General features: G+C 40.9%; 1 protein-coding gene across 4 annotated transcripts; it reads right to left on the bottom strand.

The window, feature by feature from the left end:
- Window positions 1-2,038: 2,038 nt before the first annotated feature.
- SLC44A3 (solute carrier family 44 member 3) lies at window positions 2,039-49,277 on the bottom strand. 4 transcript variants are annotated; one of them, XM_048496224.1, is made up of 16 exons: window positions 49,191-49,277; window positions 43,559-43,666; window positions 38,797-38,939; window positions 38,215-38,351; window positions 36,563-36,656; window positions 34,132-34,301; window positions 32,235-32,324; window positions 30,920-31,044; window positions 29,759-29,945; window positions 25,247-25,412; window positions 18,785-18,941; window positions 15,887-15,970; window positions 9,634-9,771; window positions 8,011-8,247; window positions 6,059-6,157; window positions 2,039-2,235 (listed from the first exon to the last, which is right to left on the bottom strand). In XM_048496224.1, the coding sequence occupies exons 2-16, from the start codon at window positions 43,619-43,621 to the stop codon at window positions 2,224-2,226; spliced, it is 1,902 nt and encodes a 633-aa protein (XP_048352181.1). In that variant the 5' UTR covers window positions 43,622-43,666; window positions 49,191-49,277; the 3' UTR covers window positions 2,039-2,223. The 4 variants fall into 4 exon arrangements, with proteins under 4 accessions (XP_048352181.1, XP_048352178.1, XP_048352179.1 ...); XM_048496221.1 differs by lacking the exon at window positions 49,191-49,277 and adding an exon at window positions 48,715-48,889; XM_048496222.1 differs by lacking the exon at window positions 49,191-49,277 and adding an exon at window positions 48,722-48,873.
- Window positions 49,278-53,767: the final 4,490 nt, after the last annotated feature.

The raw sequence follows: 53,767 nt of genomic DNA, 5'->3' as shown, positions 1-53,767 counted from the left end.
ACTGCATTCAGATATGTGTATTGCCATGCTCACACATACACCACTCCCACAAAGTGCAATTGGCAGCTGCCCTTGCTAAATACCACAGAGGCATAGTTTCAGGAGCCTGATACAAGCCAAGCCCAGCATCACAGGCCAGAGCTCAGCTATGTCCTTGGCCATCAATAGCAAAGGTCCAGAAGCCAAAGGGTAATGGATAGTGCTCCTGTCATCCCCTGTGTTAACAGTCTTCAGCTTTGGGTACGTGCAAATGGAATACACTCGCTTGCATTTACCGTGTTTCCCCGAAAATAAGAGTGTCTTATATTAATTTTTGCTCCCAAAGATGCGCTATGTCTTATTTTCAGGGGATGTCTTATTTTTCTGTGTGCTGTTCGTCGGGCATGCTCCCAAACAAAAACTTTGCTATGTCTTACTTTTGGGGGATGCCTTATATTTCACACTTCAGCAAAACCTCTACTACATCTTATTTCAGGGGATGTCTTATATTCAGGGTAGCAGCAGGCAAAGCTAAGCCTCTTTCTCCTCCAAAGGAATGAGACAGGCCACAGGGCAAAGGAAGAGAGGGTTTCCCCCCCCCCCACCCCAGAACAGAAAGGAACACAACAGTTCTTCCCACCTTCTTCCGGGCTCATCTGTCCCAGAGTCATAATGCACTTTTAGGTCCTGGTCCACAGCTTAAAAACTATTGTTCTAGGGGGGTGGTTATGTATAAGGCATGCTGCCTCCAGTGTCACTGCTGAATCAGTTTCCTCTTAGCAGAATCCTTTCTGTACCTCTAAAGTGCCCTCTGCGTGTATTCTGAGCAGGATTTAATTCCTGTCCTGTTTCTCCATCTCAGTCTTTTTGCTTTTGCAGCCTTAGAGCCAATACATTCAAACGGGTTTTTTTGCACACAAAGTACTTAGTTCATTTCCTGTCTATACCACTTGGGTCTTCTAACAGTCATTATCTCCTACTGTTTCACCAAATCACCAAACAGCTGCATCTTTGTTTCACCTGTCCAAATCGTATTCATTTTCAACTATGTTGTTAGCTAGAAATGGAGAAATAATTATGTACTAATACTGGCTTTTCAAGTTTTGACAATGAAACTTTTTTGGCATTCAGAAAAATACAAGGTAAGATCTACTATGTTCCCATATTTGCATAGAAGCTAGAGATGTTCTATCACAGGCTGTTCTGAAACTTTTATGTGATGCCACCGTATTATTTAGGGGTAGGAAAAGTTCCATTGTACATATCTTCTGTTACAGAATTATTAAGGACGACACAGGATTGTAGTCCATGGTGTGTATGTCATATTAATATATCGGTTTGTTAACATACTAGTACAGTAAAAATATGAAATTTTCACATTGACTGACTGTAGTTATGCATTATACAGAAATAGACTACTTCCTCTCTTGGAAACAGAACAGGGCATTTTCAGTGATATCTTCATGTGGTATCATGGAATATGATTCTCTTTGTGGCAATCTTCTATTGTATGTAAAAAATACAGTGCAGTTGCTCTTGAAAAAAATGTCTGCAAAGAAATGTCTACTACAAAAAGGCTCTGTTTCCCATGAATGCTACCAATGAAAAAGAAAAGCATAGGGTATAGGTTTCCAAATCTCTGGTCTTTATAGTTGAAGCTTTGTCTTGTGTAATCATTAAGTCTTCTTGGCAGGATACAACGGTCTGAAAGCATTTTCTTCAATGATACTGGCAGTAAATGAACCAAACTTTCCACTCAGTAAATGCAGTAAACTTTCCACAAAAATACAGTGGAAGCAGTTGTCACTGTATGAACCGTGATTCCCCAAAATACCCAGTTATTTCATTGTCATGTGGATGCATATAACTAGCACAGCTTGTTAATCTAACCTCTGAATAGTCAGTTTAGATATTTTCCAGGCCACTGATGTTAAATAAGGCTTCACTGCATACATAATAGTTGCTGAGTCACCTTCATTGTTTTTCTTTCCAAAGGTACCTTTGCCATGTCAATGTGAAACCACAGAACGAATAGCAAAGTTCATTGTGAACAGTTTCGTTAAAAAATTAAATACTATTTTATTAAAAGCATGTGTGCTGGAAGAATTTTCTACAAAAGGAGGTTGCTTTTAATCATTTCTTCTAGTGCAAAGGGTACAAGTCTATTTGAGAGATAATTTCTTTCAAGCCACTGGTAACCTTCATTTGATTTTGTCTCAGTTTTCTGCGCACAGAACTGCCATCTCAGGTTCTAGTCTGTAATTGGGGAAAAATAATGCATAAAATTAGAGTAAATGGTAGTATAAGTTTTGTGAAGTGGCATGTAAAGCAAGTAATGAGATTTTAAAAAGGAAGGGTGGGACAGAGGTTACACTTCTGTGGATTCCATTAGTCTCTGTGTGCAGATACACACACACAGAGAGAGAGAGAGAGAGAGAAGCACAAAGATACCCACATAATGTATAAACCAAGCACAGTCACTTATAAACATAACAAACTTAAAACCACACATTCCAGAACGGCAGACTCGCTTATTACTTCCATACACCAGAAAGTTCTGAAAAAATATCCAAGGGACTGAGTTTGCTGAAGTGAAAAAAATATATCCAGAAATGTGACCACTGTGTGAAGATTTTCCTCTCTTGGAATGAAATATTTTGGCAAGGAAACGATAACTGCTACTGTAAAACCTTTCTCAGAAAACTCTGCTTTATTAAGCATTCAATTTTAAAAAGTCTCAAACACCAATCATATCACAGATAGACCATTTTCAATAATATACTATGAAATATTCTTATCCGGACACTGCAGCGTTGTATAGTTCATATGTTCTCTCTCACTTCATGGCACTTAGAAAAGCAAAGCAGAAGGTGCAGTTAAACTGACTGCTTCTTTTACAAGAACTTGATCTCTGATGCATGACATTAGAGCAGGGGTCTTCAAACTATGGTCCTCCAGATGTTCATGGACTACAATTCCCATCAGCCCCTGCCAGCATGGCTAAGTGGCAGGGCTGATGGGAATTGTAGTTCATGAACATCTGGAGGGCCATAGTTTGAAGACCCTTGCATTAGAGGTACGGAGTGCTGCCTTCTGGATCTTAGTGCTTAAAAACAGCTTAAGGCAAATAAGTAAATACCAGTTCAGATCCTGTGGAAAAGCTCACAAAAGGAGTTGGTGAAGTTGCTCTTTCCCTACCTTCTCCATGCAGCCCAGATCAGGATACAAGGAAAAAGTGCAACTGAGGTGAGTACTGCAGTAGGAAGTAGCTAAAATTTCCATCAGAGGCTTGTATCAGGATAAAGTGAGAAAGGCAAGTTAATCCCCCCCCCCCCCCCCCAGTTGCTAGAGTGTCCCATCCTATTGCAGACTTTGAGTGTGAGACCCTCCCAAATCTTCAAGGGTTTGGGGACAAATAAGGGGCTGTTTTGGGCAAGATAGGCAAAGATATGCTCTGCCAACTGTTTTTATGAACTGTTCTGCTGGATCCAACATACTGTAAATATTTTTTTCTCTTGCAAGGAGAGAAATCCAACATACTGGATCCAACATACTGTAAATATGCAAGGACTCAGAGCAAAGCTCATCACTCTCCCATTTTATCCTCACAAAAATTATGTAACTCTGAGAGTGCAATTCTAGTTATAATCACTCCACCAAGATTGCACTGCCGGAGTATCTGGCCTGAGTCCATCCAGCAAATGTGGGACGAATGACGGAGTAGAATTCTGAAGTGGGGATTTTGTCTTGGTAATCCCTGCTTTGATTTCTAGATGGCAAGAGTATTTCCTGTAGTAGTTAAGGTGTTGGGAAACCCAGGTTCAAATCCCCACTCATGCTATGGAAGGTTGCTGGGTGACCTTGGGCTGGTCATATACTCTCAGGCCTGACCCTGTCTAGTATTTGGATGACAGGCCCCAAGGAATACCAGGGGTGTGATGCAGAGGCAGGCAATGATAAACCACCTCCCAACTGAAAACCCTATGGGGTCGCCATAAGTCAGCTTGTGACAACCACAAAAAAGGGGGGGAAACAGGAATTTTCAGAATGCAGAAGTACAAAGGAGGAAAGAATAGAAGAGGGAATACTTTGGCAACTGTTTATTTCAGTCCTGCATGAAAAGCAAAATCAACCAAAATTATTTATTTATCACAACGATAAAATGTACTTCCTTTACATATGATCATTTTATTGGAATGCATCATTCCCTGATTTCAGGAGACTGTTTAGTATGTTTGTTCCAGGCTTAGCTGTGGAGCCTGCTTTTCATGACAAAGCTCAGTTCTCAAATGTGTACAGTGGGAGCCAGAGTTGAAGTTGCAGGGACTTTTCAGTCTAGAAAAAAGACTGGGGGTATTGTTATACCCTGTGGTATCCCCAGGTGGAGTGTGAAATGGGGGGACCCTGGAAATAACCCCAAAAAGTGCTGCACATTTGCTAATAGAAGGAGGAAAAGGAATAACTGGGACTTGAGGCCACCTAAAGAGATAGCAGGGCAAAGACTGCCAGCATTAGTCTACTCAGGATGATGATGAAGAAGAGTTTGGATTTATACTAGTGTGACCAGACATCCCGCTTTTGGCGGGACAGTCCCGCTTTTAAGCAATTTGTCCCGCGTCCCGCTGGGTTTTTTAAATCTCCTGATTTTTGGAAGGCTGCCGCACTGCCTTCTGGGGCGCTCCCCTTTTCCCGCCCGGTCACAGGGCAGGAAACAGGGGAGGGCCCCCAAAAGGCAGTGTGCTCCTGTGGCCGCGCGCGCACCCCGCTTTAAAAAGGTGAAAATCTGGTCACCTTAATTTATACACCACCTTTCTCTCCTGTAAGGAGAGTCAAGTTGCTTACAAGCTCCTTTCTTTTCCTCTCTCCACAACAGACACCTTGTGAGGTAGGTGGGGCTGAGAGAGTTCCAAAGAACTGTGACTAGCCCAAGGTCACCCAGTAGGAATGTAGGAGTGCGGAAACACATCTGGTTCACCAGATTAGCCTCTGCCACTCAAGTGGAGGAGTGGGGAATCAAACCCAGTTCTCCAGATTAGAATCCACCTGCTCTTAACCACTACAACATACTCGAAACAAGGCCTTGGAAGTGGAAACTTCCTTGGGAATGAAGGACTACTCAGGTTTACGTGAATAGTGCTAGGATAGGCATGCAGAAGGAAGGGAGAGGAAGCAAGGCTTGGGAAGAGATACTCCTGGCCAATAGAGCAGCAAGTTATTCTCTGAAGGCCTAGTTACCATAAAGCCTAATCTTCTGGTTAGAGCGTACTGACGTACGTTCCCAGTCAAGGAATCCTGGGCTGGGAACAGAAGAAAGTCCCAACAGAGAAAGGTGAAAAAGATAAGAGATAAGTATACCTTTGGGGGTATGACCAGGTATTTGTACCTGAAACTCTGCTATTGCTGAAAAGAATAACTGCAGAACACACAGCTGCAGATCTGGGAAAATTCATATCATCTACATCATGATGGCCAAATGCACTACAGCACATCTCTTACTAGCAACTAACTGTGACATCCAAAGGAGAGGGCTGAAACCACACTGGAAGTGGCAGAGGGTTGTGCCAGTGACACCAGCACTGTGTAAAGTGGCACGGATACCAGCGAAGACAGGCTTAATCCAGCTGTGGGGTACTGCAGTGCAGGAACCAGGAAATGGTCTTCCATACTGTCAGTTCTGCACTGCAGAAATTGCACAGGCATTCCAGGGGGTGTTCTAGGCAGGGGCATTCTCTGGAGCAGGGTCAACTTTACGCAGCTCCCAAAGGACTTTGAGCTCAGGAATGCCCCTTATGCTGGCAACCAACTTACGCCACCCAATAGTTTGGCATAAGTCAGTCTTCCCTATGAGATTTTTCAGGTGTCCAGATTTTTTTCCCTTTGTCCCCCTTCCCGTGCTGCCTAGAACTCCATTGGAGGCAGTGCAGGTGTGCTGCCATGGTGCCATCTCTGGCTACCGTTCTATCACACACATACACCTTTGGATATCTGAAAATCCAGACTTTTAACAAAATCTTGAAATGCATAGAAAAGACAAACTCTTATCTAGCCATCCCAACATGGTGTGATCTTGGTTACTCACCATAGGCTGGAGTTCTGTGTCATATTCAGAGCTGTGAAGAGTCTTTTTATTTCTCTGCTTGTTTTCCTCAGTTAACTTGGTTCTCTGATAGACAAAATTCTACAAAAAGAGCAAATATCATCACTGAACTCAACAAAAGGGATCTGCTTTATTAGCCTGCCATTTTCTAACTATTAACAATTTTTTATTTGTTTAATGGTCTGACTTTCAGCCAAAGATCTAGGTTCATTTTCTCAGATACAGGTGATGGTCATTATTAAACAGTCACATGAAAAGTAGTTTGATGTAAGCTGTTCTCCTGGCAAAACAGTATCATTTATTGGGCCACCTTCAAGTGTTTTCACTCAAAAACCTTATGCTCTTAGAACAACAGGTATAGATATACGCTTAAACTAGATATAAGACTGTACCCTTAAGCATGAGGAAATAAGTACTACTGAACTTAGCTGGTCAAAATCAGTATACGCTGGCACATAATTGGGAAGTAGGGCAGCAATCCTAAAGATGCTTGTGTGTGTAAAGTGCTGTCAGGATGCAGTCAGCTTATCGCCACCCAGGCTGCGAGTCCCACTGAACTACAGTAGAATTTATGTCCAAGAAAACCAGTTTATCTGTGGGCCAAATTACACAGAAATCATGACTGGCAAAATGTTTGACTGCACGGTTTGAAGAAACATGCAAATTAGCAATGCTATAAGTTTTTCTTCAAATAATGTATTTGTTTGAGAGTTTCCAAGCTCTGACAAGTCTAAGAAAAATTAACACTTAAAAAAAAACAGGAAGCAATGCATTAAATATTTAAATTTAAAGGAATCCAAATAATATAAATGCAATCATGGAAAACTGGTAGTATTAACAGGATCTGTTTTAAGAGATTGTGGGGAAGGAAGACTGATCATAAACTAGGACTAAGAGATGGCACCACGGCAGCACACCTGCACTGCCTCCAATTTGGGCACCTGTATTACTGAATGGAATCCTTGAGATTTACCTTTTTCTCACGTGTGATGACTTCGTTGCTGAAAAAAAGTCCAAATCATCTATAAACCAATATGAGAAGCACAAGGAACTTCACAACGCTCATAATACACGGGTCAATGTAACCATATGTGCATAAAAGCACAAAAACAGGGCACTTTATATTAATACAGTAGTTTTCTGATTTATGCTACACCTCTCTAGGTCAGGATCAAATGAATAGACAGAAAATTAATCCATAGCATATACATGGGATGAATGGTCTTGTCATGCCCCCACAGAGGCTTTTGTTATTTCCCCATTAAGCTTTTGTTTCCCCATAGTTAGCATGGGTTTAGTTCATTGTTAAGTCTTCTAAGGGAGGGTATTTTAGTTAGCCCCTGTCCCTTTAAGACATTTCTCAATAGGCAGTTTCCCTCTTTACCCAACAATCCCCTGTTTTAGTTCTAGCCAGTCAGTCAGAATGAGGTGCTAAGGGTAGTTGGAGACTGGAATATTTGTGACATATATATTAGTATATGGTGGCACATAGAGCATAAGTTAAGTTTAACAGCAGTTACAACTAGACAAAGACTGAAAGAACTGAAAGAAATCAAGACACAGTGGACTTTCTTGAAAGCAGCCAAGAGAAGACACAATCTACAGCTGCAAACCTGCTCAAGACAAGCAAGTACTCTGATTTAGATAGACCCAAGGGAGGAGTTAGGTCTTGTTTATCTCCAGTAATAAACCTATTGTACGAACTGTTGAACCTGGCTTGTATCTCCCCCACTTTGTCCTAGCCAAGTACTGTGCATCAAAAACAGATTCACTTGGGGGGCAGAACAGGTCTAAACTGCCTCATTCCAGTCTTCAGTTAATTGTACCAAGCCGTAGGAATTGCCAAGAAAAACAAAACTAGCCGGAAAGTAGCCTGAAAGGAAAGCTAATCTCTTCAGTCTTCCAGACAAAGGACTACCAGTGTAGATGCTTACCATTAATTCATGGTCCATGAAGTATGGCTTCTCTTGAGATCCATCATTGGTTTCAATGTCAATAGCAAAGCAAAGAAACAGGGCCTCTATTATCGTTTCAAATATTGATAAGAAGCTGTGAGCGACCAGGTAAGCAAAAAGGGCAACGAGCAACAGAGGGATAACCCAAACACGTAGTTCACGATGGTAGTTAAATGCCATCAAGCCACCAAAAACTGTGAAGCACACCACAAATATCTGTATGAAGATAGAAACATATGCAGATACCACAATTTGGAACAAACTACTTTCAACACACAAAATCTCTGTGGCTAGTAAGTCATACAATATTGCTTAAAAATAGAGATAATCTATATATCTAATTTTGAAGAGTGCCTCCTGCCTGCAGATACTTAAATCATCAGATAATGGGGATACTCAATGCCAACAGGTTTTTCTGGGGACCCTCTAGGTTTACAGAAAAATCTGAAACAACCCCCCCCCCCCGGTGGTTTTAAACAGACAATGCTCTTTCAAAGCACTGAGCCCTTTGGGGGAGGGCGGTATAAAAGTGGAATGAATGAATGAATGAATGAATGAATGAATGAATGAATGAATGAATGAATGAATGAATGAATAAATAAATAAATAAATGATGGCTGCCACCAAGAGCTGAGATCAGCTGCCAGGCCAGGGAGTGGGGAAGGCAGATCCCTGTAGAAGCTCCCAGGCTGCACCAACACTACGGTGGAGGCCTCAGGCTGCTCCAGGGATTGCCAGGCTCATCCCCAACACAGAGATCAGGGTCTAGCTGTGGGATCCCTCCCCACCCTGATAAGAGGGAGATGGAATCCCCCTCCAGCAAGTTTCGCACTTGTCTAATTCCTTCCTTCTGCTCACAACACAAAGAGGTTCAAGTTAATTACTACTCATCATTCTTTTTATTTATTTTTGTTATTCTTTGTCCAAATTATGGATAAACAAGACCATATTCATAAAGCTGGTAATCAGGATCTCCTACTTCTAAAAAAAACTACTAAGCATCCAAAATTGCTGCCTTGAAGATTGGAAAAGCAGCATTGTGGGAAAGGGTTTTCCTCCTGTGCCATTTCCTCAATGTAATACATCCTCCCAAAGCTGTAATCAGTTCCACAGAGGGGAAAAAATGCAGACTAACCCCTCCTGGCAAATCTACTTGCTCTTTCCTGAGGAGGGTGGATGTAAATCAGGGAAGCAGCATGAAAAACACTCCCTCACCTTCAACACTTCCCTAATGTTCCAAGTAGCCATGTAGGATTGGTAACTACTTTTAAAAGAACAATATGAGATGTTAATCATAAACCACACCTTCACTGGCCCTTAGATGTGCATTGTTGGAAGAAAGAAGCATAATATTCCCCTAATACATCCTCATTTGCTCAAAGGTAAATGTCAGTTTGACATGACTCTATCACTTCTGCATGTTACAGTTACCTTCCATATATTCTACTGAATTGTGCAGTTTGGAATAAAGGGACATTTTAATTCTTATGAGAGGAGAATGTGGCTGTTTGACATCATTCTCATACAGATATTGATTGAGAGAATTTATTTTAATTGACAAGCAGTGAAATAAGAGTAAGTAAATGAAGGAAGCTCACTTACCTTTCCTAGAAAGATGATAAAATCACCAAAGCAGTTGATTGCCATGGTATTACTTGACCCCTTTGCTAAAATAACGACTGCATCTTTGGCTGAGGTACAAAAACTTGTCCCATTTATGGCTGTTGCTGTATATGCATTCTGAAAGAGAATGTACACAGGTTATAAAACAAAGAACAGGGAAACAGGTGAAAAGTAAGATTAAAAACTTTAATCTAGATTTTAATGGTTAAACAAGTCTCAAAATTTAGTTTCAAGCATGTTAGGTTAAAGATTGGTTCCAACCAGCTTTTTCACTGGTGACAAAGGAAGGGTTCCCTCTGGTCACTTGACAAGGCCATGTTGAACATTATTGGACCTGCATGTACAAAATCCATGGGGGATGGGAGCTACAATAAGAGGAAGAATTAGATGAGATTGAAAGTAAATACTGGCTGCATTCAATGCAATTTGGTCACCACAGAAGAGACAAATGCATAATCTTTGAACCTACTTTTCAGCATAACCTATATGTCAGCTGTGACTTGACGCCACTTCACTCACACACTCCTTTACTGAAACTGTTTCTTTAATATGGTTTGTAACCACAAAGTCCTGAAAAACCCTGGTCCTCCTATCCATTTTTATGGTTAGTATCTTGTATTTCTAAATAATTGAGTTAGACAAAAATATGTAAACAGAAGAGGAATACAATTATTTCTTGCAGAACTCTGTATATTATCTGTTGTGCTTTATTTAAGGAACTAAAAAAGATTATACCATTCATTAACTATTTACAAAGCCAGCTGACTCTGGCAAACTTAATCAAATTAGCAATATGCAAAAGTTATTTTGAAAAAAAAAGTCTATAGAGTCACAATATTTATTTGGGGATTAGAATGCTGGGGGGAGGGGAACTGGGGGGAGGGGAGGGGGGAGGAATCTCAGCATCTGCTGAATTGCATCATGCAGATTGTCCCAGATTTATGTCCCAGATTTCTGCTTTGTTCCTAAGCCTAGAAAGGTTTGAACATCAACAAAAAAAATGAAGAGAATGTACAAAATCAGCATAATTCATAGCAAAGTTAGGAGTGTTAGTATAGACTGGTCTGAGATCTCCTGCCACAATCAAAGCTGCACGACTCTGCAATTTTTATTGATACAAAATAATCAAGTAAATAACTATTACATGCCTTTTTCTGAGAGAGAAGTAACTTGGAAGTACCAAAGCTGTGACTCCTCAGACTGTGAGAATTAATATAAACAATTAATTGTAACATTCTAGGTAGTACATAAATAACAGAAGACCAAGAATATTGCTTAGTGAAAAATTACTGCAGATCTTTTGTGTTGATCATCAGCTTCTTAGTAAAGAAGTTTAGCCACTGCATACTGCCTACCCAATAATTACAACATAAATAACTTATTTTTCTTGGGGCTACTCTTAGAATATTTTATACATTGTTAGAGTATATAAACACTACCAAAAGTTGTTAGCATTTTCCATCTACAAATTTCAACAGGATATTCTGAGTCCTGACAGATTTAACACTCCAAGAACTATTTACATACTTTTACTTGCATTTTGCATATAGCAAACTAATATCCTATTCCAGAGTGCTGAGCTGGTATAACTGAAAAAGGCCACTGAAACTAACAGACCTTTGCGAGCATAAGGCACTTCAAAAAGTACAGACAAGAATAAACAGAGGCCACATACTTGGCTTCACAAACAGAGCTAGACAGAAGCGTAGCAAGGGGGGAAAGTGCCCAGTGCGTCCTCCGCCCCCACCACACCCCCACAGGGGTACGCGCCCATGCATCGTGCACCCCCCTGTCCCCTTGGAGCTACACCTCTGGAGCTAGAATCACAAATGCTATTAACATAAATATCCTTTTTCTTGTCAATGACATTTTCCAGACAAATCTATCTCCCACATGAATATTAATACAAGCAGCTAAATAGCTAGAAAACAAAACACATAAATTTGCAAGATCCCAATACTTCCAATTTCTGCATTCAAAAACTACACATTCAGTCATTAAGAAGGTAAAGACAATATTCAAATATTTCAAAAGGTAATTCTGATTGGAACGACAAACCTCAAGCCAAGATCCCCCAAGCCTGAAAACAACTGCAAAATTCATATGTTTAGACTAGTAATACTCAGTGGCTCAGGAGTCACACAAGGGTCTTCTGAACTCTGTTTTCCATGGGTCACTAGCATTGTCTGGAGCTCCATGTTCCAGAAAAGTGAGCAACGCCATTGCAAGTGGTTCCCACCTTCAAACACAAGCCACCACAAGGGCTAGAAGTTAAGGAAGCTCTGAGGCCCCTTCCGTATGGGCCAATAAACCCAGTCTGGAGATGGGGAAAAACCTTTTTCATGGGGGAACTTCCCAGAGCTCCCGCCCCTAAAGCTTAGGAAGCTGGTATTGCCCTGAACATCTACTCCCCCACTGGTTATTCCTGCAGGAATCGTGCATACCAGTGATTAGTCAGCTTATCATGGAGGTACCGGCTGCTCATGCTTTCTATCGGCGGCCCCAGGAAGTGCTTGCTTCCCAGTTTTTAAAAGTCCTCCCTGTGCAGCTATGCAGCATGAGAGGTGAGGGTTTTTTTAAAAGACGCACCTCCGCGTGAAGGCGGGATGGCAGCCCGCATTGCTTCTGCAGGCTCTGTTTGCTGCCTGCACGGAGGCATGAAAATGGGACAACAGTAGAGCGGGTTACTTTATCCCGCCTGCTCTCCCGGTGCTGTGCAGAAGGGGCACGTGTCTCTCAGCCAAGGATGGAAATGAGAGTCCACCCTCTCTGGCAATTAAAAAGTTTGGGAGAGTTATATATTTAAAAATACTGCACGTGTGTACTTGGTGTGCTGGTGCACAGCACATTCAGAAGTCATGTGATTCTTTTGGTTAACTACTGTGGCTCTCTATGAGCTGCCAAGCACTACTGGTTTAGACAAATGAATAATTTATGTTAATGTCATCCTGACACACAAAATAGTCTAATCTCTTGAACTATAAATATTGGCACCACTCACTACAAGAAAAACCTATCCAGATGAAGCCCATGTGTCTATATCATTCTTTATATGTTTAGTTTTGTCCAGACTGCGTTCAGATAATTCAGAAGCAAACTTCAATAAAAGTTTTGTAAACTGGCAGTTGATTATCCGGAACGTTGAGTTAATCAGCACTGCCCAAGCTCCTCCCTCTTAGGTGAATGGATGGGGCACTTTAGCCTCTCCAATCAGTCAGCTTCCCCTTTATAAAAACATTTCCCCTTATAATAAAATTTGTAATCAAAAGCTTGGGAACCAGAGACATATTTCTCAGAGATAAATAAAGGATGAAATTGTTTACATATTTCAAAATAGCACAGTGGATGAGGAAAGTATGCAGAAAAAGCATTCTTCACAGGACAAAATGAATGTCAAGGGTCTTGGAAAAACTGACCTGTTAGCTTCATGAGAGAAGCCCCCTGGCACACACCCAAGCCCTAAAGTTCTCTGCTGGAGGAGAATAATTGCTACTTTGTGTAGCAGCTGAATTGAGTTCTTCCTTGTAGGACTCACTATTAAAAATGAGTTCAGTGTAAAGAGGAGTGCCATAGCAACAGAAGCTTCTTTTAATAAGAAGCCAAAAATAAGCTGGTCAGCCATTGTATTCTAGCCTCAACTCATACTTGAAGTTTGTCTGGTCATAATGTTGCACACAGAACTTGTACCAGGTACCTAAGAGTGTAGCAAGATTATGCCAGACCACAAAGAAATATTGTACAGATTAAAGAAACTGGATTATATGAGAGCTGTGACCCACAGTGCTCAACATAGGTAGCCTGCCTGCAGCAGTAAAAGATGGCAGGGTGGGTTCAGAAGTACAATCTCTCAAACTGGGACTGTCTAAATCTAATACAACTACACAACGTCCAGCTAAGAGCAGACTAGTACTACCTTCTTGGATCTTCTTACTATCAGTTTTATAGCGCCACCATGATCTGGTCACTGTAAGAGAAAGGCCCAGCATGTTTCATATTTCTGCAAATGCACCCACATTCACAGGAGACTGCAACAGCCTATAGTTCCAATAGAATCAGGAAGTCTCTGAGTCAAATCATTTAAATTCCCATTATTACTCTGATACCATCTGCAACCACATTGAGCATCCTACTAAATTCTCTTAACTCCATTATTTCTTTCAGTACAATCACAACACCAGATATTCAAGTCAAAACCTTAAACAAAGTAATACAGCTTTTAGAACAAACATGCAAAAATGTTCCAAAGTATGAATAATTTAATCTTGCAGAGTGGCTTATGAGCTCCCCTTGACACTAAAGCCTAGCTATTGATCTGCAGATTTATATTAAGGGGAAGCTCACAGCTGTGGGTCCCGTATTCTCCCTCCTAATGACACTCAGAGAAATTTCAAGCCCTTTGTTCCTGGAGAAAGAATATGATCTTAGCTTATCTTTGGGTCACCACTTCTGTCAGACTTATTTGTATTTAATTACAACAAGGCACAGATTATTTTAAGTAGAATAGAAAACCGTATCGGAGCAAACACAATACATGAAAACAAAAGGCTGGATCCAATGACCCCCTTCCTCTAAAGGAGCCAGACTTTTCCTTACAACTGAAGTATTCAGAGCATTGTATTCTATGGCAACATTAAATTAAAAACAATCAAACATGCATAAATATACACAGCACTTATTTTTATGACAAATTGAGGAGAAAAGGGAGGCAAATACATTTGGCAGTATATACTGGACTTACATTACAATTAACTACCCCAATCCAGCAAAGGAGTTTCACAGGATCTAAACTGCAATGGTCCCCGCTTCTCTTGATGAATGGCTCTGATATAGCTGGAGTTTTGTCTCTCCATCTGAGACCAGTGGCTTCATATAAATTCAGTATTAATGAACTGGAATTGTGTCTCTTGGCTGGGATTCCATAATTACTTTTAGGGACACTCGAAATATTGCTCTGATGGTAGTTCTTACTCTTTCAAGCATTTATTTTTACAGTGCCTGATTCATTCAAGCAAGCAAGAGTTAACTGCTGAATCACATGATTTTCTGGAAAGATCTCTCCTTTCTTCTTCCAGCAAAAGAGGAGAGGCAGACACACAGGCACAGATAGATCGTGCTAGACACTCCAGGACGTGGTGGAGGGGCATACAGAAGCAAAACATCACCCAGCGCATAAAATAAATTCCAGCTGGCTGTAGCCCTAAAGGACCGCAAGACGCTCTTAAGTGGTAGTCCCTGCTGCCGGGCTGAGGGAGAGGCTTCGTGCCCAGTCAGACTTCCTCCTCCCTTGGCCCCAAGCGTCATGGACGAGGCCGAAGTCTGACAAAGCATGGAGCCTCCTCAGATTTTGTCCTCCCTGCCTCAGCCATGGGATAATGTGGGCGGCACCGAGGTAGGTTGAAGTCTGACGAGGCACAGAGCCTTCTCAGACTTCGTCCTCCCTGCCTTGGCCCTAGAACAACGTGGGTGGGGCTGAGGGAGGGCGAAGTCTGATGAGGCATGAAGCCTCCTCAGACTTCACCCTCTCTGCCTCAGCCCCGCATGTCATGGAGTCTCATCATGGAGGCTCATCAGACTTCCGCCTCCCTCGGCCCCACCCACGTCATCAAAGAGGATGACATGGGCGGGGCTGGGGCAGCCAAAGTCTGACGAGGATCCGTGCCTTGTCAGACTTCCACCTTCCTTGGCCCGACTCTCTGGTCACATGGGGGGCCAATTTTGCATCCCCCACATTACCAAATTTGCTGCACTTGGGGACATGGGTTACCCCATGCCCTTGGGAAGATACACCACTGCCCAGACAGCATTTGCTGTTCCTATATTTAGTATAAATTCATTTATTATCTAAAAAAGTTCTACAGAACTCACTCGTAATTCTATCATTTACTTTGCTAATTCACTGCAATACGACGCTTTTTCTTTAAACAAAACACCCTCATGCTATTTCATATGGTTTTTCTAAGACATAAAAGGCTACTGTTTGAAAAATACAATTCCAAAGCTTCTTAGGTGCTCCAAACTATCTGAGCTTTGAAATCACTGCTCATAATCATACCTTATGCTAAAATGTTCTTAGCAAGAATCTCCTTGACACACTCTTTCCCATCCAAAATCCATCCATCCATCCATCCATCCATCCATCCATCCATCCATCCATCCATCCATCCATCCATCCATCCATCCATCCATCCATCCATCCATCCATCCATCCAATCTATCATTTGATATAACATACCTGATTTAAGCATCTTAGTCCTCTTTCAAGGCACCAGAAACAGCAAGAACAGCATTTGAACATGCACTTTGCATATGTATTTTCCTGAAAGAAAGTACCACAGTCAGAAAAATATGCATAAAGCTGGAATATTAAATTCATGTGTTGTAATAAATGAACCTTAATTCAAATAAAACCGGATCCCTCTCCCTGAAGTACCAGGTTCAAAGCTTAGAGGTGGTGTTTTATCTAGTCCTACATCTGGATAGATTCCCTCCATGGCGCACTCTGCCTCTTAGCAGCTTCACTTGGTATAACAAGTTGTAACCATTTTTTTAAAAGAAAGATCTGGCTGTAATCCATTCCTGGATGCCATCCAGATTCAATTAATGTGATTCAGTGTACACGGGACATACTCTGAAGACTCATGGAAGCTTCAACAGACATAAAAATGTTCTTACTTTTAAAATCCTAAATATTCCAGGACCACTGTGAAAGACTGCCTGATCCGATACTAAGATATGTTTGTCAAGCTTGCGGGTAGGTGTATGGTAATGCCCCATTCGTGGAATATTCTCTCCCTAGAAGTTCACTTAGGATGATGCAGCTGCACACCTAAGGTTAAGTAACATTCATACTGAGAGGAAATGAGAGGAAAAAAAGCAAGAAAGGCAACCCCCTCCTCCAAGAGATACATGTATGCAAGTACTACTGAAAAACTGTCAAATGTATTGTATTGTCGAAGGCTTTATTGTCGAAGATGCAGGCGAAACGTCAGGAGAGAATGCTGCTAGAACACGGCCATACAGCCCGGAAACCACACAGCACCCATGTCAAATGTATTCCTACAATTTCACTTTTCAACACTCCTGAAAGTTTTCTTGAAATAAAGTGATCAATTTTGGTACAGTCTTACCAGTATGCTATTATTGACTCAAACTCTAGTGAAAAAGAAAGAATTAATGCTATAAACATTAGGCTCCAATCAATGTCTGATTGGACCACAACCCACACGCACAGTCCCAATGTGGGACTGCATAGAGGCCACGAAAACAAACTTCCATCTTTTTTTAAAAAAATACAGGTGATATTTTTGTCTTCTGTCTTCAAGATTTTGGGAAGGGGGGTTGCCCCAGAAAAAGATTTTTCAGCAGCCAGACTTGTAGCCCCATTACACAGTACACAAAGGAGCATGAACCAAGTAGTATGAAACATGTAATACCCTTGGAATATTTTTGTTAGAAAGTCTCAGAGACTGAATGGAATATTAGATTTCCTTCCTTTTCAGGAACTTTCTTCTCAAGCTTTGCCCTGGAATTCAGAGGACTGGAGAGACAAGAACAGCAAAAGAGGCCTTGGAAATCTTACCCACAAAATAAAATTACCAAAATTTTAAGTGAAACAGTACTGGTTTGATCCAAACGCTGCAACATTATCCTGTAAGCTTCCTATGCTGATCAAATTTTGCATAATTTGCAAATTGAAAATAAAGGCTACCTTTTATAAAGTCAGAGAAACTCTTATATTTACAATATGCAGATGAGTAGGCCACCAAATACATTAACCAAACATTCAAAACCTTAAGGATAACACTGCACAAAAATGCTTGAAATCAGGAGTTGAAAGCTAAATGTTGGCACTGAAGAACACACTGTGCAGAACTTGAAGCTGAAGAACTTGACCAAGTTGCGAAAAGCAGACCTGAACTTTGATTTGAACTAAATGATGATGTAAACTACTCAGATGATTTAGCTTCTGCAGTATGTGGCAGCTCCAGAGCTCCCAGGAGCTTCTTATTGTCTTTGGCTGCATTTAGACACTACACAAAGAAATCTAAGTTTACTCATTGCAGCCAGGGATTTCATTTATTTTTGGGCTTGCGTGCATCTTCTCTCCATCTCCCTGTGCCAGTTATCTTTGTGGCCTGCTAAAAATGGATGCAGAGGTCTCCTACTAATCCCGGTCAGTCATAACATCTGAATGTGAGCATCTGAAGCTAGTGTCTTCCCCAATAACTGGAACTTAACATAGATGGGCCTTTGCCGAAAGAACATCAATATTCTTTAATGGCTATGAATGTTTCTTTAAGTAGAGAAAAACTGTTTGGAAAAGATTCCCCAGCCATTCTGTGTCCCTGAATTAAAAACTCATAGAATCACAGAGATGGAATGGGTCATACAGGTCATCTAGACCAAGTCCTTACTCAATGCAGGATCAACCTAAAGCATCCCAGAAAAATGTTTGTTCAGCTGCTGCTTAAAGACCACCAGTGAGGTTGGCTCACAACTTCCCTTGGTAACTGAGTCCACTGTTGCACAACTCCTATTGTAATTTTTCCCCTAATAGCCAATCAGAACCTCTCTGCCCATAACTAATCAGAGTTTGAAGACAGGGGCCCTTTCTGAACAGACCCTTTAAAACGTTTTGAGGCAGGAAATAAACCACTTCCTTTGTGGAGTTCCACATTGTTTTTACCTCCAAACATTTTATTTGCAACCTCAAAATGTTTTAAATTAATACCCTTTTAAAATGAGTCTTTAGTTGAAATGTTTTCAAATTGGCTTCATTTGCCTATGCGGTCCCTTTAAAGACATTTCCCAAGCCTTGCTGCCTTCCCTGCACTTCCTCATTGGTGATATTTTCTCAGCTCACTCCTTGCCCCTCACCTGTTTTTCCTGCAGGTTTTTCCTGTAGATTTTTTATTAGGGGGAGGGGCTAATCCAGAGGCATAGCAAGGGGGGAAAGCGCCCGGTGCACCGGTGTGTCCTCCACCCCCTTTCCACCCTGGAATGCCCCGCCCCACCCCAGAATGCCCTCGCCACACACCCCCATACTTACCTCTTGCTGAAATATTACTGTCTTGCACTTAATTGCTTAATTGCTATGCTATGGTGTTCAAAAACAAATGTACATGCCTACCTTTTCTTTCAGGATGTTATAAATAGACAGTAGAATAATCCTTGGGATTCTCACTACTGTGATTAAAAAGGAACCTTTCACAACTGTTCCCAGATGATAACAAAAAAGAATTGATATGGAAGATAAGACCGGATGACTTGGTGGTTTACTCTTATTTCTAGAATAAAAAATAAAACATGTACAATTACATAGAAAATAAAATGCAAGCACAGCATAGCATAGCTGTTAAGTCCTTCCTGAAATCCTCCTAAGGCCTGACATTACTCCACTTCTACAGACTTCAGAGTTAAACTGAATGAAGTCCATTACTTATACTACTCAATGGATATAAATCTCAGTTATTGCCATGCATGCACCCTAGTATAAAAGTTCCACTATGCATTTAGGGGCACTGCTAAACACAAAATGCTCTGCAAAACTATGGACTTTTGTATAGTCAAAGGTTTGGCAGGAGTTTATCTTTTAACGCTTTTAGGGGATTCCCCAAATGGGAAAAGATCATCTTCTCTGGAGAGATATGGATACTTCATTCTACCCATTCATCCTGATACAGCAATTTCTTATCCCCTTCATCCTGATACAGCAACTTCTTTTCTATATACAAACCTGATCTTTCTAGTGAAAACCATGGCCCTTTCTGCACCACACAAATAAAACGTTTCCAGGCAGGAAATAAAATGTTTCCTTCATGGAGTTCCACATGATTTTTGGCCCAAACGGTTTTATTTCCTACCTGAAAACTTTTTATTTGCATGTTGTTCCCTACCCTTGCAATTCTTTTTTTAAAACATTTTGAAAACTTTTTCGCTTGCTGTGCAATTAAAAAAAATCCTTTCCCATGACTCTCTGTAGTCCCTGGACGTCCTTATCAGCTCCATTTTCTGAGCTTGCACTGGCAGTCTTGCACTGTATTTGCATCATTTTTTTTTCAGTAGACATGACTCCTAGAGAATTGTAGGATGAGGCTTTGAAGCTTCTAAGTTTTTTAAAAAATGGAATGACCACAAATTGGCAGCAAAGAAGCTTTTTCAAGGGGGTGAGTGTGGACAAATGGGGTCTTTTGAAAATGTTTACAAACCGTTTTCAGGGGCTTATGCAGAAAGGGCCCATGTATACCCCAGAAAACATGGAAAAGGATGAAAGACCACAAAAACAGAATGGAAAAGGTACTCTGATATTTGCAATATGCAACACCAAGTTTCTTATTCCACATTAACTGAATTAATCTTGACTTTATCACTATCTTATAAATTCTATTTCTCCTAGAAAGGGGCGTATTTCAGGCAGCAGAAATAAAACGTTTCCTATTTCTCCACACAGACCAGTAGGAAATGTTTTTAAAATGTTTTATGGAAAAAAACTGCTAGTTTGGAGGATTCAAATAAACATTTTGAGGCTGAAATAAAACTTGTGCAAAATGTTTTGGTTTAAAAACTGTGCAGAATTGCTTGGAGGAAACTTTTTTATTTCCTTTCTCAAAACATTTTATTTTGGTTTTGCGAAAAGGGCCTGTATTATGAAGAGACCTATTTCTTCCATACTGGATTTAAAACCTAACAAGATTTCTGTGAGCTACGATGGATTTAAAACGTAACAAGATTCATTCATTTATTAAAACATTTATATCCGGCCTTATATCCGGCCTTTTCTTATAGTTCAGGATGACTTACAATGATAGTTTAAAATATTTCCAATTAAATCAGAATAAAATAAACTCCAAATAAGGAAGCTAATAAGATTTATTTAACTATTATATGCATTCAAGTTTCAATAAATTTCCATACATTTCAGCTCAGATCTTATTTCAATATGTAATTAAATGACACATTTAAATTGTTTATTTTTTTATTTTCAAGCATTCTCTGGCTCAGATTTAACAAAAGAAGGAGCTACTGTGCAAGAAATTAAGAACAGCAGGCTGAGTAAGACCAGAGATCCTGCAAGTATGTTTTTATTAAATCTTCACCTAGGTAGGAACTTAGCCTTGGCATGACTACATTACAATCCCTACAACCATTCCATAGTAATGGCTATAAAGCTGTATTTATACATGCATACACCATACTATTTTCAATAGGAAATACCAAGAAAATAGCATGCATTCATTTCGGTTCTTTTGACCAGGGGAACAGTTAAGGGATAAATGCCGCATTTCTATGTAAAACAAGAACTCTGACATACTTTCCTAAAGATATCATTCTTACTTGACAGAAAAGGATTTGTATCTAAGTTTGAATTTAGGTTAATCAAAATGTGTTTTTTTAATGGTTACATGTGAAACTTTTTGTCAAACTTGGAGAAAATAGGATTGCAAAATGTAAAACAAAAAAGACCAAGCAGGGGAAGAGGCAAGTAGCATTCCTTTTATTAATCATCCATGGTAAAGGGAGAATTTTCTCCTTGTACCAGGTTAGCTAATGAGTATTCATTAAAGAAGAACTGTACGTTTTGAAAAATGTTTGGATAAGCTTCCAACAAACTTTTCAGTGGGACGGGGATCATTTACAGGGGCAGCTATGAAGAGTCAGGAAATAGGACGATACAGAAACCCCTCTAAATCAAAATTGTGAAATTTTAGAAGAAGAACATATTGCTTTAGAAAAACAGAAGTGCCACTTGTGCCTTTAGCCTTTATCCTTGTTAGAGTTTTAATGTAACTTTGGAGACTGAATTGGAACTGGAGCATTTCTTCAGTAAGTTTCCTAGCACTATCACATGGTTATTCTATGAGGTAAGATTTAGCTGGCTCCCTCAGACCAGCTGGAAGCAGAACTACTGAGGACCAGTGCAAGTTCAGCAAAGAAGAATGTATCCCTGCTGTTGTTGTTCTTACAGTTACAACAGAAGCTTTCTGAGCAGAATTCTTGCATGCTGAGATGCCATCATCAATCTAGCATGGACCTGTGAATCCTGTGGATATAAAACTCGATTAATCTGCCCTCACAACACAACACTTACTGGAAATTTGCTTGCATAATTTTTTTAAAAAACCTCAAATTCATGAGCATACTTCTAATCCTGTGATGACTTCGATAACGCTATTCCTCATCAAGGACATGCAGAAAACGGAGACTTGCCCACAGTTACCCAGTGAATACATGTCTGAAGTGCATGGTTGCCAACTGGTCTGGGGGGAAATGTCCTCATCTTTCAACGGGGGCTTAATGAGTAGAAAAGGACCCCTGAAGCTTTTCATTGAGGTAAATACCTTAACTGGCAATTCCCATTAAGCCTCTAATAATGGAAAAGGATATTTTTCTCCAGGCCAGCTGGCAACCCTGCTGAGATGAAATTTTGATACATAACCAGGCACTTGTTTACTGGACTACACTGCCACTCTATTAAACTCTCCAATATTTCTAAGAAGAAATGGTTCCTTCCTCTGACACTACAATATAGAACTTTGATAAAGTTACAAGAACAATTTTTTTTAAAGAGTCAATTTTCAGGATACCGAGTCCTAATTTCTGCAAGTCATGAAAGACTAACTATTATATTAACCACTGTTTCTTTTATTAGGTTATTAAGGCCTCTAAGGAATGCATCTTTCATCTGAAATGAAAGACAGCAAAGCACTTGGGTAGTAATTTTTCCAGGTCAAACAGATGTCCCAGCAAAGCTATTCCAGCTGAAACAACTCCCTGCCCTCCCCACTTTTAATTCTGCTTATGGAGAGGCTTCAGAGCGCCTAATGGATTGTTTTGTGGAGTGAGGAAGCAGGTTTGCTGAGGTAAAGGCTCTTCTATTTCCTGTAACTGCTTACTAGCTGAAAGGAAAGGCTCTGTGTGAAGCACAGTAAACAAAGCTCTTGTGGCATGGCACCACTGCTACAAAGAATGGGAATAACATTCTTGTTTGGCCTTTTTATACTCGGGATATTACTTTACAGATTTGGTTTAACCACTTCTCTGACCTGACCAAGCAAATGCTAGAAAATAGATCAACGCTACAGGGATGCATGCTTCCCTTTGCAACACAAACACTTATCATGCACCACTGCAAAAGCATCATTGATGTGAACAGAATGATATGGAGCACAAAAAAAAGGGTAATCAACTGCAACCTGGGAGAGTCAGATCTGAGATGTGCAAAGAAATGCTGGAGGTATAATGCTATTCCAGAAGCTCCTCCCCCAGCAGAAAGGGATGGGGTGGGGAAAGAAGGCATGTTTGTCAGTGTGCGAGAGTCTTGGTGAGATTAACTCTAAAGTCACTGGTTGCTGGTAAGAACTAAATCAGCTCCATCAGCGTCAGACTGGATGAATATACATATCCCTCCAGCATCAGAAATGTACATATGCTAAAGATTCCTGTCTTATATTGTCTGCCTTATATTGTCATTCATGCCAAAATATGTGCAAAATGCACAGAGCATAAAAGTGGTCTGTAACTGTTGACTGTAACTAAAGTAATACATAATCATAAAAATTAAAGTGGTCTTTTAACAAAGTAGCAAACATTTATAGTTGTATCTCTTCTCCCCTCTGCCCCCCAAGCTTCTGGACTGAACTGGTTTTAACATATTAAATAGTAATAGGTGTAGGCAAACTCTCTTGTGTCTTAATCAGGTATACCCTTTTCTTGCTGGCTGAATGCAGTAGGAATTACGGTGTTTTTGTCAAGTAAAATATTTGGGGAGGGTCATTCAGATCTTGGAATGCCTCCATGAAATAAACCACAAATGGGCAGCATTTCTCTTTCATTTCATGCAGGTTTGGCTATAGTATAATCCCCTCAGAAGTAAAGCTTTATCAGGCTTAGTGGAAAACCTACTAATAGAGAAAGAGAACACATACAATGTGAACCTCTCTGTTCTATATCATTGTACTGTATATGTTAGTGGTGTAACTTTAGTGGTTCTTTCATCAACTCTTTTTAAGTGTGTATCTTCAGACATGTTGCCTGTTAGATCTCACGCATTCTACATTGTTAACACAGAGATTCCTAGCGTGCTAAATAAGCTCCATGGCGATAATACCCATACTAATTGGATTAGAGAACAGGGAGCTTAATGAAGAAGCACAGAGGAAATGTGGCAAAATGTCTAAAATGAGACTCTTGCTATAGCTAGATATATGTAGGGCCAAACTACATAATATACCCTAGACATGTAGAGTTGTGGGCATGTGACTGGAGGACATAACCTGGGGAAACTCACCTGGAAAAGCATTCATTTGCTCAGTGCTGCAAGAAATTGCTGTGAGGAGAAGAACGTGCTTCCAGCCCACCACTCTTTCTACTGGCAAAAGCACATGAGAGGGAAATCAAGAGGTTTTTCTCCCTACTTAGCATTCCCTGAGTGAACAAAGGTCTAGTCAGGTGAGTTTTCCCAATATATGTGTAACACATTTGCACTGTCTACAGCCCTCTACCACCTGGGTACCACTTTAAGGATTGATTGCTGGCCTAAGACAAGGCTGGAGAAGAACCCTCCAACTGTTCTGCTGCCCAGGCTGCCAGGTTACTCAGAGCAACAGGAACCTGTTGGCCAAGCCCCTCATCAACCTACCATCTGTGTACAGAAGGTCTATGAAGTTATCACACATTCCTTTCTATCACTATAGATCTCTGAACTCCAAAAAGATCACTCCCAGGGTTGAAGGATCCATGCAGAGGAACACTGTAAGGTTGAAGTGAAGTGGACAAGGAGATAAAACTACCTCTTTTTCACCAGTAGAGCTGCACCTCCTTGTCCCACCTCACTTCACTCCCCACCTCATGCAACTGTTCCTCTACTCAGGTCTCACCATAACAAGACCCAGCCCTCCAAGGGCCAGGCAGAGATGTAGCAATGGAGAGAAACACAGGACAACTACACCATCTATACACAGAGTAGTAGAATAATGCCCATTATCACTCCTGGATTTTAAGAGACTACTTACCTAGAGTCGCTTAGCACTCCATCCAAAGCCTCTGTCAGTGGAATGCGGCATCACTGCACCCATCCCCCGACCCCGCCTTGCCTCCAAGAGGGATTTCAGGCAGCGCAGGGAGAAAAAAGCAAACACCCTCCCACCATCAGAAAGCCCTCCATAGGGTTTATGGGAGTCTGAAGACTGGGGTGCTGAGTTGGCTCCACCCCCAGGAATGCCCTGGCTGCCCACCCTGCAGTCCAGACTTCTGGGTTTTGCAATGGCAGATCTGCCTCCTCCACCAGGGAAAGTTCACTAGGGAGGACAAATGCGCCAGCACAAGGCCTCACCACTCCCTCAAGCCCTTCCCCCCCCCGCCCCGGGATGTGGCTGCATGTGTATTTAAAAGGGAGACAACACTTGAAATGTGAACTTCTGGTTTTCAGATCAGTCTCTTTGTCACTCTGCTACACTAACATCTCATAGTTCACTTCTCACATTCTTGGAATAGCTGAGCACCTACATTTCAAGTATTCAGAGACTTAGAAAAGCCCAGTGATAGACTGAATATGAATACAAAAACTTAGGGAAAAGGTAAATGTTACACATACCTATTGAAGAAGCAGGTAACTACTGCCCCAGAAACAGTCATCTGCTGACAAGCAAGAACGAATTCACTTGTCCATATTAGGCCAACTAGGTGATACCACCACATATAGCGAATGCCAAACAGGATTTTGTATTCCACTTGGCCTCTTGAACCAGCTACAGCATTACCTGTAAAATCAAGACAACAATAAAAATATATCATTATTCAAATAAGCAAAAATAGTATGGAAAATACTTCAATAATTCAACCACTGTACATATGGCTCAGTTCCTCTTGTACTCAGTTTATTGTTCTGCACATTTGGTGCAAAGTAGAGCCCTGATTGTTGTGGGCAAGGAGTTTATAAATCAAAGAATTAAATTTAAATTAAATTTAGCAAATGGGCTTAGAGCTGATTTACTGACTTGCAAGGATCTCTGAACTGTTAGAATACTTCCACATGATCAAGAAAAGTGAAATTGTAGGCCATAAAACAGGACCTAAACTGTACCACAAAATGTTTGAAGTGTTTCAAAATTCGATAAAAAATGTAAGTTAATACACAGGAAGAACAAGATGTACTGACTACCAGGAAGTCTGGAAAGGAAACATCTTTACATATGTCTATCAAAACTCAGGACATGAAGTTTGTCTGATATTTTATTCCCCATTCATATGGCTGAATCCAGCTTGAAGCGAGAACAGGGAACTTCCAGTAGCACCCAGGAATCTGACTTATGGCAATCCCTAGCAGGGTTTTCAAGGCAAGAGGCGTTTCCCTTTGCCTGCCTACACATCACCACCCTGGTATTCTTTGGAGGTCTTCCATTCAAATGCTAGCCAGGGTCAACCCTGCTTAGCTTCTGAGATCTGACAAGATCAGGATAACCTACATATATGCTTCAAAACATAAGCTTTTATTGACTAGTAAATATTGAAGAAGTTAGGTTATTCAATCTGACGAGACTTCTATCTGAATACACCTGCAAGATAAAAGAGAGCAAGAGACACACAAGGCAGCCGGTAGAGAGATTTCAACAAAACTGAGGGCTAATTACTCCTACCCTGCCTAAGTGCAGCTCTGACTGCAGAATTAAATATGTGTAACACCTCAGGTTTTTCACTTCTAATGTTGCAGGGGAGGGTGAGTTGAAGGAGAAATGACATTCCAAGTGAATGTACACAGTCTTTGGGAACTTGCTTTCGTCTACAGAGGAGAAAAGATAACCTTCAAGACAAGGACACTCTTGCTCACAATAAGTGAGTTTTCGCTCCAAGGGCAGGGAGTGGGAATTGTTTCCTCACATCAGTACCTAATACTGCAGTATGTTTGCTCAGATATACTTGAACTGCATTCTTTTAAAAATGCAATACATCAGTTATATCAGTTTGTTTGGGACTTTTTGCCATGGTTCCATGTTTACACAGAATTTTGGCAGAAATTTGGCAGAAAATAATATATAGACTGTAGTATGCTTCTGCTAGCTTGCTGTGATTATATGCTTGTGATTTGTTTAGCAGGATACAAAAGTCAGGAATATTAATATCAGACAACTGGAGGCTTTTGATGAAGACTTAAGGAATAATCTGGTCAATATCAATCTTTTAGCTATTCTATTTGCTTAGTGGGAAAATACAGACTTTCCATACACTCTAATAGGTGCTTTTTAATAGATTTCAAGTAGCCAATTTTGACTTGTGACACAGGAAGGTATCATTAGTGGCGCCAGATTTTCAGCTATATTGCCTTAAGTAGTTTCAAGTTGTCTATACATCTCACCCCCACCTCTTTTCCGTGAATATGTGAATTCTATATAATAACAAGCATTCTGTCTCAATTCAAGAATTATTTAAATATAGCTTTGAGATCAATGTGGATGGATAGAATAACATCTTTCACTATCCATAGAACAATGTGCATATATAATTGGATCTATAACCACACACAGAGACATAAACACACACACAACAACATTAGGAACTAAAAGGCTCAAAATTAGAGTGGACCAATTTAAAACAAGCTTCCCTTCTGGCACATAATGGATTGTGTATACAGTATTTCAGTCACAGTTCTGCTTATGATCTAAGCTCAGTCCCAACAGAAGTCAATTTCAGGTAGCCAGCTCAAGATTGGCTCAGCCTTACATTTTTCTGAGGTTGGTAACCAGCCAACCAAATTTATGTCCCTCCCCTTCTTCAGCTGCCCCTTGATTCCTGTCCATAGTAGCCTCTCTCTGGAAAAACTGAGGACTTGTGGACAAGCATCTCACATCCTCGTATTCCCCCTTCTCATAGCCTCATTCCGCACACGCAGAATAATGCACTTTCAAACTGCTTTCAATGCTCTTTGAAGCTGTGCAGAATGGCAAAATCCACTTGCAAACAGTTGTGAAAGAGGTTTGAAAACGCATTATTTTGCGTGTGTGGAAGGGGTCTATGATACTATTTCCTCCTTCCATCTTCCTGGAAATCCCCCTGTCCTCATCTTTTCTGTACTAAATTCAAGTTTGATTTAAATCACATTTCTTATTGTTTTTTAGAAGCTCACACATAAGAGTTATATCCTTGCCACAGTTTTTTTTTAATTCTAGGCTTGGCTTTTAGATAAGTCATGTAAAACACAGGCCAAGGTGGAAAAAACTTCTGTCCAAAAACCTACTGGAAAATGGAATTTGACACAACTGCATCATGGGACATTAGTGGAATGTCGCATACATGTGCCCAGGGATGAATCAACAGTAGAACTCTTCTTAATGTAGTCATTTCAATTTTTGTCTCAAGCCCATTCACATTTTGTAGGTACAATTTTGACAAATTTTGTAGGTACAAATTTTGACTTACAAGGAGAATTGCAATTATTTGATTTGACTGAACAGCAGCTCTGTGACCTATCTTAGAAACATTTCCTTGTGGAAATTAAAGCCGACGAGCACATGGCCCGGGACAAAGGAGGGGAAGCCGCTTTATAGTCCCGCTTGCCCCTCCTTTCTCCTGGTGACGCTCACCCTTCTCTAGCATGGGTCCTTCTCCCTTCCGCCCCTCCTTTAATGGGGGGGGGTCGTCACTGGCCTCGCTCTTCCCCATCCCCGGCAGCAACTGCGCCTCGTGGTGATTCACAAGTGTCTTTTGGTAATGCACAACCCATGATTAGTTTTACAGAAACTACTTCAAGCTAATCTGCTATAAACATAATAACTTCAATAGAGTCTAGAATAAACCTGATAACCACTTGCCAGGAACTATTAGTAACCACCACAGACTCTACATATTGGAAATTATAATTTGTATATTTAAATGACGCAAACATTAACTGGATAAGTAAATGATAATCAGAACAACTGACACCAAAATAACAACAGAAATCAAGGAATATCACACAGAAGTAGTCATAGCTTGCTTATTAAACGTCAAAAATTGTGTTGATACATAACTGCACTCAAACAATTTCCATCAAAAAACAACACAAGGCTAAAAAATTGTGTGGATATACAATAACTAAAACACAAATAATGATAACATCAGCAGAAATATTAACTGAGTCATGGAAACATCAGATATACTCAATAAAAATATTGTATGCATCCAAGAAACAAACAGCATGCACACAACCATACTGTACTGTTTCACCAGTTTTGCCACTAATAGTCCTCCTCACACAATAAAGAAAATTTCCTTCAATTAGCAATAGAGCCCACTGTGCGACAAAATACAATAGGCTCTAGAAAACGGTGCATCAACACCAATACACCTTGCACAGGCTCGTGCCAGCACAACCTGCACAGCTCTATAAAAAGTGAGTCATTGCCAATATGCCTGGTCTTATATATATATAAACAGATATGATTTAGATTGTGGCCACGTCAAGGTATTTTTGGTACCCCAAGTAAATTGCCCCCCCCCCCCCCCCGCACATGCTGGCAGCTACTATCAAGCCAATGCTTAGTTTAGAGCCAAGTGGCAGCACAGGTGTACCCTATGCCTGCTGCCTCCTGTGTAAGCGACTTGGGTGGCTTGGGGAAAGCACCAGCCCTTACCAAGATAAAGACAATTTTGTCAAGTAACATTTGCTTTAATCCTGAGGCCAAGTGTAGTACATCAAAAGAGAAAACAGATATAAAAACAGATAAAAATAGAGCCATGCGGATCCAGACATATACTAAGGAGGACTGGAAAAAAATCCCTGTTCTTACTACTTTAATCAAATAAAGATCAACCCAGCACTCCTTTGTGGGTGATATCCTCACCCTGTATTCTGAGCACACCAAAAAACAGGTCTCTGAGGTCTTTCAGGCTACAAAAATTCAATACATGCAGCACTATTTTTTGTGTCTCAACATGATTGAATTTCATAGCTGGATCGGCCAATCTCTACTAATGTACATATCATCAGTAATGAACAGACCACTTGGACTACAAAGAAGTATAACAACATATTTTGACCAGTAGAAAGAACATTATAATTTATCTAGTAACAGAGCAAACAAATATATGAATAGTTTATCACCTGAAGTTATAGGAAACAAAAACTACTAACCTGCAGTTCCTAAGCTAAGTAACACAGCAACCCAGTACACCCAGAAGAAAATAAGTATCATAAAAGTCCAAAGAGGCTGAAAAAGAAGTGAAGGAATATTGCTGATTATTTTACTGACAACTTGAAAGAGATGTATTGTCCTCCCAATCCTCTTTCTCAGTATCAGTATCAGTAATAGTAGTACAACCTGTGGAAAAGAAAGAAGAAAATTCATTAAAATGTTTCTATTTATCAAGTCAGCAATCTGGCATAGGGAATACGTGCAGATTGCAACATCTCTTTTAAAAGCATTCTTTTGTACTGAAGAATTACTATCATTTGTGTTGACTATTAGATATACTTTAGATATGTTTTGCAAAAGCTCAATGAGCAATTAAATTCTTCACTGAGCAGCTTCTTCTTTTGAGTTTTGCCATTCACCTTAACAAGAACAGCTACAAGAACAAGGAAGAAGCATAAGTACAGGTAGGAAATATCCTTCAGAGTTATGAATACAGTAGATGGATAATACTGGGACACATACTTTGTTCAGAGAAACCCTGGTCTTGCAAAAGAAGGGTTCTGTGCTTCTACTTTTAACTTTGTACTGCAAACAGTAGCGTAAACATGCAGAATTATTAAGGCAGCTGCCTCTCCAAAGGGAAATCACAGCCTTTCCAAGCACATTTGCTGCCACCTTGTGCTGGCAATAGAGAATGCTGGGTCATGGCATTCTTACAGCCCCACATCAGCTGAAAGAAGAAGAATGGTGTATCTGCCCATCACCACCAATAAGTAGCAGTCACAGCACTGGCAGTTCACTGGTGCAAAAACTGAGGCAGTTCACTGGTGCAAAAACTGAGCCACCTATGCATTCTGAAGAGGCCATTGATCCATGCCTGGTCATAACAAGCAGTGGTTGCAGTTTGTCAGTAACACATTTATTTATTTTATTTACTTATTAAGCTTGTATACCGCCCTCCCCCGAGGGTATGAGATGCTACCACAAACGTGAGATGCGTGAGATGCTACCACAAACAAAAACAGAAATTTACTGTTTTTGTGGCTTCTTTGTAGTGGAAGGTTTCTTTGTAGCCTTCCACTTTATCAAACATTTCTATCAGTGTCCCGTCTATCATACTGCCTACAAAGTGCAAACGATTGTTTAACGAAGTACTTTACCGTTACAATTGTAGATAGAATTGAAAATCCCAATAATAATTTCATATTTTCTTTCTCAGTTTCTAGTTCTATGCTGGGCTCATTGGTATAATTACAGTACAACCACCACATAATTCCCGATACAACTGGAACAAACACAGAATGGTAAGGAATGTTTATTGTTATTTACACAGACTGAGCAGTCTTATCAACAAACTCTGAGTTGCAATTCATGTGTAGTTTTAAAGTCACAGAATTGTACAAAGCATACACAGTAAACTAAAAATACAATATTGTACATTGGTTGCAATCTGTGTAGAGAATAATCCAAATATCTGCACATTACATTGTATATTAATAAATTAGTGTATATTGTGTATATTATTGATTCTTACTTGACAGTATATTGTTGACAGTGTATATTTTGACTCTTACTTTACTTTCATATGAGCACTGATATTACTGAAATGCATGACAATGTATGTTCAGGATAAGCTGTTGATGGATACCTAACAGAGCTTCTTTTTAAAGCAGTATAGGGGTGTCAAACATGCAGCCTGGGGGCCAAATCTGGCTCCTTGAGGGACAAACCTCTCCTTGCTCCTGATCTGCTGAACCACTCTTGCCCTCAGTGTAAGTCTAGGCCGGTGAGCTTGCTGCAGGCTTATCAGCAGAGATAGCCACCCCCTCCCCACTGCCAACCACCTCCATGCAGTGACATTCTGGGCTTACAGGCCCGCTGCAGGCTCGCAAGTCCGAGACAGCTATCCCCACTGCTCCCAATCTGAACTGGAGCCCCCCCCCCCCAAGTGCCAATATGGGCTGACGAGCCTGCTCTGGGCTCACCAGCTGAGGCAGCCATCCTCCCCAGTGCCAATCACTTCCTCCCGTGCCATTCTGGGCTGGCAAACCTACAGGCTTCCCCACTTAGGCAGCCACCTACCCTTGCTCCCAATCTGATCTGGCAAGCCATCCCCCCAGTACCGATCTGAGTTCGTAAGCCTGCTGAGGTAGCCACACCCATCTGAATGTTGACAACCTACCCCAGTGCTTATCTGGGCTGTCCAGCCTGCTGGGGGCTCACCAGCCAAGGCAGCCCCCCCCCGCCCAACTAAGTCACTTTTATGTCATATCTGACCCTCATAACGAATTAGTTCAACTAATTCAATTAGTCTTAGCAGCTAAGGCTAAGGTACATGAACATATGCAAATTCATATGGGGGGGGGAGGGGTTCAGAGACTTTTGCAGGGACTGCTGCCAGAATGAAAGAACTGAGAAACCATCTACACAGAATATACATATGGCACATCTGAGTCTTACTAAATACATACTTACACAATAATCCAAACACAACCAGTGTAAGAAAAATGTGGATCAGAAGTATGCTGATGAATCTGAAGATCAGCATCACTATTATAGAGAAGGCTGCAATTAAAAAAAATAGTTCAGCACACTAGTTGACTATTAGCAAGGTCAGCGCTGGCTAGTGTTTGCCTAGGAGATGACCAGGAAAGTTGCTACACAGGGGCAGGCAATAGCAAACCACCTCTGAAATCTCTTGCCTTGAAACGCGTCCAGAGTCACTATAAGTCAGCTGCGACTTGAAGGCATTTTCCTCCTCCTCCTCCTCCTCCTCCTCCTCCTCCTCCTCCACCACCACCACCACCAGAGGTGACTAGAAAAAGGTGCAATCATATGCATGCCTACACAGAAGTAGGTGGTGCTTACTTCCAGGTAAGTGTGCATCGGATTACATCCTCATTCATCAAGCTGCCCATGTGTGAATTTTAGTTCTGTCTAGACATTTTGGCTCAAGGTTGACTAAACCTTCCAACATTCGAAGGCTGGTAAAATGATTACCCAGCTTGCTAGGGTAAAATATAGATGACTGAAGAAGACAATGGCAAACTACCATGTAAACATAGTCTGCCTAGTAAATGGGTCCATAACGAGCTAGTGCCCGAACAGTGGACTACCTTTACCTTTTACCTAAATGTAATGGTTGCTATTTTTCACAGTTGCTGAAATACCGTGGCAATCAATGGGTCAGAAGAAGTCACACCATTGCATTTTGATCAAGCTTTTTACTTCAATAATTCTAACCAATTTCACTGCCAAATTTTAAATCTGCTGTTGATATATGAAAGAAGTGGTCTTTTGACCAGTTCTCTGCTCCCCGCCCCCGCCCCCTCAGTGAAATGCTACTAGCAAGCGTTTCCACATACTCAGTTTTTCATTGTGATCCACTTCACCATTTGTTTCTTGTTCATTTATACAGCCAAATTCATTATGCTTCCCCACTGTACTATTAAATGAAATTAGCAGCACTGGGTAAGGAACTATGTGAAACGGGTAGGTAATCCCTCCCTACAGCACTACAGCATCACAATACTAAACTCTAAAACTAGATGGGGAGCACCCAGCTCAACTACTCATAAAGTCTCACACATGAGTGCAGTAGCCTTGCTTTGGAAGTAGGTAAACAGAAAACTACTCACCCAGTTCTATACCAAGAGGTACGGGAGAGTATTATTATTCTCATTACTCCTAATTTATTGCCTGTGATGGAATATATTTCCTCTGTGTGTTGGAATGTTGCCTTTATTATATACTCGTAAATATCCATTTTATTGTGCTGACACACATTGTTATGATACGACCCAGAATCCAAATGTGTGCATGTCAATGGCCCCTTCCCTATCAAAGTAACTCTCCCTCCACCCAAAAAATTGCCTTCACAATCTGAGGACTTGGCATAGCAGCATCAAAAGAGAGGAGAGAAATTGTTGCCAGAAGGGAAAAAAATATTTTACTCACTTTAGTATGTGCAGAAAAACACTTTTTACAGCTTTTAATGGGCCTTTTGTTTCTTGACTTTTGTATTTATTTTTGCTAACATAATTTCATGATTTTTGTGAATAATTCTGTTTTTTTTCTCCATTTCACCAGATTTTTAAAATCCTTCCTATACTGTTGCATTTGATCAATGTAGAAATCTGTAACTAATCTCATTACTGAAAAATCTATTCTTACTGAGATGTTCCCTACAAATTTTGATTGCTGTCTATAACAGGAAGCAACTCTTATAGAAAGAACAATTACATAATATGTCTGGTGATGCAGCAAATAAGGAGAAATCAACATCATATTCAAAATGAAAAAGGCAACCCACTAGTTCTTTAACAGAAGGTTGCATTTATACTATATAAAATAAAAACAGCTGCTGACTTACAGAGTGCAAGGACACACAATCCTATTACAGTTTCTCTTCCTGCCATTATTCCACTCAGAACACGATGAAAAATATCCACTTCATTAACCACGTCTATTAAAACAGGTGCAAACTGGGAATAGCATTCATCATTTTGTGGAACACATCGGTTGAATAATGGGAAAGAGACGCTGGAAGGTTTTAAAAAAGAGAAATAAAAATTAACATTTTAAACGTCTAATTCACTCTGACAGATAACTATATGAATATGATGTAAATTTAAATAAGTAATTAAAAAACACCTCTCTCACTGAAGCTGTCAGACTGGCAGGAAAACAATCCACCAATTTTGTATGCATGAGAGACAAAGGTAAGTATACACTGTGCAAAACAGGGGAACGTCCTTGTCTTCAAAACTGAGTGCATCCACCAAGTGAAGATTTAGGGAATCCCAGCCACCCTTCTGGGTGGGCACCAGGCATTCGACTTCATTTATTGACACTTCTGGCCAAATTGTCACTGCCCTTTTTTCATTGCAGTATCAGAGTCTTGGCACACATAATTCCACAGGTGCTCCCTGCACAGACTCCTTTATGATCACAACAGGTGAATTTAAATGTGGACACATAGCACATACAAGCACCTAACGACGGAACAAGAAAGGGGGTGGGGAAAATGATTTCACGCCAAAAGCATAATATCATATCCAGCAAACAGCCGGAAGGAACGTTACTGAACTGCTGCAACACTCTAGGATTCACCCCAAACTGTGGTAAAACCATGGCGCTGATGGTGAATTCCAGAGCATTGGGCTGGTGCAGTGATGTCACTTTTTGATACCTGCTGATAGCATGACACTGATTTTCCTGCCACTTTCCCCACCTCACCCTCCAAGTGGTGCCAAGCAGACGGGGAGGTCTCGCTAGGAGCACCAACAAATGGCGGGGCAGGGAAGGAGAGATAGGACCCAAGGAATGAAAGTAGATTGCAGACTAGCCTGGATAAAAATGTCTTTTACCTTTAATTGAGGCTTGCTTTTTAGAAATGGGCAGCTGAAGCTTTTAATGTCATGAAGGTAACTAATATCGATCAGTAAATAACACCCAATTAAGCCTCTATTAAAGGGATAGGACATTTTTATCCAGGCCAATTGGCACCTCCACCTGAAAGACTATTTAGATAGCAATCATTGCTTCTCACCTCTGCTGAGATTCTGTGCATATTCACTGTTTCAACTATTAACCATTATGCTCACTGTCTCTATTTCTGTTATGCCTCTACATAGCCCTACAACTGGTACACAGTTGGAACTTCTCCTGAGGATCACTAAGAGATACTATAATAAAATCACTGCTGAAAACATTAGGTATGACAATAAAATTTCTAGGCATCATAGTGTCCTGGCACCTGGGATTTGTTGAGTGCTCTAAGAATGCCAAATGATGGTCTTGTGCTTACTGTGTTATGGTGGTATGCACTGAGGAAGGCAGTTTGCTGGGGTTTTTAAATGTTTGCTGAGTGGTCCATCCTATTGCCTAGTGCAGGGGTCTGCAACCTCAGCTCTCCAGATGTTCATGGACTACAAATCCCATCAGCCCCTGCCAGCATGGCCAATTGGCCATGTCCTCTCCTTGCCTTATTTAAATTACCTCTCCCCTTAGAATTATGCAGAATACAACTCAAATAAACGGTTTGACACACAGAAACTGCAAGAATATAGCTATGTTATGTTAGATTAAGAAATATACACTTCAAAGGCTGCAGTGCCAACTATCTATACATGTTGTATTATATTGTATAAGTTATTCACTGAGTTACAACATGCTATACATTTCCTATATGTACTTAGCTTAGTCATAAATAGGGAGTTTAGATGTGATCTTAAGAAATTAGTTTTGACCAAATTATTCCATTTCTTTGTTATACTGTTGTAAAGATTAACATTTTCAACAGTTGATATTCAAACTATTTTACAAAGAAACAAGCAGAAATCAGAAACAACTTTTAAATCGGCTGGGTTTTGTGGGTTTTCCAGGCTGTGTGGCCATGGTCTGATAGTGTTTGCTCCTAACGTTTTACCCTATCTAAGGCTGCCATCTTCAGAGATCTGCCATAGAAAGATGTGTTTCAAATCATCTTATTGTGACATGCTTCTGAAGATGCCAGCAGCAGATTTAGGTGAAATGTCAGGAGCAAAACCTACCAGACCATGGCCACACAATCTGGGAAATCCACAACACCCACTTGATTCTGGTCGTGAAAACCTTTGACAATAAAACATTTAAATCAATAGTAACTAGGACCTTCCTCCAAACTCAAAAACTTAATCCAGTAAATTAATGAAAAAAATTAATTCAATTGCTTTGGAGTCAGATGCCATTTAGAAAAAAAATCAAACAAAATATGGAAGGGCTTCTGGATAACAAAAAAAAATATGCACAGTATTGTTTACCTTGGTGGAACTGGTAAGCTGGGGCAAATCACAGGAGCTTTGGGATTATGTATACAACCAGTAGTGTTCAGACTGTAAACACAAAGGCAAGAACCTACACAGAACAAAATCCACACAAAATGGTAAGATACTAGTAATAAAAATAAATGTTAGAAACAAATGTTATGCAATTTCTTTAAGGTTGCTGACCAATGATATTATTGTGCAATTTAACAAAACATCTCAGATCTCAGAACACAAAAATACACAAGCCAGTGTTCTTCTAAAATGCATAAACTGTGCAAAAATTCAGATTGTGGTCTTCAAAATCCACTTGTAATATAATCTGATAATTTTGACAGGGTGTTTACAACATCACTCTGCTTCACTTGCGTCTCAAAGACTTCAATCACAATCCAGAGATCTTCATAAAAATAGCAAGGTCCCAGTTTGGAAAAAGAATCTGTACATTTATCTCATTTCTGCACAAAGGCTATCATTGCTTGATCTAGGCTTCTGAATATGTGCAGAGTTAGAAGAAACAGGCACAAGGGAAAGGTCTTCCGTAGAAGAGCTAACAGCCACAAATCTTTAGTTTCAAATTCTGACATTTGCCTGGCCAGTTCTCCTGACTGAGATATATAAATATTTATACATGCAAATACAAATGATCTGCCAAGATAAGCTAAGAACAACAAATAGGGATTTTTCAAGTATGTAAAGAGAAAGGAAACAGTGGATCCACTGCCCAGCAAGGATGATAAATAGGTGATCAAGAGAAGGCAGAACTGCTCCATTCCTATTTTGTCTCTGACCTTTCCCAGAAGGGAACTGTTACAACTTTGCAAAGACAGCGCAAGGGGACAGGATTGTATCTGAAGACTGGTTAAGATTACAGGGAGTATCTAGCTATTACTTCACATCTTCAGGGCAGATGATTTCCACACAAGGGTGCTAAAGGAACTTGTTGATGTACTCTATATCTGTTATCATCTTTGAGAAATCCTTCTGATTGGTGAGATGCTACAAGCTTCAAGATGGGTAAATGTTGCCCCAATTTTCAAAAGGAGGGAAAGGAAAATCCAGAAAACCATACATTGATGTCTGTCTTTGATAGCAGGTAAGATATCGGAAAAAAGCATAAAACAGTCAATCTTTTAAACACCTTGAAAACATGTGGGATTTAGCATGATGTTTCACGAGTAAATCTCAACCTACTAATCCTTATTGGCCCCTGCTAGGCAGCCATAATTGTGTTGCCAAGTTTAACATTTAGTTTCCATCACTAAAAGGCAGGTGGAGGTGGCAGGGCCCTTTCCTGTTTTGGCCTTATCAAGGTCAGGCCTGGCAGCAACCACTAGGTAACTTGCTCAACCCACTCAAGCCTGTCTTCTTGATACTGTTCAACTTGCTCACCCTATAAAAGGCAGTGGGGTATAAAGATTAGAGTTTTAGAGTTTAGGGATCTGCAAGACCCAAGTTCTAATACCTACTCTGTCATGGAAGCTCCCTGGGTGTCCATGGGCCAGTCACACATTCTCAGTCTAACCTCTCTAACTGCTGTTGTGAGGATAACATGGAAGATCATTATAAAGGCTGCTTTAGATCCCCATTGTGGATAAAGGAGAGCTATAAATGAAATAAATAAATAAATTCATGTACTTTTTACATACCATTATTATCTGCAAAAAGCTGAATATCTTCCAAGGAATTAAGCTGTTCTTGTGGACAACTTGATACACATAATGCAGTTGAGTTTATTTTAAGATTTTGGATTTTCAAGTCACAGGAATTCAAAAAGAATACAAATCTAGCAGAGAAAAAAGAACTTCCATTCAGTCCTATTTATATTTTTACTTTGCCACTCTGACGATTCAATTTTCCCCAGCAAACTCAAAACATTAAAATGTTAAAATCTCACTTGCTACATAAAATCTTACTTGCTACATAATGCAATTTCATCATAATCAAAATACAGACTGGATTTACACTGTTGATTCTGCAAAGTATTATTTTTATGTCCTTGATTTCAACATGATAATTGGACTTACCGAAATCATTACTGAGCACAACTGTTGCTTTTAAGGTATTTATGTAGTTGTGTTTTGCAGAGCTGTCATTAGAACATTTTTCTAGGAAATGAACAGGCCCACTGAAAAGATCTGAGTAAGATTCTTAGTAGACTTGCTCAGTACTCATCTTTGTTTCACACACGTTGTTAGTACTGAAGCTGCTTAGAACAAAAGCATACTCACTTTCTGTTTGTCATGTCCTGCCCGGACAAAGGTGCGCCTGCCACAGGAGTGTTCTTCCGGCCACATATGTTTCCATAGCTGTCATACCCAAACACAAGTCTTTCTGCAGCTCCAGCAGTTACAGCATAGCCAGTTATAAACATCTATGAGAACATATATTATACTAGTTATTCTCTTGGAATTTACATGCTGCGTTTCAAATGTGCTTCTCATACCTTCCAGCTGTCATTTTATATTTTGTAAAACAAATTTATAGAAGCCCTTAACACTGTACTGATCAGTTTGGAGTAAAACATCTCTAGAGGGCCAAAGAATAAACATTATTACATTTAGGATCAATGTTGAGTAAGAGTGTCCAAATCTTTAGGAAGATTAACTATAATCCGGGGGGGGGGGGGCTGAAACTATTGAGGGGCCAGCAAGACCCTGGCACTGGCAGAAATGTTAATTACACCAGTGTAAGGAGCATTTATGCCAATGCAGAGGCATTTAGGCTGGCGCTGGGGCCAGCGCTTTTTCAGTGCAGGAGCCTGTGCCGGCATGAAAGGGGCATTCCTAAGCCCTTTCAGGTCAGGGTGCCACCACTTGCCAGCACACATTTACAACAGCAAAGTCAGTGGCTCAACCCAGTGGCGTAGAGCCAAGGAGGTGGGGGTGCGCAATGCACCAGGTGTGCGCTAGTGCAGGGGCATGGTGGGGGCATTCTGGGTTGTTCCAGGGTGGGGCGGGGGCATGGCAGGACGCAGGAAGCACACGTGCCCCGGGCAGAGTTCCCCCTCCCTCCAGCCCTGGCTCAGCCTATTGTGCTACATAGGCCACTCGCACAGGGTAAGGGGCAGTGTATCTTTTGGTCTGCTGGCCACAGCACTGCAAGACTGTTAGGAGCAATGCAGCCGCACTGTCCCCAGCTGTGCCACAGCTATCGTCCCCCCCCCCCCGGATTGCACTGCCCAATAGCAGCGTAAAAGCAAAAGAGTTCCATGTCAATATTTTCTCTACGTTCTTTACCATAGATCAGGGGTCTCATGTGTTTTGACAGAAAATTCTATGAAGATCAGAATCAGGTGGTGGAGTATCATCATTAACACAAAGAGCACAAACTAATGCCACTACATTACCAATGGGATATTAGCTATGTCACCAACCTAACAGTACTCACTGACTATGCTGCCCAAAGAAAGCTCTGTGACTGTATCAAAAGTAAGAAATAGAATCAACCTAGATGCCAGCGTGATGGCCAGTGTGACAGACTTCAATCTGGGAAACCCAAGTTCAAATCCCCACTCAGGGAGGGGTGACCTTTGGCCAGTCACTCTCTCCCAACCTGACCTATCATATGATTGTTTTTGTGAAGATAAAATGTAAGAGGGGAGAACTATGTTTTGGGAGAAATGATTCCAATAGAAGCAATGTAGGTTGACACAAATGGGCTATTTCCTATGGTAAAAGCAAAAACAAGGAAATTACTATCCACAGAGCAATGAAAAGCCAGATGGCTTGCCCGTGATTGGACCCTGCTTAAGTGACACCACCAATACCTATCACAGCTAAAGCAGATGCGTAAAACTGGATTATTCTTCCTTCTGAACAGTAACCTCAATGTTAGGTTCTTAAAGAGAATTTACAAACACACAACTAATTAATACTGTAGTGGTGACTAAGGCTGTATTCAGACATCATGAACAAACTACAATCTGTACATGATATGGAACAGCCCTGAAAACCACAGACTCTTGCTCATAAACCAGGATATGGTTTAGAATCCTGGCCTGTGACCAAAAAAACCTCCCAATTTGTTAAAGCACCTGAATTCAAATGTCATAAAAACTGTGGTTCGATCAAAGTCTTCTTAAATCAGGGACAGCAGCTTCATTGGTGAGGTGAGGAAAACAGGTTTTCTATTTGTATGGTTCCCAGTCTGTTTCTTCAGTGTAACTAGTATCCAGTATGGCTTTTTTTTCCACAATCCTTAGATAACACTTTTCAACAGTCAAAAGTGGCCTCTTATTTTACAAGTGAAAAAAAATTATAGGATGCACTTGATCATATCTCTGTGTATACCAATGCAGGCACGCTAAGCAACGAGTGTACACAATTCTCTATTGTACTATGTACACATTGTAAGAAAACTTGATTGTGATGGATTCTTGGAGACTGAAAACATGTATCCTCCTCTTTGACACATCAGTTAATTTTCCATATGGCTATAAAATCTGTGAGAGAAATGTTATGGTATATGCATTTATTTATTTAATTTATGCCCCACTTTTTCTTCCCAAAGGGGAGCCAGAGCAATCTACATCACTTTCTACTCCTCCATTTTATCCTCACAGCAACCTTGTGAGGTAGCTTAGTCTGAGAATGTATTACTGACCCAAGATCACTCAACAAGGTTCCAAGGTAGAGTGGGGATTTGAACCTTTGTCACCCTGATCCTAGTCTAACACTCTAATCACTATTCTACACAACCCTGTATTAAACATTAAGCATAATATGCATGTGCTTAGGGCACCAAGGGGAAAGGGGGAATCACAGAAAGTGGGAAAAGGGCACCCCCACAACAGAAAAGTTAGTTCAACTTCAGGTGAACTGGGGCTCCACAATAAAGGCCTCTGTCACGTACATGTATACTTTACAGATAGAAATGCTATGCATCGTTAAGGTTTTCAAAAACAATTAAATACAGGATGGTTTGTTTATGTGTGTAATAATGGTTGATACCTGTATATTTGTATGCCTGCCTATCTGTTCCTGCCAATTAGTTAACACAGTACATTGTAGCACAATTTTTCTTTAGCAAGGTTCAGAAAAATATTTAACTTGAAATATCTGAAATGATAAGTTTAAACATTTTATTTACATTGTTCCCTTATGGCAATTTACAACATATATTATTGAAAAATTGCATTTTTCTACTGCCCAGCCCTAGCTATCCCTATACATAATTTGCTAAGGGTTTGGAACATTTGACAATGAACCCCCGACCAATGGGTGCACAGGACTCCCATTGACAGGAAGTGCGTCCCTCACATCCAATCCCCCCTCCCTTCCCAAGACATGCAGGCCTTGGGAAGAAAGGTGGGGGGATAAGCACAAAGGATTGTTTCCCAAGCCATGCAGGGCTTGGGAAACTGCGGGGGGGGGGGGGAGGACAGCCCAATCCTCCATGTGGGGCTCAGCTAGGATCAGGGGTCCTTCTTGGTTTCCCACACTGCACAGGGCTTGGAAAATAAGGGGAGAACAGCCTTCTCCTACCCGCCCTCCCCTCCCCCCACATGTAGAGCCCATTTCATTTCATTTTAAAATGGGCTTTATTGCTAGTAACCAAATAAATTGTTTTTGCAATAATTAAATGAAGTAAAAGCAGGCTATATTGTGAATATAAATTGTGAAATCTGGTCAGACTGGCCTGCATGTAAACTGAATAATGAATTTTGCAAATAGAAGGGCCAGATCACCTAGGTCGGACTGTGCTTAGAGCATCAGTCAGCATCAGCATCAGTCAGACTACCAAGCAGGCTCTCATGATGTTGCCATCCATTAAGCATATTAGGCCTGCAAGTGATACAAGTGATCATCATTTTAAGGGGAGGGGGAATAGGGAAGGGGCCCATCATTTTTAATAGTAAAACAAAGAGTAAAGGCTTCTTGGCAAACTGCAAAGAGATGTTTAGAGTAAATAATATTAAATGAAGTATCATAAACATTTATGATAAATGTTTGATAATGGCATGTTATGATAATGGCAACAATTATGCCAGCATGGCAACAGACTCACATGTAGTTTTTTGTAAGGATTATTATATTGCCAGCTTTGCAATTGGCCCTGTACTTAATAGAAACATCAATTCATCTACTGTTGTTAGCTTAATATGCAACGGTTTGCTTAATATGCAATTGTGCAACACTATCATATTCCTTGAGCCTTGCTACTTAACAGTGAATAATGTAACGTTAGCTGCCTAGCACATTTATCTTAAACACATTTACTTAGATTACAGTTACTGGAAAAAACAGTGAATCAAATAAGCTGAACCTTACTCACAAAAACTGGTCTGTAAGTCTACAATACTGAACATAATTATTACCAAGTAGACCCTTTTAAAGTAAATATGTACAGGATAGACTGTGCAGAGAAAAATGTTTACATGTTTTCCATATATGAACAGGAGCTCATCAGCTATCTCTGAAGAGAATCCTTCAGAGAACTAAGGCCGTAGTAGAGAATGCCTTACCCCCATTCAACAAAGATGATACCTCCCATTGAACAGTGCTAAGTTTAATGCTGACAAGACTATACTTAACCCCAGGTCAGCCACACTGCTGACTCTTGATGTCAGTTTCTCTCAGCCTCAATTTTTCATCTTTAAAACACTATTCAGAACATAAATTATATAAAAAGTAGACATCTGGAAAAAATGTGCATTTGTGTTTGTAGTATTTGTAATACCTTCTTATTCCTCATTCATTCCTATACACAGCCATTGACAGTATTCCCATACCTGGGGTGTTCATACACTGTTCTTTCTCTCAAGCACATTCACTCACATTTCCAACTCCCTTAAATGCCTTCTCTATCTCCATAAGAACATAAGAACAGCCTTGCTGAACGAGACCAGTCTTAAGCACTACTATAGAACTTCAGAAATCAGTGTTACAGTATTATAACAGTAAAGATACTATATCACTCATGCAGCAAGCTTTTCATTACTATCAACTTTAATAATTTTTTTTGCAATATATTATTTATGAGACTACTTACCAAACCTGCCCAGAAGAGAAAGAATAGCATCAACCAAAGGGAGTCTGTGCATTTTCTGTACATTAATGGTCGCCACTGCCTTGGTTCAGATAACCCATCTTCAGAAACCTAGTATTTAAATGTTACATTTTTAAAAAATACAAAAATAAGTCCAGTATATACTAAAAGACAAGTTTAGATGGAATCGGAAAATTCCTAGAGATTGGGAAATTCCTAAAGATTTGAAGGTCGTGTCGGGGTGGGGGTGGAGGTAATTAATGCCATATTAAGCCAAAGTTTTGGGTTATAGACCTGAATTCTACCAAAGAATTCATCCCTAGCAGGAGTTATGGTATATCAGCCCAGGTTTCCCACTTACAGCCCTTGTTTCCTATTCTTTCGTACAGATATACCAATTTGGAAACTGGACATATTCCAGCTCTTGCTTAACGGACAATTGCCAATTTTTCTCTTTAACTTTCTCTTAGTATGGCATTTATGCACTTGTGGATTCCTTCACATTGAACGTACATTCCCTTTGGTTTGGATTCTCTGTTACATGCACTTTTCCCCCTCTTTGGAACTCGCCACACTCTTAGCTTAGAGAATCCTCACCATTTCTGAAACTCAATAAAGTATAACTTTTTCGCTCCCTTTGTACTAAAATGCATAACTTTTTCGCTCCCTTTGCACTAAAATGAACAACTGAATGGAAGCATACAGTATTTTTTATAATGTTATGTTCACAAAGTACCACACAAAGTAGCACACCATGACAACAACTATCATTGCCATATACCTAGTCAGCATCTTTCTTGCTGCACATTTGCTGGACTTGTGCTATACAACAAAATCATTCCAAATATGTAAGCTTGCAAGTGCTCTTGTAATATGTAAGTGCTCTTTAACCTATTCATAAATGACCTGGAAGTAGGGGTGGGTAGCGTGGTGGCCAAGTTTGCAGATGATACCAAATTATGTAGGGTGGTGAGAACCACAAAGGATTGCGAAGAGCTCCAAGCGGACCTTGATAAATTAGGTGAGTGGGCTAAGAAATGGCAAATGCAGTTCAATGTAGCAAAATGCAAAGTGATGCACATAGGGGCAAAAAATCCAAACTTCACATACACGCTACAGGGGTCAGTGCTATCAGTCACAGACCAGGAAAGGGATTTGGGCATCTTAATTGATAGTTCCATGGGAATGTCAACTCAATGTATGGCAGCTGTGAAAAAGGCAAACTCTATGCTGGGGATAATCAGGAAAGGAATTGATAATAAAACTGCAAAGATTGTCATGCCCTTATATAAAGCCGTGGTGCGACCACACTTGGAGTACTGTGTTCAGTTCTGGTCACCACATCTCAAAAAGGATATTGAAGAGATAGAAAAAGTGCAGAGAAGGGCAACGAGGATGATTGAGGGACTGGAGCACCTTCCTTATGAGGAAAGGCTGCAGCGTTTGGGACTCTTTAGTTTGGAGAGGAGACGTCTGAGGGGGGGATATGATTGAAGTCTATAAAATTATGCATGGGGTAGAAAATGTTGACAGAGAGAAATTTTTCTCTCTTTCTCACAATACTAGAACCAGGGGGCATTCATTGAAAATGCTGGGGGGGAAGAATTAGAACTAATAAAAGGAAACACTTCTTCACGCAACGTGTGATTGGTGTTTGGAATATGCTGCCACAGGAGGTGGTGATGGCCACTAACCTGGATAGCTTTAAAAGGGGCTTGGACAGATTTATGGAGGAGAAGTCAATTTATGGCTACCAATCTTGATCCTCTTTGATCTGAGATTGCAAATGCCTTAACAGTCCAGGTGCTCGGGAGCAACAGCCGCAGAAGGCCATTGCTTTCACATCCTACATGTGAACTCCCAAAGGCACCTGGTGGGCCACTGCGAGTAGCAGAGAGCTGGACTAGATGGACTCTGGTCTGATCCAGCTGGCTTGTTCTTATGTTCTTATGTTCTTATGCAAGGAACCAGATAGCATTTATTTTTATTTATACCATAAATTCTAAAGTTTTAATTCACTGTTGCCCATCAAGTATGCAACATCAAATCCCTCTCCCAAGACTCCATACATAAAAATATGTTTATAATCTATGCAGAGCCGAATTTAGATTAACAGAGGCCCTAGGCCAGTGATGGCGAACCTTTTTGAGACCGAGTGCCCAAATTGCAACCCAAAACCCACTTATTTATTGCAAAGTGCCAACATGGCAATTTAATCTGAATGCTGAGGTTTTAGTTTAGAAAAAACGGTTGGTTCCGAGGCGTGCATTACTCGGGAGTAAGCTTGGTGGTAGTCGTTAGCTTTGCTTTGAAGCAACCATGCAACTCTTCGAACGGGTGAATCACGACTCTAGAAGGGTTTACTCAGAAGCAAGCCCCATTGCCAGCAACTGAGCTTACTCCCATGTAAAGGATTACGTTTTAGTTCTTTGCATGAGAATCAGTGGGGTTTAACAGCGCTTAACAGGGTTACCTACACTGATTCCTCAAAACTAGGTCTTAGGTTTAATGCTAATAATTGAGCCCAGCGGCACAGGCCAGCCTTGATGTGTTTGTGTGTGGGGGCGATTCCCCCTGCACACATGATGAACTGTTTGCGCGTGCCCACAGAGAGGGCTCTGAGTGCCACCTCTGGCACCCGTGCCATAGGTTTGCCACCACTGCCCTAGGCTATTCCACCTGTGAGGTTCCCCTTCCCAATCCACACCCTCACAACTAGAGGAAGATGGAAGAGTGTTTTAAACCTGAGTAAAGATGAGCATGATGACAGGCAATGATGAAGAGAGGGGGAACTGCCTGTGCGCCCCCTTCCATCCAGCCCCAGCCCCCCCATGACCGCAATGACGGCGCCCGGGGCAAGCCCCCCCCTCGATGCCCCCATTGCATCTATGCCACTGATGACAGGTATTTAAAATTCCACAATTCCTCCAAAATCCATAAATGTTAAAATTAACACTGAAAAACTTGCCATAACGGAACTTTGTAAGCATTTGTAGAATAAGCAGGAATTTTAAGGAAAATGAAATTGTAAGTTTACTGTTATATCCTTTAAAAAAAAATCTTGAGCTTCCACATTTTATTGCCTAGGAAGTGTTAATAAGATCATGACTACCTGACAGTGCCACTTTTAAATCCTACTTAATGTTATAATTAGACAGTCAGTTTAAAAATACATGTTAAGAAATAAACTACAATCATCAAATACACTAACACTAAGAAAGTTCTAGTTCTAGCAAAATTGTCCAAAAGTTCATCAACATTCGTTTGTCTATGTTGGTCACTTTCATTGTTCAGAATGCACAGTGCAGACAATCTCTCTTGAGACATTGTGGCCCTTAATTCATTTTTAATTCTTTTGAATTTTGAAAAAGATTTCTCTCCCAAGCGGTTAGTAACCATTAAGCTACAAAATACTGCTTTGATGTAAGACTGCTTCCATATTAGAGAAGGCCATCTGAATTTTTACTTGTGTATAATTTGGTAAAGATCTGTATGAGACAGAGAGTGCTCTTCTGTAGGCCTATGCCTTTGTCTTGTGTACCAGCAAAAGTGCAAAAGTTCATCAGTAAGTTTCAGGTCAACATCTTCTGGGTATGCTTCCATCAACATTTCAACACCTTGCAGAATTTCTTGCTTAGATGCTGTCAGATTAGCAAGAAAGGAAAACATTTGTGCAATATCACTGTACACAGTAGCTCTTCATCAGCTGGCTTCAAGTGACTAGTATAGGAATAAAGAATTTAACTTATCTCTGATTAAAAGTTCATCTAAAGCATCAGGACCAGGTGCACTTCCATAATTTCCTTGCTGTTTCCTTACTCTTTGTCTCCCTGTGACAATTCTGTAGTTAACATATGGTAAGGTGGCTTTTGCTTGTTGCTCAAGCTCATCAAAATCTTCTCTAATTTTTTTTAAATCATGAAATGAACTGTACAAGTTCTCAGTAACAGTTCTGATTGGTGAATGGCTTTGCTGACCCTGTGAAAATGACCTAGCACATGGGTCCACATTTATGCAGCATAAACACAAATTCCAGTTCTTCCATTTTCTGCAAAAAAAGATTGTTACCCTGAACCCCCCCGCCCTCCAGCAATCAGCATAAGAAATTCTCATACTCAGAGTTTGATAACAAGTTTATAACAAGTTTTGGATCCTTCTGAGGGGAACGACTTGCAGCTTCAGGACCTCCAGTGAATCGAGAAGATTATGCCTTTTCTTTCTTACATGGAATATCCTACCTCTTTAGCTCCCCTAGTGAACTCAGGGTTACACAAGGAAAACTACTGAAGAGTTGTTTAGAGAATACAGTGGGTTATGACAGCGTGTGTAAGAAAGGCCTATGAGAGAATGTCAAAAATATTATACACCTTGGCTGGAGGTGCCCTTTAAGCTTCAGCCTGCCAAGCTAAATCCAGCCCAACAAATATGCCCAAAATACCCAAATGTCCATTCTCCCCCCACCTCCAACTCTTAATGACGTCAAGATTTTAAGATCACCACAGAGGGCATTATGGTCCTGTTAAGAAACACGGATTTTTTTACCCGTGCCCTAATGGAAACTTTGAGGGCAATTTGCATACATATTTACAGTTTTGCAATCCTGCTACACTGAAAACATGAATGGAAATCTTATTATCGCTGCCTGCTATGAAACCTACTTAAGTGGAGAGTCTGTTCTGCCTAGCCATGCACCTCTCAGTCCTGGGCTTCCACCCTCCCTCCTTATGAACTTTACGACACAGCTGCGGAACGAGACCCTACCCATGGTGGGCAGCAAAAAGAGCACCTGTCCTCCTAGAAAGAGACGGCCCCTCGTCTCCAAAGCGAAGGGAGGGGCGAAGGGAGGCGACTGCGCCGCAGGTGGCGCGAGACCCTTCTCTAAGCGTCCCCGGATCGTCCCCAGAGCCGAGGAGGTGGCGTTATTCAGTTAACCGAGGAAAACAGCGCCTTGCCCTCTAGGGAGGAACAGGAGCTGCCACCGCCGAAACCGCCTTTTTTCCCCTCCTCCTCAAGAGCCTCCTCCTCTCCTCCTCCTTGCTCCAAGAAAGTAGATGGCAAAAACCTCCCCGCGCCTCTGCGCCCTCCGTGCCTGCCCGCCTGCCTGCTCCGCTCCCTCGCAGGCCCCCTCCGAGCCAGCCTCCCGCTGTGTGGTCCCTTACCACGTACTCGCCGCTGAAGCACGCCATGCTGCTCGCTTCCCGCCTCCCCCTCTGGGGCAGCCTGGGCGGCTCCGCTCTGCTTTGCCAGCCTGGGAAAGGGAGGCTCGCCTGCTGGGTGCGGATTGCTTGCTTTGCAGGAGACAGCCGCCTACCTCTCTCGCCCTCCTGCAGCCCGGTGCCTTGGCCTTGAAGCACCTCCCTGTTTAACCCACCCCTTTCGGTGCAGAGGTTTTTTTTCTCCTAATCCCCACACGGATAGCAATTACCCTTTTTGGCATGGTTTGTGGCTCTCGGTGCGAGTTTATTTATGTCCTAGAAAGAAAGAAAGAAAGAAAGAAAGAAAGAAAGAAAGAAAGAAAGAAAGAAAGAAAGAAAGAAAGAAAGAAAGAAGCATGAGTATGAAATGGCCGGAGCCAGTTCTTCACCTGGTATCCGCAACTTAGTACTTACAAGTGTATCATGGTGTTCATATTCACCTGGAAATAAGGACCAAAAGGACCTTTTGGTTTATGCCTGAGGAAAGATCATACACGATTGCTGCATGGTGTAGTTGCCTGTATGGGATGTGGGATCACTGCTTTAGTACAGTGTCCAGTAGGAGTGGGAGGGAGGGAGAGACTCATTCAGACCCCCAGTCAGCCATCCAACTCTTGGGCAAATCATTCTCTCTCAGTTTGTACCTAATGCATGGGGTTGTTGGGAACATGCAGAGGAGAGTCGCTCACTGAACTCCTCGAAAGAGATATTGAATAAATATATCTTGGAGAGATTTATGTGAGCAAGAATACAGTTGGAGCCACCCACCATGATGATACATAAATAGGAAATGCAGCTATTTTGCCACAATTAGGGTATTACCTGCTTTCTTAAGAAATTATAAAGAAAATTATTTTTTCTTTACATTCAAATTAAACTTATTTATTGCTTTCGGATTTATATCCCTCCCTATCCCCGCAGGGCAGAGATAAGTCTCCTCCTCCCTTACTAATTTCTCCTGTGTCCTGGAATCTCATCATTCTTTGCCCAATTCAAACACTGCTCTTAGCTTCTGGAAATGGTTTCTAATATTTTCTGGCAAGACTCCATTGCCATAACAGGTGCATGACCGAACACATCTTGATCACTGATATATTACAACACCTCTGTTTCAGGTACCAACTGTACACCTGACAGGGTTTGCCGCCCTTTCACCTAGCAAATTAGGAGCAGTTAAAAAATTTGCCACGTTAGCAGGAGACTAGGATTAGGACAGAAGGAAGCTTGCGGTGGCATGTTTTTCTGGTCTAATCTTTTAAATCAGTTATAAGTTGAGGTAATTAGTGCTTTGTGGCCATAATAGGTCCTATGAAACAAACTAGTGAGGTGCTTGATGGGTGCCAGTAAAGGCAGTAGAGTGGGATGCAGACAGCTCTGACCCACAGGGTCAGTAACTCTTACATAGCTCCCATTCATTTTAATCAGGCTTGTGTAGGAAAAAAGAGCCCCATGGTGCAGAATGGTAAATTGCAGTTCCGCAGTCAAAAGTTCTGTTCACAATCTAAGTTTGATCCCAGTGGAAGTCAGTTTCAGGTAGCTGGCTCAAAGTTCAGTCTTCCATCCTTCCGAGGTTGGTAAAATGAATATCCAGCTTGCTGGGCATAGATGACTGGGGAAGGAAATGGCAAACTAACCGTAAACACCATCTGCCTAGTAGTTGTACTGTCATCCCATGAGTCAGTAATTACCTGGTGCGTGCATAGAGGACTACTTTTACCTTTACCTGGCCAGGAGAACAAGTGAATGTACTCTGGGTTAACTAGTAGGGAACCAATGCTATTTGTTTGATTTGCCTTTGGGCTGTTTGTACTTGATTATATCACAGCTATTTCAGTTTTCAGAACTAATGTAATATAAAAATACACTATATTTCTACAAAACAGATTACCTTATTAATTCTTTCTGCCCACATCCATTTTTAAAGCATACTTTCTGTTGCTCTTTGTTGCTTCCAGGAGTTCTGCTTTTCCTTTACCTGAAATTTGTTCCAGGAAACAATTCTGTCTTCAAAAGAAATACATCTTCAGGCTTCCCAAGGTGTGTGCACGTTTCCTAAATGGGAAAAATCATTTTGTGGAACGAGGCATACATCAAAGTCCATAATCAAAAGCTGGGTTGCCACTATTGAGAGGACTGTGGCTTGCTGCCTTGCTAAGTGCCATCAGGGCAAACAGACATTCAGTTAGATTATATTAAGATACTGCTACAGTGAATAAAGAGATTTTTTCTCACATGCATTATTTGACCTGAAATGCAGGAACAGCTTAGAGAAAATAGAAATTATGTGCACAATTCACAAGCCTCTCTATTCCACCCTATCTGATTTAATAGGCCACTAGAATAAACAACCAGTTATAGTAACAGATAAGAAAGGAGGAGGCCTAACATAGAAAAAGTAATAGGAAAAAGGTGAACATGAAATGCAGCAGCACAGGAGCCCAGGTAACACATGGAACAATCCTACAAAAATAAATATATTGCCAGATGGAGATGTCCGGGATGCCCTGTTGATGAGTGATTTTATTTTAATAGACAATTTCAGTATACTGCTGACTTGCAGTGCTATCCTGAGCATACACCCTTCCATTCAAGCCAATAGGCTTAGAGGGATGTAATTCTGCATTTGATCACATTTTCAGGCTTTGCTTTCAACACACATCTTTTTACATCAGGGGGCTAATCTCCTGTGCAGATAGGCAGCTGTGCTACTCAGTAGCAGAAAAATAACATGGGAATCTTGTGGCATTTTAAAGACTTAAAGTTAATTGCAGCATAAGCTTTAATGAGTTAGAGCTCACTTTAGCAGATGTATTGAAAAAATCAAAAACTGAATAGAAATCAAGAATTAAAAATAACACATTTCACACATTTTACAAACAAGTATATTTGTTAAGGCACTCAATTTTACCAATAGATTTCATGATTTGATATTGGTCCTATCTATATATATAAAAAGCTAACAGTGACTTTGTTAGTCGCGTCCTAACGCCGAAACGGCTGGCAGATCGCCCCCAATTTTTCACAGGACGTTCCTCCCTGTTGCGGGCAGGTAATCGGACCTTCAAATCGCTGAAAGTCCATACCTGAGCCAGGTAAAACGTCTTTTTCCTGGCGCACCAGGCCATGAAGCTGTTTGTGTTTAACTGTCACTCTTAGAATGTTCGTGCAGGATGTCTGTGGCCTGAGGGCTTAGAATGTTCACACAGATGGGCAGAGATGAGCATTGAAAACAGTAAATAGGTAACACTGTTAGGTAATACGACTGGAAGTGAAACACGTACACACTTTGCCGTGTGAGACACCAGGTGGGGTTCCCCCCCCTCACATGCAGGTAACTTTCACTCTCTGTGCCTCACCCACTGCTACCACATAACACACATACTTTCATACACATCCAGCTCATCCTCACACACTTCACTCTGCCCTCCCTCACATCCAACCACCACTTACCCACTTCCTCACCCATATTCGCCACAGCTCTCTTTTACTAAAAACAAGCTGGAGTTTGCCTTTTTCTTCTAAGAAAATCCGCGGGGTGGGGACAAAACAACACTACTGCCTCCACTTCTTTTGCAGGGAGCTGGCCTCGATCTGAGCACCTCACCACCCTGCCTCTGCTGCCTGACTGGGATAGCCTCCTTGCCCCAGTTCTGCCTTACCCAAGCCACGACTGTGCGTGTCAACCAGCCTCATGGACAGCGGGATTCGCACTCTGAACAGTTCCGTTGTGGAATGGAAAGGGTTACCTTATACTAAAAAAACGAGACACCACCATATAACGATGTGAATTGAAAAGGGAAAGAGGGATTCCATTTGACCACCCCAAAAGGCTATGCTGCAGATCATTGGACCTGCATGGACATCTGTGTGGGTTGCAGACTGTGATGAGAAGGACAAATGCCACAGCAACGTGTGGCTGGGCCCTGCTAGTTGAACAATAAAATGAACATAAAATTCAGCATTCCATTAATTTCTCCTATGTCATAGAAATTTTTGCGGCTCTAAATTTGTGGTTAATAATGAATGAATCAAAGCCAAAGTTAGGAAATGATTCTTTTTCAGTTAGGTATAATCTCATCTTGATTCAAGTTGTATACTTTTCTGCAAGCCCCATCACAAAATATGGCCATAATATTGTTTTATCTAGTAGGATTATTTTATTAAGGCATTGTAGTTTTCCGTGAAATCATTCCACATACCTCCATTGTTTTTTCACCTTATCTCTTCAGTCACATCTATTCCACATGCTACTGCTTTAAATGTATTATTTCTGATAGTGATGGGATGTTATCTGTGATGCAGAAGAAACTTTCTTTTCAGCCGTCTCCTCTTACTCATCCTCTGTTTTTGAAAGGACTTTTTTGTTTAAGGCTCATTCCACACATGCAGAATAATGCACTTTCAAACTGCTTTCAGTGCTCTTTGAAGCTGTGCGGAATAGCAAAATCCACTTGCCAACAGTTGTGAAAGTGGTTTGAAAATATTATTTTGCGTATGCGGAAGGGGCCTAATTCTCTATCGCATTAGCGATGTAATGTAAGAGCAAAGACATAACGTAGGTCGATTACATCAGCTTTGTGAATTTCACCCCAATGAGTGATGTCACATTATGGTGATAATACAATAGAGGTCACTTCTGCAGGAGGAAATTGACAAAAAACAGACGCAGTAACATGGTGCTATACTGCAGCAGTCCCTTGTCAATTTCCTCTTACAAAAGCAGCTTCCCATGTCAATTTCACTCTCTTCTAACTGTGGAAACAATGTACCTTCACCTTAACGTGACACCACTCATTCAGGATAAAATTGACAAAGCTGAAACAATGGCCTGGCTCATGTCTATTACCGTGTTACATCACTAATGCGATAGAGAAATTATTTTTTAAAAAAATTATTTCAAAAGTGGAGGATGAGGGGAGAAAAAAAGGCTAAAAGGAAGGGGACATGGATAAGGGCCAGTGTTTGGTGCAGCAGAGGAATAAAGATCATTTCAACATAATTGCATACTCAAGGGAAG

This window comes from Sphaerodactylus townsendi, linkage group LG05 (assembly GCF_021028975.2).
Source record: "Sphaerodactylus townsendi isolate TG3544 linkage group LG05, MPM_Stown_v2.3, whole genome shotgun sequence".
Classification (NCBI taxonomy): domain Eukaryota; kingdom Metazoa; phylum Chordata; class Lepidosauria; order Squamata; family Sphaerodactylidae; genus Sphaerodactylus; species Sphaerodactylus townsendi.
Note: the sequence above shows the minus strand (reverse complement) of the source record. Positions and strands in the feature narration are given on the sequence as shown.

Coding starts and splice junctions, on each gene's coding strand:
- SLC44A3 (XM_048496221.1), bottom strand. CDS start 48,741: ATGGCGTGCTTCAGCGGCGAGTACGTG. Junction 38,940..43,558: donor TTCTCTTCTGGGCAGGTTTG/GTAAGTAGTCTC, acceptor ATGTTCTCATAG/ATGTTTATAACTGGCTATGC. Junction 9,772..15,886: donor GACTAAGATGCTTAAATCAG/GTATGTTATATC, acceptor ATTCTCTTTCAG/AATGCATATACAGCAACAGC.